The sequence below is a fragment of the Mercenaria mercenaria genome, chromosome 16 (genome assembly GCF_021730395.1).
Source record: "Mercenaria mercenaria strain notata chromosome 16, MADL_Memer_1, whole genome shotgun sequence".
NCBI lineage: Eukaryota > Metazoa > Mollusca > Bivalvia > Venerida > Veneridae > Mercenaria > Mercenaria mercenaria.
The window spans coordinates 26,520,692-26,592,780 of NC_069376.1; the positions used below are offsets into that span (position 1 = coordinate 26,520,692).

Sequence of the window (72,089 nt, forward strand, 5' to 3'; positions counted from 1 at the left end):
AGAATAAAAATGAGCATGTTGATATGATTTACTGTAGGCTAGAGAATTTATTACTATAAGCATATAAAACAGGATTACAATATTAAATTAGTTTACTGAAAAAGAAAATGTGTGTTGTACTTTTAGCTCAATTCAACCAAAGGTTCAGGGTGAGCGGTTAGTTTAGGTGGATGGTCCGTCATCCATCCACATTTTCATTTAAATATCTCCTGAAACTACTGGTCAGGATAACACCAAATTTGGTCTGTAGCATCCTGCTGAGGTCCTCTATTAAGTTTGTTCAAATGTGGGCACCTGGCCCCTTTTAAGGGCGGGTACAGCTGAAAATAGAACAAGAGGGCGTTGTTGGCCCTATATCTGTTGACCTAGTTTTTGACCCCACATGACCCAGTTTCAAACCTGGCCTACTGACCTAGTTTTTGACCCCGCACATGGCCCAGTTTTAAACTTGACATAGAGATCACCAAGACAAACATTCTGACTAATTCTATATGAATTTCAAACTTAAATTGTGGTCTCTAGAGTGTTAACATGATCTTCCTTTGATGTGACCTAGTGACCTAGTTTTTGACACCACATGACCAAGTTTCAAATTTGACATAAAGATCGTTAAGACAAACATTCTGACCAAGTTCCATAAAGATTGAGTCACAAATGTTCACAAGAATTTCTTTTGATCTGGCCTACTGACCTAGTTTTTGACCCTATGTGACCCAGTTTCGAACTTGACCTAGAGTTCATCAAGACTCTGACCAAGTTTCATAAATATTGGGTCACAACGTTGCCTCTAGAGTGTTTGTTGACAGACGACACACGCCGATGGACTACGGACAGGGGCCATTTATAATTGCTCACCTTGAGCACTTTGTTCTCTGATGAGCTAAGAATTAAACGACTTCTTTTTATGAATTGCTAGTTAGATCTTCATTAAACTTGGTCTGTAGCATCATTATAAGGTCCTCTCCATTTTTTTTTCAAATGGATGCATTTGGCTTCTTTTAGTGACCATTAGAACTAAAAATATAAATGCCTTTAAACAACCTATTATTATGAACCGCTTGACGGATCTTCATCAAACTTGGTCTTTAGCATCATCATATGGTCCTCTCCAAAGTTTATTCAAATGGGGGCACTTGGTCACTTTTAGGGGCTGCTAGAGTTAAAAATAGAAATACCTTTAAAAGTCTTCTCAAGAACCGCTTGATGGATCTACATTAAACTTTATGGCATAATTATATGGTCCTCTTGCAGATTTGTTCAAATTGGGACACTTGGTCCCTTTTAGGGGCCACTAGAGCTACAAATAGAAAAATGTCAAACTTTAATAATGCATATTAGAAAATTGTTAACAGGTTTTTAAACACTATTTTTTCACTTTGCATGGCCACAGAGGTCTAAATTAAAGCTGGTTTCTGTTTAAATTTAATTGTGGGTGTATTTTTGACATTTTAGTAGGAAAAATGGGAGAGGATGTATTTTGTGAAGTGAAATTCAATTTTAGTACGAGTAGTACTTCCAGGTCACAGCAGTGTGATTTTTTGATGTGATTTTACAGTAAGCAAATGTGACAAAAGAAATCTCTCATAGAAGATACACGACCCATACTTTTCTCTTCATTTTATATCAGTTTTATTGTAAGTCTTTAAAATGAGGTAAGGATTTCTTCTCTGAAATGGGTATAGCTATGATTGGTAGCTCTTTAAACAAGGTCATTACCTAGTTTTTTTAACCACATCACCCAGTTTCAAATTAGACATAGAAATCACCATGATAAACATTCTTAACAAGTTTCATGAAGATAGGGTCATAAATATGGCCTCTGGAGTGTTAACAAGCTTTTCCTTTGGTTTGAGTTGGTGACCTAGTTTTGACCGCACATGACCCAGTTCGAATTTGGCATAGGAATCATCAAGATAAACATTCCGCCAAGTTTCATGAAGAAGGGTCATAAATGTGACCTCTAGGATGTAAACAAGCTTTTCCCTTAATTTGATCTGATGACATAGTTTTTGACGCCACATGACCCAGTTTCGAACTTGGCCTAGAGATCAAGATAAACATTCTGTGCAAGTTTGTATCAAATCAAAGCATAAAAAATCCTACATGGCAGTAACTCTAGAACCCATGACGGTCAAAAACGCTGAGATCTTATTGTGACTGAAGTTGTGTGTAAGTGTGGTTAAAACTGAATGTAAAATGTCACTTCTGGCGTGTTCACAAAGTAAGAATTAACAAATTTTGGCTCTTTCAGGGGTCAATCAGGGGCCGTAACTCCGGAACCTATAAATGGATCTGAAGAATTCATCATGGACTCCAAGATCTATTGTTGTTAAAAGTGTTTTGTAAGTTTGTATGAAATCAAACAATAAATGAAATCTCTATATGGCTGCAAAAGCCAAAATAGCAAATTTTGGCCATTTAAGGGGCCATAACTCTGGAACCCATGATGGGATCTGGTCAGTTCTCGAAAGGAACCGAGATATTATTCAAATATTATTTGTGTGCATGTTTGCTTAAATTCCATTGCAAATTATGGTCTCTATCGTGTTCATTAGCCAAAATAGAACATATTGGCTCTGTAACGGGCCATAACTCTGGAACCCATTATAGGATCTGGCCAATTTTCGAAAGGAACCGAGAGATTATGCCACTACAAGCTGTGTGCAAGTTTGATTAAAACTGATTGAGCTTCAAACACCTGTGGTATTTGGCATGTAACATTATGTAGTAGTCCTTTACAAAGTTTTTTTTTTCAAATCATTCCCCTGGGGCCAAAATTGGCCCCGCCCTGTGGGTCACTGGTTTTACATAGAATTATATAGGAAAAACGTTGTTTTTTTTTCATTCTTTGCTTTTGCAGCTTGAGCAGAGACATTTGTTCAAGCAAGCAACTAAACTTAGATAAGTGAAATAGGGTCATCATGGCCCTCTTGTTCGATTTTCCTATGTTGGCACCTTTTACTATTTACTTAAAAGATTACAAAAAAAGAAGAATTCCATTTAATCTGACTATGTCGGTGTGTGCATGTTTGCACATCTTCACAGATTTTGACAAAACTTCAATTGGACTGGATTCTATTTGAAAAATAGGGCTACTCTACACTTCTGGGCATTGCCGTCACACCTCGGGCAAGCCCGTAACTCAGAAACCTCTGCATTTATTGGATTGAAACTTTACACAAGGCTTCCGCGTCTTCATACTTACCTGCATACTGTGAAATTATGCATGAAAATTTGTGGCTTCGGTCTAAACAATTACATCGTGAGGTATGAATTTGTGGGTTTCACCATTTGAAGGCAACTTAATGGAAATTGAAGGGAATTATGTTTTTTTAGAATGAGGCAAATGTTAATTATAGATTATCTTTTACTGCAACCAAAGAAGTATAAAATACATTTATTTTTATAGCTCTTTGCTGCAACACAAGTGTTTACTCGACATTAAATAATTTTGAAAAAAAAAATTCATAGATCTAGCTAAATTGCCGATTTTCCTACGAAATGATCTCAAAATGAAATGGAAACTGTAGTCAGTGATGTACATAATGCCGACACCGTTCAAAATCATAAGGTCCGCAGACACCCGTGTTCGAATTTTTGGGCGAGACGAATTCCAAACGAGCACATGTTTACTTATTACAATGTATTTATGGTCGTTATATCTGTAAGGATTCCTCCGGATGAGCAAAAGTTCTGATTTTATTTGTTTGCCATACAAAAGAATTTTGCCCAAAGCTCCAACGGACAACTCCTACATGTTTATATTTTGTTGGCATTTTACTGTCGCTGATATATATTCTATATAAAAATGTTACATTCTAGTGTCAAGGCCGTAAGGCAATCCTGATCATAGAGCCGGCTTATTTGTATAAGTTGTCAGTAGACTGTGGTCCTTACACATTTTAGGAGCCGCGCGATAGCAAAAGTCATCGACTTACTTTAAGCTCACATTCGCCACGTGGCCATATCGTTAGCCAACATTTAAGGTAATAAACTAATTACTTCATATATATTACCTTTATAGTGGTACTAGTCTATACATAACTTTTACGTACGGGTAGTTATGCTGTTTTTTATGTAAAGGTCAGGCATTCTAGACCCAGATTTCTTTACTTTCTAGAATTTCTCTTATTTTTAAGACCTATATTGCACAATAGAAACTTCAGAAATCTGAAAATAAAAGAGAATCAGTGAATCATTCAGAGAAATGCAAGACGAACAGTAAATAGTGACGCACATAATTAAAATACTGCTGCAGTACAAAAAATGCGGTCCGCAGACTAAAATTTGATTGATGAGTTTCAAAGGTCTAGGTATTCATTAAGGCGTAAAAAATGTTTGTTTTCGGTATCCCGACCTACCCTATATTTTTGGCCCGGCCCTAAATGTTTTTTTTATGGCCTTGGAGGATTTTTTTTTTCAAACTTTAAAAAAAAACTTGAAAAACTTCACTTTTTATGCTTTAAACATGGCCAGTGATGTTAGAAATCAACTTAATGATGCTCTAAAGGCATAACCCCCTTATTTGTATTCACTTTTTGACACAAAAATAATTTCAGAAAAGTCTCCCTTAATAATAAAAACAATCCAAAAAAAAATCCGACCTACCTACCCTAATTTTTGAGCATGTTACCGGAAACAGATTTTTTAGGCCTAAGGATTCATTTGAATGAGCAAATGGTATGTGAATTGAAGTCGCGCGAAAAAATACCAATCGTCGGCTAAATCTTGAAATGAAAATAGAATAACCTTAAAATAGGTCTGAATGATGTACACAATAGCGTTGTACATCATGGTGCGGAAATTTAGTCTGACGTTGATGAAGATTGTAAAAGAAAAAACATTGCATCGGCCGGGAATCGAACCCGGGCCGCCCGCGTGGCAGGCGAGCATTCTACCACTGAACCACCGATGCTTACGAATGACTATTTCGAAAAAAGTGAATAAATTCATAGTAGCTATAAAAATGTGTCAAACTCCATCAAAAGTTTTGATAATGTCTTATTTTACTGTCATTGTATTTTGTATTTAGTACGTAACTTTTGAATTTTGTATTTAATACGTCACTTTTGTAATAGATATTAAAATATCAATAAAACTAGATATGTTAGATTAATAAAAGACGCGCAATAACTCTTAAATCTCGATACCTTTAAGCTTGACAGATTTACTCCCCTTAGTACATAAAAATAACCTGTCCAGATACGTCAAAATGAGGGGTGGTGGATAGGGATGAGGTGGATATGCACCCATTCATTCCGTAAAGTAACTGGATGTCAAGAAAACTTTCACAATAACCACTTTTTGATGGCAGAAGAGGGAACTAACAGGCAGTTTTGTCTTGTTAACATTATTATCTGGATAGTTTAACGCGCAATTTTGTCAACTCCAGATCACAGGCAGTGCATCTGTTTTTCTTAGAAAACATAATAATTATAGGTTACTAGGTTAAGAACTCGTGCATATTTCCCGATGTAAAGATAATATTAACCTTTTTATTACATACTCATCCACACGTATAGATATAATGTAAATATCATAAATTTGTTCAACAGCCTGAATAGGATTGACAATACTGAACTAAATAGAAAAAATAGTGCAACAACAAACGGTGAATTACGTCACGCATTCAGGCGTCAGTGTATGGAAAAATATTGACGTTTCCGGTACCAGTGTAACTTAACGGAGAATAGAAACGTGTATGTAATAATTGTAATATATTTAAGTGTATATGGCTCATGGACATAATGATCATGATAATATCAGTACAAATGTAGACCACTCCTCTTTTCTTCAAGATGCTCCTTCAACCCCAAAAGCAACATCCACCCCCAACCCCAAAAGTAAGTCAAGGCCACCTAAAGTTAAACTCAACAACTCAGAGCGCCTCACTATTCTCAACATCAATTGTAGGTCTGTAAAGAATAAAATACCTGACTTGCATCTAATGGTAGACCAAGTCAAACCTGATATTATCTGTCTCACTGAAACCTGGTTAAAACCTGACGTCAGTTCTTCTGAAATTTTTCCAGATACCCTAAACTATAGTGTCTGTAGGGATGATAGGTGTGGTGGACAGGGCGGGGGAGTGATGATTGCCATCTCTAAAGCGTTACTCAGTCAAGAACAACCTGACCTTAAAACTAACTGTAATATAACCTGGTCAAAAATAACTTTAACTGGTATAAAAAACATTTATGTTGGAGCATACTATAAACCACATGAACTTGACGAACTATCATTGTCTGAACTGTGGACATCCTTAAGTAAAATCCCGAAGGATAGCATAATATGGCTCCTCGGAGACTTCAACATGCCTGATATCAACTGGGTCAATGAAACACTCAAACCAAACTGTAAAAATAGAAGTCTCTATGAAGATTTTATGGAAAAACTGTCCCACCTAAATTTGGAACAGATGGTAAAAGTCCCAACCAGGTTGTCCAATACCCTTGACCTCTTCCTTACCTCCCACTCATCCCACGTCCACCTCGTCAAGACACTTCCCGGCCTTGCAACCTCTGACCATGATATAGTATTTCATGAGGTCAAAATAAACAGAGGGCGGCCCATCCAGCCAAAGAGACTAATAAAACAATATCGGAAAACTAACTGGGAGGCGATCAGATCTGACATGCGCTCATTTAGTAGTAGTTTTATTAGTAAGGCCCATACAAACCCTGATGAGGCTTGGAACTCATTTAAGGACAGCTTAAATGAATCTTGTATCAAGCATATCCCTACTAAAATATCCAAATCCCGTGCCGACTTGCCTTGGTTAACTCCCAGAATTATCAGGCTTATCCACAAGCGTGATAAACTCTATCACAAACTCAACAAATCCCCAAATCAAGCTAAGAACCAGAAACTGAAGTCCCTAAAATCCTATATACAAAGGCAAATAAGAGCCTCATACTGGTCATACATGGAAAACGTCATCTTTAGCCATGATTCCCAACCTGGTAGAAATAAGAAATTCTATAGCTACATCAAACATAACAAAAAAGAAAATGTCGGCATAGCCCCTCTCAAATCAGATGGTTTCACCCACACTGATCCAGTCACTAAGGCAAACATCCTCAATAAGCAATTTGAATCAGTTTTCTCCCCACCTAAGCCCCTAAGCCTTAAACATTTGCGCTCCAAACTGTTAACATCCCCTTCCTCCCTAATGGACCAAATAAATGTAACTCCAGAGGGTGTTGACAAACTCCTTCTTGGCCTATCCCCACATAAAGCGTCAGGGCCAGATGAATTATCCCCCCGTGTTCTCAAGGAACTTCATCAAGAAATCGCCCCCGTCCTTTGCCACATCTTCAATTTATCCCTAAATACAGGCATTGTCCCTCAAGACTGGAAAAAGGCAACAGTTGCACCAGTCTTTAAAAAAGGTCTCAAATCAAAACCCAGCAACTATCGACCAATTTCTCTAACCTGTATTGCGTCCAAACTCCTTGAGCACATCGTGGTTTCAAATCTTATGTCCTTCTTTGACAAACACAATATTATCAGCCAGTTCCAGCATGGTTTTAGGTCGGGTCATAGTTGCGAAACTTAGCTTATTAATTTCACCCAGGAACTTTATAGTAATTTAGAACAAGGCCAACAAACTGACGTCATCGTAATGGATTTTTCTAAGGCATTTGACAAAGTCGACCATTTGAGGCTAATTTACAAGTTACAATCCCTAGGTGTTAGTCCCCAAATAACTAATTGGGTCAAATCCTTCCTCTCTAATCGTACTCAGAAGGTCGCAGTTGAAGGTCACCTGTCCAGCGAACTTCCGGTCCTGTCTGGAGTTCCACAGGGGTCTGTCCTTGGGCCTTGCCTTTTCCTTGTATACATTAACGACCTGCCTGACTCAGTCAAATGTAAAACCCGTATGTTTGCAGATGACACCATCGTATACCTCACTGTCAAATCAAATAATGATAGCATAACCCTTCAAGAAGATCTCCATAAATTAGAAACATGGGAGTCTGGCAAATGGAATTTAACCCCGACAAATGTGAAGTCCTTAGAGTAAGTAAGAAGCGAAATCCCTTTATATACCCCTATAGGTTACACAATACAGAGTTAAAGTCCACCTCATCAGCTAAATACCTAGGAATAACTATCTCCAATGATTTGAACTGGTCACAACACATTGAAAACATAACTTCTAAGGCAACCTCTTCCCTTCGATTTATTCAGAGAAATGTCAAGACAGATAACATAAAGGTCAAAGAAGCTGCATACACCACCTATGTCCGCCCACAGTTAGAATACTGTTCAACTGTGTGGCATTCCTGGCAGAAAACCCTCACCCATAAACTTGAACGAGTCCAAAGGTCAGCAGCTAGGTACGTTATGAATGATTACAACTATACAAGCAGTGTAACTGAAATGTTGAAATCCTTAGAATGGAAAACTCTCCAGTACCGTAGACTAAACTGTTCATTACTTTTGTTTTACAAAGTAAGGAACCAGACCGTTGCTATTGACCAAGGTTACTTGACCCCCATTAGAAATCTTAACTACTTGATCCCTTATTCCAGCACTCAATACTTTGCTAACTCTTATTTCCCTAGAACCATCCGTCTCTGGAACTCCCTCCCCACATCAGTTAAAGCTGGCCCCAGCCTCAGTATCTTTACAGAGGCTGGCGGTGGTCACTATGTAATTCTTTCATTCTGTCCTATTTTAACTGTAGCATACTGTCCTTTTATCTTTTACTTTTAATACTGTAATATACTAAATTTCTTTAACAACTGTTTCTCTGACAGCGCCGACCAGTCATAATCGGAAATCGATTGTTGGTTGTACCGATGTAGATGTAGATGTAGATGACCCATACTGTATCCTAGGTACGGTACTGTAACTTGTGCTCCAGATAGAGATCTATGTGACATTTTTAGAGAAATATAATGTTGACTAACAATACTAACAATATGGCCATAAGGCGCGAGCACCATCAACTTGGTAAAATCTGCATGCTATCTGGGCTCAAAAGGGTGTCGGGACAACAAGCAACTACGACTTATAGAATAAGCCAGCTTCACGATCAGAGTGCCGTTGAAATATTTACTGAACAGCAAAAGAAACTATTCAGATGTATAACTGGTATATTTTGAAATAAAAAAAAAATAATTCAAATTTGAATCGTTTCTTCATACCAAAATTACATTTGAAGATCTTCATGTTATAATTTTTAAAAATCAATCAACCGTGAAGTCAGTAGTCCCACAATAGCCGTTTGAAAGGCTATATCTTCTGCGGCGTCAGCGTGCTAAATTTGATTCAGTCGTGCGGTGCAACCAACAAATTTTTTTAAACTTTATGCTGTTTTTCGAGTTAGCCAATTATCAATATTTCCAATGACAATAAAATTTCACAAAGAAAATTGTTAATTACAGGCGCGCGTGAATTTCGTGCAAAACGGCTATTGTGGGACTACTGTCTTGACACGGTTGATTGATTTTTTTTAAATTTTACACGTGGAGTTCTTCAAGTGTAATGTGATATGAAAGACACAAGTGTTTTATGAATTAGAGTTTTTAATTAAAAAATACAACAGTTACAAAACTGGATCATTTCTTTTGCTGTTCAGTATATAAGCGACAGCAAATGATGAAAATGTCCGTTGGAGTTTTGTGCAAGGAACTTTTGTCAGGCCCACTTTAAAGTCAGACCTTTTGCTGTGAACATGGTGAATATTTATGTAAATTGCATGATTAATCATTCCACCATGACGATATACAGCATGTTTAACATTCTAGACACCTTTTCGGAGCATACTATATTGGCGTACCTTACACACTTCTTTGTTGTTCCGACCACAGATGATAAAGTTTCTAACTTTTCTGAGATTTTACATAGGGAAACAGTCTTGGCAAAAATTTAGACTTCATTATGATTTGGGAAAAAATGAAAGCTTTCGTGTTAAAAATATGATTGTTGACGACGCACAAGGACCGATGATGGACACGGGATATCATGTAAGCTCACTTGCATTGATGATAAAGCTCAGTTTAAACCGAGGGCTCCAATCTCATAATGTCAAGTGTTGTTATATTTCTGGTCCTTTGAGATCATGGAGAACATTCAATTATACTATAATTCCGCTCGAGATCATGGAGAACATTCAATTATACTATAATTCCGCTCGAGATCATGGAGAACATTCAATTATACTATAATTTCGCTTGAGATCATGGAGAACATTCAAATTCCGCTTAAGCCGGTGCTAGAGGGCGTTAAAGGTGTTGCAAGACATATAATCTCTCATGAACGGGCTCAATCAAACCAAGTCTGCTATTATTTTGCTGGGTTGCGTTCTAAGCTTTCAAATGATACTTTAATAGATTCTATTGTCGTTTACTTCGATTTTCTAAAAACAATAGTTAAAATTGATGTTGAATGGAAATTCAGAATTACTTCATATAGATGCGGTCAGTTTAAGACCATTTCTTGGCAAAATTAAACTTCTCATTCTATGCTAAAGCAATGTTGCCAAGCTGCAACAATAATCCATCACATTTTGTGCAGTGATTTACAATTCAAAACATTGATGACATCGGGTTAACAGCTTTCCTACAAGTCTGTCTGTAATTAATGTAACAAAAACTTCTTTTGAGTTTATACCTTTAATTTCATTTCCAAAACAATAAATTAGAACAAGAGCACCGCCTTGCGGGTGCTGACGCTCATCTGATTTTTTTAGTGTAACAGAAATATTGTCCTACCCATGATTTTCTAAGTCTAAAAAGGGCCATCATTCTTGCAAAAAGCAGGATAGAGTTATGTTTCTTGATGTACAGTGTCCACTTATGATGGTGAAAAACTGTTGCAAGTTTTAACGCAATAGCTTTGATAGTTTATGAGAAAAGTTGACTTAAACATAATACTCAACCAAGAAAATGGTTTTCTAAGTCCAAAAGGGGCAATAATTATTGCAAAAAGCAGGATGGAGTTATGTTGCTTGCTGTACAATGTCAGCTTATGATGGTGAACAAGTGTTGCAAGTTTCAAAGCAATAGCTTTGATAGTTTAAGAGAAAAAGTTGACCTAAACATAAAACTTAACCAAGAAATCTGATATTTTCTAAGTCCAAAAGGGGCCATAAATCTTGCAAAAAGCAGGACAGAGTTATGTTTCTTGCTGTACAGGGTCAACTTATGATGGTGAACAAGTGTTGCAAGTTTTAAAGCAATAGCTTTGATAGTTTAGGATAAAAGCTGACCTAAACATAAAACTTAACCAAGAAAACTGATTTTCTAAGTCCAAAAGGGGCAATAAATCTTGCAAAAAGCAAGATGGAGTTATGTTTCTTGATGTACAGGGTCAGCTTATGATGGTGAACAAGTATTCCAAGTTTCAAAGCAATAGCTTTGATAGTTTAGGAGAAAAGTTGACCTAAACATAAAACTTAACCAAGAAATCTGATATTTTCTAAGTACAAAAGGGGCCATAAATCTTGCAAAAAGCAAGATGGAGTTATGTTTCTTGCTATACAGGGTCAGCTTATGATGGTGAACAAGTATTCCAAGTTTCAAAGCAATAGCTTTGATAGTTTAGGAGAAAAGCTGACCTAAACATAAAACTTAACCAGGCAACGCCGACGCCGACGCCGACAACCGCTCAAGTGATGACAATAACTCATCATTTTGTTTCAAAAAATCAGATAAGCTAACAACAAAAAACGTATTATATAATCATAATTAACAGGACACAAACCGAGAACTGGACAACCTAGTTAACCTTTATCCTGTTCTGAAATAGACTAGTTCATCTTTCAGTTTTGGCAGTAACATTTATCATTCCAATGGGTGTCCACTGAAAATCTACTGACTGAATAGCTGACATTGCAGACCAAGATCAGCCTGCACGAATGATCTTGGTCTGCACTGGTCGCAAAAGAAAAATCACTTTCCGCCAGCAGGCTAAAGGTTAAGGAAAAGAAACACAAGAGTGTTATAAAATGAGCCGCGCTATGAGAAAACCAACATAGTGGGTTTACGACCAGCATGGATCCAGACCAGCCTGCGCATCCGTCAGGATCCATGCTGTTCGCTTTCAAAGTCTATAACAATTAGAGAAACTGTTAGCGAACAGCATGGATCCTGACGAGACTGCATGGAGGCGCAGGCTGGTCTGGATCCATGCTGGTCGCAAACCCACTATGTTGGTTTTCTCATGGCATGGCTCAAATGATGGTATGTCTATCTGTATTAATATTGCGTCCTCCACTAGTGTAAAATAAAAATCATTAGCCACGGATTCGCTTTGCTGTATTCACTAACTGTCCGTATTTGTGAAATAAACCTAAAAAAAATAGTACTATACGTTTCATAAATTGGTCATATACCAGTCCACTACTTTTCTTCCAAGCATCAAAATTCAAAAAAATTAAAACACCTAAATGCAATCTGATTCTACAGTATGATGACAAAATGATAAAAAAAAGTCAGCAAGAGGTAATTGTGTTACATGTATTCAGCAATTAAATCGAACATTCAAATTCCGGTTGTTCAAAGGAATACCCATTCAAATGTAGCTAAGTTCACAAACTAAAATATATAATACAGCACCAACAAGTATCAGGCTATGAACACATCACAACTAAGTTAGTCATTAACTTTGTTTATTCAATTTCATCTGTGCAAGTTACATCCTGCGAGTACACCATTGGTGCTTGTATGTTAGGATCTCCACCCTCAAGGGAGATCACTGGAATTGCATCAAGTTTTTCTGAATCATTCTGTCCAATATCTGTGTCGGTAATGGTGAACTCCTGGGATATACCAGACTCAGTAGCTTGGTCAGCTAATTCTTGCCCAACACCACCAGTACTTGCAGATTCATCCACAACTACAGTTTGAATTTGAGAATTTTGAACTAATTCAGCAGCTTGAAATACGTCACTTGTCTCGAAGACATTTTGATTTAATGGAATTATCTCCCCTTCTTGACTCTGGTTTAGCTGGATTACTTGCCCTTGCTGATTTTCATTGAGTTGGAGCAATTTTTCTTGTTGTTCCTCATTTAAATGTATATTTCCTTGCTGATCTTGATTAAACTGAATAATCTCTCCTTGTAAGTCCTGTGATTCAGGATCAACGATCTGTAATATAACAATATGACCATCTCCACTGTCAAGTCCTTCAATTGTCTGGGGAATACCTTGTATGCCATTTATACTAATGGAACCATCAGGATTATGGATCATTCCAATATTACCATCCACAGACTGTGGTTCATTAGCTGCTGCAGCAACATTATTGTCTAAAGCTTGTACATGTTCACCAGTCTGTCCTGCAAATATATAACTATCTTGAGGAATGATTACCTGCCCTTGATCTTGAATCAGATCGTTGTCTTGACCATCTATAAGACCAGCTTCACCCTGAATAAAAAGTCCTTTGTCTTTTAGAAGCTGGAACTGTTTTGCTGTTGCACGTCCAAGCGCTAAGCTATGCAAAGCTTCAGCAGCATCTTGGGACAGCATTTCTGCTGATTCATCAACTTGATCAATTTGTAGACCATCAGCACTGGCTGCAGTTTTATCATCAAGGACAATGCATTTTGTGGCCACTGTGTTGCCTTGGTCTGTTGATGAATCATAGACTTCGCTTACATGTTTCAGCAAGTTATCTAGATAACCTTCTTGTGTTGTCAGGTTCAAACTCTCTGGATGTTTCCGTTTGTAATGACGAACAAGAGTGTGCCTGTGACCGCACCTGGCTGAACAGATTCCACAAACATAAATATACCCGCTATGATAAACTTGTAGATGTTTCTTCAAGTCGTAAGTGCGTAAAAATTCCTTATCGCAGTGACTACACTTCAGTCTGGGCATTAATTTATGCTCAAGTTTATGTCGACTAAGCTGATCTGGATATTTAAATGCCTTAATGCATACATCACACTTGAAATTTCGTGCCTTCGAGTGTGAATACATGTGCGATCTTAAGTTTCCTTTCTGCTTAAAAACTTTTCCACATTTTGTACAAGGAAAAACTTCGGCATTTTTGGCATGGAAGATCCTAGTGTGTGCTATGAGACCAGTTTTAGACTTCAGTAAACGTCCACATACATTACACTGATACTTAAATATATTATAGTGAACACAAGTAATATGTTCTTTGAGATAGACATCAAGATGAAAGAATTTCGCACAATGCGGGCAGCCATATTTTTTCTCTCCATGCAATATCATGTGTTTGGTCAGATTACTCTTGCTCGAAAAAGATTTTCCACAAGTCGGACACACCTCCCTAACATTATTAATGCTTACTATCTCTGCCTCCACATCCTCTGTAGCTTCTATGATACAGTTGTGATCTTTGGCCATGGATTTCGACCGAAACTGTTCGTTACAGGCGGAACACTGGTATCTCATACACCCATTCTCTTTAATATGTTTGTCAAGGTTAGTCTGGTTTTTGAACGTTTTTGAGCAGACGTTACAAGCAGATTCATTCAAACATTCACAGTCATGGCTATTCAGTGTTCCAATACGGAGAAATCGTTTATCACATTTATCACAATGGTATGGATGGGTGTGTGACAAGAAATGATTCCTAAATGCTTTTGAGTTCGAGAAAGTTTCAAAACAAACAGTGCACTTTCCAGACCCGTAAAGTCTTATCCCTTCTAAAGTTTCGCACAGACCCTTATGACCGTCAAGCTCCTCCTTTGAAGCAAAATTCTTCCCGCAGCGTTCGCAAGCATTGTGATTATCATGAAGCTGCTGATGCTGTTTTAGATAATACAACGACTGAAAGGCTTTGGAGCAACGTCCACATGAATACTTTGCGGTGTCATCCAAATCAAGCATTTTGCATGTATGTAAAGCCATGTCTGACTGAGAAATAAATATCTTTAAGCAAGTTTTACATTGAACTGATTTACATTTTTCTATGTGTCGTCGTTTTCCGGATTCTTTTGAAAATACTCGTAAACATACTTCACAGTAAAAGATCTTGTATTTTTCAGCTAGTTCAGGACAACATTTCAGAATATGTTTCTGCATTGAATCTTTTCTAGAGAACGTCTTACTGCATCGCTCACATTGGAAAACATCTGTGTGTATAACCATGTGACGGTATAAATACTGAGCTGTCTTAAATGCTTGTTTACAAATATCACACGCAAATTCTAAAACATTGTCAGACTTGGGAACCTCCCATTCTGACAACACTTGTACAGATGAAGTACATTCCTTCCTATGTTCTAGCAGAGCTTCTATGCCGTTAAAGTTGTCATGACAAGTTTTACAACTGACTGTTCCTTTGGTATCGTGTTGCATGAAATGTGATATAGCATCTAGTTCATTTGTAAATTTATCTTCACACACTGCACATCCATAGCTACCATCATCTGTCTCTTCAAACATAACAACAACTGAACCTTTGTCTTCTGTCTTAACTGATGCACTCACTTCTTGTATTTCTGCTCCATTGTCATTTTCTTCAACTTTGTCTTCCTTCTGAACATTCTGATCTTTATTAACATTTTGATCTTCATTAACATTCTCCTTGATTTCTTCCTGCTCCTGTGTAAAGGTAATATCATCCTTATTTATGTCATTTCCTACACTCTCTTCAAGATTCTCTTCACTGAAAACTTCAAACTCATTTATTTTATCAGATACTTTCAATTCAGTATTTTCACTCCTCTCAAAATTAGCAGACTTGTCCTTTTCTTCAACCTCTTCAGTTCCGTTCAAAGGTAAAATCTCTATATTTTCAGAAATATCACTTTTATATAATAAATCTGTGTCAGGAGACACATTATCTGCTACATCTGTATGCTCTACAACTTTGTTTTTATCCTCCTCATCTCCATCTCCTATTTCATTTGATTTCAGTGCCATAAGACTTTCTTGTATTGTCTCAAAGCTTAAAGTTCCGACTTGTTCTTTCTCTACTGTAGTAGTTTCAGACTGATTTTGATCCACAATCCTTCTAGGCCTCCCTCTTCCTCTTTTAACATTAGCCTGATTTCCTGCCCCCACAGACTGATTGGAAATACTATGTTCTGCTTCTGGTATATTACCTGCTGCAATCACTTGATTACTGAAACCAATTTGTGATGGTTCCTCTTTTGGCTCTTTTTTAACCATGCTGTATACATAATCCTCATCAAATTTACTGTGTTTTCCACGGGTGCTTCGCCTCGGCTGCACTCTTGTCACAGCCACAGATATCTCTACTTTAGGAGTATATTCGCTATCATTACTTGCCTCTGTATAATCACTCTCGTCCATCATTTTATCTGCAAAATCATCTTCATCGTCGCCATCTTCATAATTTTTATCATAATCTTGATCAATATCAATACAGTCAAGTTTTCTCTTCCTACTGTAGGTCTTTGAAGGCGTTTTAAAATCTAACACTTCTCCTTCCACATTTTCAACGACAGGTTTTTTTGGTCTTCCTCGTCCTCGACCTGGTCTCCCTGAAAAATCACATGAATTCACGCTTAATTTGTACTATTCAAATGTCAATACCTCTTTAACTGTGCTGTGTATTAACTTTTCTCAAGGCTCGAATTCAGGCAAATTTTCTACTATTAATTTTTCTCCAGTATAACTTATTTTCTACTCGTAAAATGATATAAGAGCTGTCTATTTGATGCCCTTCCATCTAATACTAGCTTCTATATAAAAGGTTAAGGAATTTTTTTTATGTTGAAACAGGGGCATAACTTTGCTAGAAAGGATAATCCAGTGTTATGAAACTTGACATGTGAGGTCAACGCACGATGCCAAAGACTTTTGTAGAATCTGAAAATATTTGGTGAAGTCATTCCAGAGACACATGTTTACATGCAAAACTGTCACAAAATTTCTATGTTCAAAAGGGGCATCACTTTAGCAAAATAAAAGCTAGAGTTATATAACTTTCGGTCATTATATGATGCAGTGATGTTTGATGTGTGAAAGCATTTGGCAAAGTAGTTTTTGAGCAACTTTCTTGGATGCAAAACTTTAACCATAACTTCTAAGTTAAAAATGGCATAATTTTAACAAAATAAAAGGTAGAGTTATGTCACCTGCCACATGAGATCATATTATGATAAAAAAGACACATGTGAAGTCTTAAAGTATTCAGTCTAGTAGCTTTTGAGAAACCTACTTACATACTTTTACCTGAAATTCTATGTTAAAAAGGGGCAAACTTTTGACCTAGAAGAAGCTAGTTATGTAACTTGTCTGAAACACATGTATGAAATTTGAAAGCATTACATCTTGCAGTTTTAGAGAAACCTGCCTACATCCAAAATTTTTGTGATGCAGACATTGATGAAAGTTTGACAACAATACCTCTACTGTTCAAAATTCAACTTGCATTTTGGCTGTGCAATGTATAACTCGGTGAGTTTAAGGAATCAAAAGTCAAAATTTATAAATTAAAACAAGGCAGTATGAAAGACAGCTAAATCCCCCGCCACTGCTATGGTCTATGGATAGTGAAAGGGTAAACCTTTGATTTTAGCTGTGACCTTGACCTTGAACTGACATGGCTGACTCATGAATTCTGCACAACGTCTTGATGAGGTGATCATTTGACCCAAGTTTCATGAAAATCCTTCAAGGGGTTTAGGAGATACAGAGCTGAAACCTTTGACCTTCAGATGTGACCTTGACCTTGAGTTGACATGGCTGACTCATGAGTTCTTGATGAGGTGATCAGTTGACCCAAGTTTGATGAAAATCCTTCAAGGGGTTTAGGAGATCTACAGAGTGGATACCAAATGGAAGGCTCAAACCTTCGACCCTTAGCTGTGACCTTGATCTTGAGCTGGCATGGTTGACTCATAATTTCTGCATATCGTTCTGATGAGGTAATCATTTGACCCAAGTTTTATAAAATTCTTTCAAGGGGTTTAGGAGATATAGAGCGGACACGAAATGGAAGGCTCAAACCTTTGACCTTCAGTTGTGACCTTGACCTTCAGCCGACATGGCTGACTCATAAGTTCTGCATATCGCCTTGATGAGGTGATCGTTTGACCCAAGTTTGATGAAAATCCTTCAAAGGGTTTAAGAGATATAAAACGGACACAAAATGGAAGGCCCAAACCTTTGACCTTCAGTTGTGACCTTGACCTTGAGCCAGCATGACTGACTCCTGATTTCTGCACATCGTCTTGATGAGGTGATCATTTGACCCAAGTTTTATAAAATTCCTTCAAGGGGTTTAAGAGATATAGAGCGGAAACAAAATGGAAGGCTCAAACCTTTGACCTAGAGTTGTGACCTTGACCTTGAGCTGGCATGGCTGACTCATGGGTTCTGCACATCGTCTTGATGAGGTGATCATTTGACCCAAGTTTTATAAAATTCCTTCAAGGGGTTTAGGAGATATAGAGCGGACACAAAATGGCAGACTCAAACCTTTGACCTTGAGTTGTGACCTTGACCTTGAACTGACAAGGCTGACTCATGGGTTCTGCACATCGTCTTGATGAGGTGATCATCTGACCCAAGTTTCATGAAAATCCTTCAAGGGGTTTAGGAGATATGGACCCGACACGATTTTGTTACAGACGGAAGGAAGGACGGAGACGGACGGAAGCAGGGATGTAGACCATTCCTATAATCCCTCCGCCACAGCGAGGGATTAACAAGAACTGTCACAGTTGGTCACAAATGCCCCCAAAGTGTGCCCAATAATGCTATAGTTGTCCGAGCAAAAAGTAACACATCATTTCGTGACCTTGACCTGGGTTATAAGCGTGACACACCTTCTCAATTTGGTTAACATTTTTCTCAAATTATTTTCAAATCCCTTAATAAATGGCAGGGTTATGGACTAGACAAGAAACGCCTTCAACTTCTACGTGTGACCTTGACCTTGGAGCTAGGAGTCTGGGTCTTGCGCAAGACATGTCATCTGAATATAGGGAATATTTTTGCCAAGGCCTTTAAAATCCCTTCATCAATAGCAGAGTTATGGACTGGGCAAGAAACAGACAATGTTAACCTTTACCTTCTAAATCATTCAGCCAAAATTTTTCACTTACAAATCTGCAAACTCAAGAAATCTTCTCTTGTTTCAGAAAACCCACTTTTTGTTTTTAATACTTGCAATTACTTTCAGAAACTGCTTGTTAAAATACAAAGTAGATTAGCAGACTATATTGATTATAGATTACATTGGATCCTAAGCATGTCTTGTAAGAAGTTTCAATCCAATATAATAAATTATGTAGTTGCATACAAAAGTTGAACCAAATGAGCCATAATCTGAATCAAATTCAAAAGAGTTATTTGATACTATGATGCAGCTTGACAGTTAGCTGCACCCAAAACTTGAACAGAACTTTTCTAACTCGAAAAAGGGACATAATATGAATTAAATTCAACCAAGACATCTTACTCGATTATTTTAGTAGGTTTTTTAATAAGGATGCGTTGCGTATTTTTTTTATCCAATACATGCAAGGATAACCGAGATATTAACTTGCATATAAAACTTAGTCCGAAGAGATGCCAATGCTGCCGACACCCGTGAGAAGAATAGCTCTCACTTTTCTCAAAAGTCAAACTAAAAAGAATACACAAGATGCAAGATTGCCAGATCATCTATCTAAACTAGCAACTCAACCTCAACAACACTTAAGAGATATAGAACATAGTGCTATATTGATTCTGATGATCAATACAGAAATAATTTTCGCTCTTTATCGATGCAATACTGTAAAATCATTTAATTTCGTGGGCATGAAATTTCGTGGTTTTAGTCAAAACGGCAATTTCGTAGGGATATGAATTCGTGGATTTCAACTTTTGCACATAAAATGAATGGGAATTTTACTTGTTTGTTGGGATTATATTTCGTGGATTGACTCAACAAAGAAATCAACAAAAATTAGTCCCCCAGAAATATTAATGATTTCACAGTGTTGGGGGAAAAAAGATATGCTATTGCACTTTTATTACCATCAACAGTATTATGAAATTTCCTAGGCCGGCCCCTTCCTCTTTTAGGCGTATCTGAGGAAGATATCACATGTTCCCGTAGATGCTGAACCATTTCTGTTTGGGTCTCAAACGTATTACCACAGCGGGGGCAGTAAAATGCTTTTCTTATTTCCCCCGTATGTCTGTCAGCATTGGTTGCCTGTGCCATCTAAAACAAAAACAAGTTTTATTGTAAATTCTATAAATTATATAACATCACAGCGTTCTCCCTAGGATTTTGTTATAGCTGGGCTCTGTGGAACTATAGCCAGGTACACTTTTAGCGGTTTATCGCGATAAGTATACGATTCATTTAAGTAAACTGAGATGACAAATTATAAGAATGGTATGAAACAGCTTATGAAAATGTAACATATATTAACATATTTATCAACGGTAGCTTAAATAAATAAATCAATAAGAAATCAATGATGATCAGTCACACCCACACAATTTTTATGTCATTTTGTTGACTTAAAGAGTTTTATCTATGGTTGTGTAAGAATATTTAATAAGTGTATACCTTCTGTATATGAGAATACTTAACCCTTTGCCTGCTAAATTTCTAAAATGGATTGGTCCATCATTCAATTTGGGCAGTACCACTTATTATTTAATAGAGGGGTGTTCATTGAAAATTTACAAACTGAATAGCCAACAGTGCAGACCATGATAAGCCTGCACAGATACACTGGTCTGCATTGGTTGCAAAGGCAGAATCACTTGCCGCCAGCAGGCTAAAGGTTAAACTATCTGACAGGTTTAAAGCTTTCAATGGAATTTTGTTTTGCATACGCTTAACAAACAGTTCTTACACTTAACTGTCTGAGACTTTATTGAAGTAAATAATTTAAGTTTCTTTAAGATTCTGACAAAAAAAGTGACCTCTATGATGTTAACAGTTAAATTATTTCGAAAGCACAATTAACAGAATGCCATCACAATACTTTGTGCCCACATCAGCAGAAAGTGTCACCAACAGTCTTCTGACACATCATAGTGACCACATGTTTCAAGTTTCATTAAAATCTCTTTGAAAGTGTGAATGCAGTTTGCGCCACAATCAACACCAGGTGAAAACAATATTTTGTTCTTAGGTGAGCTGAAAAGTCCATAATCTACACTTCATAGTGATTTTGTATCTGAAGAACACAATAATAAACACACAAACCTGAACAAGGTCTTCTGAGGGCTGTTCTAGAGTACCATTCATCACACCTTCTGTCTCATAGAAAGATGGGGCTTCTGTGTCGAGTAGAAGGTCAGAGGTCAAAGGCTCAATCCGATGACCCAACAGCACTGTAACATTGAAAAACAAGAGGGTCATGATGATCTATATCACTCACCTGTTAAAGTTGGCATTGGAATCATCAAGATAACATTCTGACCTAGTTTCATGTAGAATTTTGTAGATAGGGTCATAAATGTTGCATCTAGGGTGATTACAAGCTTTTCCTTTGATTTGACCTGGTGACTTAGTTTTTGACCCCCTATTGACCATTTCGAACCTGGCCTAGAGATCATCAAGATAAACATTCGGTGCAAGTTGTATCAAATCAAAGCATAAATGAAACCTCTATATGGCTGGAAGGGCCAAAATAGAAAATCTTCCCAATTCAGGGGCAGTAACTCAGTAACCTATGATGGAATCTAGCCGGTTTTCGAAACGAACTAAGATGGTATTGTGAATTAAGTTATGTGTAAGTGTGTTTGAAATCAAATGTAAAATGTCACTTCTATCTTGTTCAGAAGGTAAACATTAACAAATTTTGGCTCTTTCATTGGTCAATCAGGGGCTGTAACTCTGGAACCTATTATTGGACCTGCTAGATTCACCATGGAGTTCAAGTTTTTGCAAGTTTGTATTAAATCATTTAAGGGGCCATAACTCTGGAACCCATGATTGGATCTGGCCGGGTTTCAAAAGGAATTGAGATATTATGTCAATACAAGTTGTGTACTAGTTGGATTAAAACTGATTGCAAAATGTGGTCTCTATTGTGTTCATAAGAAATTGTGAAAGGAAGACGGAAGGACAAAATGCGATCACAAAAGGTCACCCTGTCACTATGTGACAGGTGAGCTAACAATAACATCTAGTAGTGTGTATAAAAGCTGTTGTTTGTACAGGACTGGTGAGAAGTGTTCTTTAATTATCTTAACAATGCTCATGAGTTATTGCTGCCAATAGAATCTGAATACTGGTATCTAATGGACAGAGTAACACCTGTGGGTAAATTGCCACAGCTTCCTCTTAATATTTTCTGACAGTAATGAATATGAAAATCTAGAATACTTTTAAAGGACTGGCATATTTTAAACACCTTACCAGCCATATTGTAGTATGTAAAGTTGAATACACAGAGAATAACAGAAATGAATATTACATTTGCTCCTTCTAAGGCACTGAATTCAGTAATTTTATTTGCTATCTGGAACATTTGCAATATTTCTACTAGGAAGGCTATTTTTCTCTGCATGTTCATTAAATGGTTCAAACAAGATTCATGCCATTGTGATCTCAAGTAGACCTTTCCTACTGGAATACTTTACTGTGTACACGTTCAATTCCATGATCATGCAGTTTCGGTGTTTTGGCCAAAACATCTTTTTCACCTTTATTTTGACATTTGTACATAATCTGAATTGAAATTTTACTAGTTTTCTTGGATTTAATTTTGTGGAATCAACAAAATGGCTGAAAATCAGTTCCTCAAGAACATTAATGATTTCCCAGTACATCAAGATACAATAATTTATTTAATGTGAAGATTTTTAAAGCCACACCTCTTGTTTCTCCATCTGGCTCTGACGGTTTTCCTAGCTTCCTTGCAAAGTGTGGAGCGTACCATACCAACAGTTCTTCTCCTGGAATGATCTCTCTTGTTGTGTTATAGAAGATGTTATTACCAAGCTGGTACGCGATACAGTTCTTTGTGCTCTCAGACGAGGCAGCCCGTACCAAACATAACCAGTTACACTCATTCTCATCTGTTGTATCCAGACAGACTGTCGTTCCATCTTTTGCTATAAGCTGAGGCATAAATAATACATTATGTTAACACAGTCTGAATTCCAATAATTTCCATTTATAAATCATTTCAGTGGTTATGTAATGGTGACTTGTAATCTTCATAGAGATGTCCCAGTCCTGGTTTTCTGACCTAAGGCTTACACAAGTACTGTCCATAAGATAATACATTTGACTATTTGACATTTTTAAGACAAACAACGGTCAATACTAAACAGGACTCTCCATAACAAATTTTATTATGGTTTATTACAAGTAAAAATTTAATCATGACAATGGTAACAACTTGCGTGCAAAACTTTAACCATATCTTCTTAGATTAATTTCATTAAATCAAATTAATTTAACAAATTTTCTATGTTTGAAATTGGCCACAACTTAAACTTAAGAGTAATGAAACCCGATTATTCAAGTCAGTTTGATGATATGAAGCCTCGTGAGAAGTTTCAGTTCAATAAATATACAAGATATGACCTTGCATGCAAAACTTTAACCAAGGAGTGATAAAGATGTTAACTTTCTTGTGAGCATTATAGCACTCTTTGAATAGTCAAACTAAAGCCTCAGTTTGGAGACTACTCTCTGAATGGAATGTTGCCATTGGTCAGTTTCAAGTCTAAAATCAGAATGATCAATCAACCAATCAGAATATAGTTTAGAGACTGCTCTCAGAATGGAATGTTGCCAATGGTCAGTTTCATGTCTAAAATTAGAACCAACCAATCAGAATATAGTTAAGATACTGTTCTCGAAACCATATCCTATACCGTTCATCTGTAATGTTGCGGTACTTGACATTCGACGTAACGACATTAAACAAGAAACAACACAACAGTGTATTTCTTGTCTCTACCACAATATTTCATATCATATGCATCAATAACTGTGTGAAAATGAATATGATATCATTCAAGAAACATCCATGTGTACTTCGAACAACAATAGTCAGCCATTGTTATCATGTGACGTCACATCACTAATGTCGCAGTATAGGTCAACAATTGTGTCAATCAAACTATGATAGGTTTAAAAATGCTAAATATAATTCAAACATTGAAAAGCTATCTAAGTCAAACTAACAGGAACACTCAACAGTCATTAAACGCCAATTTAAACGTTTATATTATCTGTTTACATTGGCACTATCGGAAATATTCTCCTCTGGGCAGCGGACACACCAGATATTTTGCAAGTAAATCAAAAGGTCACGGGCATGGTCATAATGTAGCGGAGCCTAAGAATCGTTCTATTACTTAATATTTTCTATTTGATAGTTATCTAACATGTAAAAATTCACTGCTCAGTATCATGGGTGTTTTTTGAGGAGATGGTCAGGGGCCCCCATCCCTTCCTCCCCCTTAAAATCCGTCAAGTTAAGAGGTTTTGATGTTTCGCCTGATACCGATATTTCATTTATTTTTGTGTAGCTGGGGGATGTTACTAAAAGTTTTGTGTCCTCTAACCTATAGGCGGGACTACATTTGCATAATTAATGAGGACAAATGCCGGTCAGCTGGTAGACAAACTTATAAACATTGCAAATATTTGCACAATTCATGGACTTTTGCAATAGATATTCGAACAAGAGGACCATGATGGTCCTGAATCGCTCACCTGTCCCAACATGACCCAGTTTTGAACTGAGTATGACGTCGTTTTTTTTCTATTATTTGACATAGTGACCTAGTTTTTGAGCTCATGTGACCCAGTTTTGAATCTGACCTAATTGATGACTTCACTTCAACAGCCTGAATATGTAAGTCAGTTTTTATATTGACTAGACCTACTTTTGGCATGACCAGTTCGAACGACCTAACATCTAAGATGAACTTTGACCAATTTCATGAGTCCTTCAAATAGCTAGAGGGTCACAAGGTTTTTTATTATTTGACCTACTGACCTAGTTTTGATGGCAAGTGACCCAGTTTCGAACCTGACCTAGATATCATCAAGATGAACATTCTGACCAATTTTCATGAAGATCATTCAAAATATGGCCTCTAGAGAGGTCACAAGGTTTTTCTATTTTTGACCTACTGACCTAGTTTTTGACCGCACGTGACCCAGTTTCGAACTTGACCTAGATATCATCAAGATGAACATTCTGACCAACTTTCATAAAGATCCCATGAAAAATATGGCCTCTAGAGAGGTCACAAGGTTTTTTTATTATTTGACCTACTGACCTAGTTATTGACGGCAAGTGACCCAGTTTCAAACTTGACCTAGATATCATCAAGGTGAACATTCTGACCAATTTTCATGAAGATCCATTCAAAAGTATGACCTCTACAGAGGTCACAAGGTTTTTCTATTTTTAGACCTAATGACCTAGTTTTTGCCCGCAGCTGACCCAGTTTCGAACTTGACCTAGATATCATCAAGATGAATATTCAGACCAACTTTCATACAGATCCCATGAAAAATATGGCCTCTAGAGAGGTCACAAGGTTTTTCTATTATTTGACCTACTGACCTAGTTTTTGAAGGCACGTGACCCAGTTTCGAACTTGACCTAGATATCATCAAGATGAACATTCTGACCAATTTTCATGAAGATCATGTGAAAAATATGGCCTCTAGAGAGGTCACAAGGTTTTTCTATTTTTAGACCTACTGACCTAGTTTTTGACCGCACGTGACCCAGTTTCGAACTTGACCTAGATATCATCAAGATGAACATTCTGACCAACTTTCATAAAGATCCCATGAAAAATGTGACCTCTAGAGAGGTCACAAGCAAAAGTTTACGCACGGACGCACGCATGGACGGACGGACGGACGACGGATGCTGCACGATCACAAAAGCTCACACTGTCACTTTGTGACATGTGAGCTAAAAATACGATTTTAATAAATATTGACAGATATTTAGCAATGTAACTGCAGGTAGGAACATTTTTCGCCAGCATGAGTAAAATAGGTCACGAACTTCCCCGGTTAACACCACGTAGGTGGCGCAACTCAAATACCGCGAAATTAGTGATGACGCGAGATTAGTGATGTTGAGTATATAACCTTGGATACTGATTTTTTTACCTGGCCTTTTTACCTACATGAAGTATGTGTAATATTACAGATTGTAATCTTTTTAAAATAATGACAAATAACTTTAGTCTCTTATGTTTTCAGTCACAACAGCAAATATCATATGTACCAGTAATTCAAATTCTTAAAAAACTGGACTGTGTAAATGCAATGCTTAGGCATAAAAATCCTCTAAATTTAAAAAAGAAATCTCTTGTCTATGAACACAGGGCTTGCTTCTAAAATCTATGCGAAAGCTCTTACCTTCAGAGTAAAAAATCCTGAATCATCAAATATATGAGTAGTCCTCTTAGCTTCGTAAGGTCCAAGTTGGGTTTTATTAGCAATAGTTTCCTTGGCAACCACACCAACCAGGCCACTGCCATTGTCCACTACTTGTACAATCCCTGGCAATGTCAATCTAGCTCTAGTAACAAAAAAATATCTGTGTTAAATCTTTTTTGTTGGGTTTTATGTCATGTTGACATAATTTTAGTTTGTATGGTGACTTTCCAGCTTTTGATGGTGGAGGAAGAAGCCAGGTGCCTCTCTGTGATCATAGTATTAAAGACAATGGCTTGTTTCCAGAGTAGAACCACCAACCTTCCATAAAGCCAACTGGACGGCTTCTTCACATGAATTTGACACCTCAAGCAAAATAAAGAACCCTGGTTACCCAGAACAGTGAGGGGCAAAATTGCAATGATTCAAAATCAGCTTCCTTAACTAAGCCGCCATGGAGGTCCCGCCACCTGTGCTGAATTTAGTGACAAATACATGCAAATGCAAGAAACAGAACTCTTCTGGAATTATTTGTCAGAATAACACATCTATCTATTCTTCCTGAAGCCTAAACCCAAATGTCAAATGTAGTACTAAATGAAATAGGCGCCCTGTCCATTTTTAATACAAGGCAAATGCTTCACATTTTTACATATATATACAGAAAAGATGTTGTTGTACTATACAGTTTATGTTAACTGTTTCTGTACTGCATTGCAAGAATTAAACCTTATTTTTGCATATATATCGGACATGAATTTCTGTTGTTTTCCAACTTTTCATTGTAATAAAACACCATAATCTGTTGTTGTAATAAATAATGGCAAAATGAACTGCATTACTGAATAAGGTCATTAATTTTGTATATGCTACTGGGATTAGTTTTTGGCTGACTGTAAAGCCGTTTCTTGGTCAATTTCCCAATCGAAAAAGTTTCAAACACTCACAATTGTTCTCTAAAAAATTTGGTAAAAAATGTTATACATAGATCAGCTCAAAAGTTAATCTCTGAAAAGAAATTGGCACATGTCAGACAGCTCTATGCAGTTGTAATTAAATGTCATATGGAAAGTCTTATTCTGAATACTAGGTAGAACATGTCAATAAAATTCACAAAGTCAAGGGTACGGGTCACCTTCCAAAAATACTGAAAAACAAACAAACCCATCCACTACTATAACAAAGGTTCTTTCATGTGTTTTTTCATTCTTCTAGCTATCATTTGAAGAAAAAGATATTTGAAAAATAAGATAGTATGTACTGATCAGAATATCAGGCTCTTGGGTTACTGTTTAGGGGGAATTCAGCAGAACCTTGATTGAGAAAAGTTTATGTAACCCTTGTCCCAGATATTCCCATCCTCATCTCCAACCTGTGAGAGATTTTTATATTCAATCAACTGTTTACATGTATCTTAGCAGCATTCATCAAACACGCCAGCTAAATCTGTTTGTTTGTACCACTTACCTTGTTGACAGTTGATCAAGTTCAGTTTGAGTAATGTTGAGACCAAGTTCTGGACAGAATTCTGTGGAATGGCCTTCACCACATATATCACAACCTGTTTTCAGAAAATAAAAGTTAAGAAGACTAATGACTCCCAATAACACATGCATGCGTTATATTTTGCTAAAATTTACAATTAATGAAAATAATAATACAAATGTACTGAGCTAAAAAATCAAATCATGGCACTGCAGGTGCAGTTAAAAAGTACCAGTACTCTATTAATTCACATAACAGGAAATCTGGCAAAATGTCATTGTTCATATTAGCTAACATGTAAGCAGTTGCTTAAAAATAAAATACAATGTACTTTATCCCTGGCATTGTTTTAACAATCCATTAGAATACATGTATTAAGTTTCATACATCCTTAGTTGTTAACTACCAACTGATAGGAAAGTTAAAGACACGTTCCTGTATCTGGCAGAAAAAATGCAAAGCAACTGTAATACAGTGTAACTTCCGAAAACCGGACCTTCTGAAAACCGGAAACCTTTGAAAACCGCACGAAACTCAAGGTCCCGTTTTTTTCTATTCTTATTTCTATATATTTTTAACCTCTGAAAACCGGAACTTCTGAATTCTGAAAACCGGACGATTTTTGAAAGACCGTTTATATTTTAACACTAAACTTGACTTCCAAAAACCGAACAGCAAAATATTTGCCAGATTAAAGTGTCACATGTTAATCCAAAAACGCCCGTGGCAAGTTGTCAGCATGTTATGTTTTTTTTATTTTGTGTTTTGTTTGTTTATCTTTTAGCAGCAGTCCTTTGTTTTGACATGCTTTATAATCACAATCATCATTTGATGCAAAAGTAAAAAAGTAATCGGCAATTACTTTCATTTGTATTCTATTTATGAAAACGTGATTAATTAAATATCTTACGGTGGAAAAACTTTCTGAGGTTTGAATGAAAAAAAAGACTGGTGTTTTAATTGATTTAGTTACATCTATTAAACTTTTATATGCATTATCAACATTAATTAAATATTGACGAACTCGGGACTCAAAGAGATGGTAAATTTAAGTGGAAAAAAATTGCGTAAATGCTATTATTTTAGATATGTAGTTTTTTTGTATTTGTTATGTATTTATTATCCTTAATGTTTGTAATTAAATAATTAATCAATCAATTAATTAATTACTATATATTAACTTATAAAGGCTAATAATCTCCTTCATCCTACATATAAGAAAATATAACTCTTGTGCACCACGTCCACTTTGCCTACAAATTTTCAAACTTCTAAATTCCGGAAACTTCCAAATACCGAACTTTTGGGCTGGTCCAGAGGTCGTTCGGTTTTCGGAAGTTACACTGTACTAGAGATGCTTTTGAGAAAAGCGCACGTCTCCCACAACTGCATATTAAATCATCTGAATAGTAAGTCTGTCTTTGTATACTGTTTGCGGCCTATTGGTGTTCACATGTTGGAGTAACGGGTCTACAATGCTTAGTCAGTACTCATAAGTGATCATGGAGTAACCGGTCTACAATGCTGCACTGATCTAGGGCTGTCATTGATTGGGTCTTGGGCATATCGACAATACCGATATATTGGAAGACAAATATTGACAATACATCGATATATCGATTATAAAGTTAAATTAACAACCTATTTGCACATGTGCATGCTATTTATCTTCTTGTTAATGATATTTTTTGTTTTATTGTCTAGGTTTCATATTACTGTTTGTGAAAGAAATGAAATAAAAAAAAAAAGCTTTCATTTTTTTTTTTGCCCTCACTCCTTTTTTAGCATTTATCCTACTTTACAACATAATAAACTTACTAAAATCAGGCACTGGAGTTGGGTTTCGAACAGGCAGAGAAGTTGTTTCAGAGAGTCTGAGTATTTATCCGGACTGTTTTTTTTCTCTCTGTAAAATATTGATTTTTAAAAATTGGAATTGATAATGGATCTTCCAAAAAATATCGTTGATACATCGATATCATTTCTATCGATGACAGCCCTACACCGATCTACAATGCTGTATCAAGAGTGGAGTAGCAGTCTACAATGCTGCACTGGTAGTTGTTGGTAATTATGTTCAAGGGCCATAATTCCTTATGGTCAAACACATTTTGTTCAAGTTTGGTGAAGATCGGATTAGAAATGTTCGACTTAGAAGTGCGGACAAGCTTTGTGACAGACAGACACACAGACAGGAAAAAATCAATAATGTCTCCCACACCACTATGACTGTGGTGGAATACATACATGTAATAACTGATAACATTTTACGAACAGCCATAATCACATTGATATATTACATTTTGAAAATCGAACAGATTACAATTGCATTAGTAAAGGCCAAAGCAGTGCTTTTCATTCTTATAAAACAGAGGCCTATATAAGGCCACTTCCTAATCGGAAAACAAGGCTATTTTTCCCCCATAAGACTAGCACAGCAAATTCAAGCATGAATAGCTTTGTTGAGAGAGATTTCAGTACATACAGTCAAGAATGTCCATCCTGAAGGTCAGTGGAATCTCCTTAGTGTATGTTATTGTCCTTGCCAATGCCAATCTTTTCCATAACCTGAAAAAAAGTTCCGAAAATTATATAAATATGTTTTTCTCTATTGATACTATATATATATATATATAAATACTGTATTACAATGCAATTTATATTTAGCCTGCTGATGGCAAGTGGTTTTGCCTTTGCGACCAGTGCAGACCATGATCAATCAACCTTTTCCATGGAAAGTGATTCTGTTACAATTTTAACAAGTTTCACAATATTTCACATGGAAATGTTGAACATTTCTGATTTAAAGTCGACAATACTATTGATTTGATATTGCTAAAGACACAAAACTATTTAAAGGAACTTAATGGACAAGGATTTTGTAATTACTTAGTACTTAGACTGACAATCTCATTTCAATCAATCCATTTTCTGTATTTAAACAAGACAGTCAGAAAGACAGCTATATCCCCACCACTGTAATGGATAGTGAAAGGGTTAATAGTATTGAGTGAAACCATTAAACATTCGAGATGTGACCTTGACCTTAAGCCGGCAGGGGTGAATTTTGAATTCTGCACAATGTCTCTAAAAGGGGAATATTACAGCCAAGTCATATTAAAATCCTTCAAGGGGTTTAGGAGATACAGAGCAGACATAAAATGAAAGGCTCAAACCTTTGACCTTCAGTTGTGACCTTGATCTTAAGCAGACATGGCTGACCCATGAGTTCTGCATATCTTCTTGATGAAGTGATCATTTGACACAAGTTTCATGATTATCATTCAAGGGGTTTAAGAGATAACAAGAGATCACAGAGTGATCTTGGTGCCCACCAATGTGCCATTTTGGAGTGTTCCAAATTTCAAGACTTACTGACTAGCTCAAGGTCGAATTTCATTTCCGTACACAACACTGTGCATGTGGTCCAAATTCGAAAGCTGTAGCTTGAGAAATGTGAAAGTAGATCACTAGATCAATCTTAAGGTCAAAGTTTAATTTGGTACACAAAACTATGCAAGTGGTCCAAATTTGAAGGCTGTAGCTTGAGAAATGTAAAAGTAGGTCACTAGGTAAAAATCAAGGGTCAAATTTCACTTCAGAACACAAATCTATGCATGTGGTCCAAATCTGAAGCCTGTACCTTCAAAAATGTAAAAGTAGGTCACTAGGTCAATGTCAAGGTCAAAGTTTGTTTCGGTACACAACCCTATGCATGTGATCTAAATTTGAAGCCTGTAGCTACAGAAATGTGAAAGTAGGTCACTAGCTCAATCTTAAGGTCAAAGTTCATTTCGGTACACAAAAGTATGCATGTGGTCCGAATTTGAAGGCTGTAGCTTGAGAAATGTGAAAGTAGGTCACTAGGTCAAAATCAAGGTCAAATTTTATTTCAGAATACAGAACTATGCATGTGGTCCAAATTTGAAGCTTGTACCTTCAAAAATGTGAAAGTAGGTCACTAGGTCTATGTAAAGGTCAAAGTTTGTTTCGGTACATAAAACCATGTATGTGGTCCAAATTTGAAGGCTGTGGCTTGAGAAATGAGAAAGTAGGTCACTGGGTCAAAATCAAGGTCAAATTTCATTTCGAAACACAAAACTATGCATGTGGTCCAAATTTGAAGACTGTACCTTCAAAAATGTGAAAGTAGGTCACTAGGTCAAAATCAATGTCAAATTTCATTTTGAAACACGGAACTATGCATATGGTCCAAATTTGATACCTGTACCTTCAAAAATGTGAAAGTAGGTCACTAGGTCAAAATCAAGGTCAAAGTTTTTTCAAGTGCACAAAACAATGCATGTGGTCCAAATTTGAAGGCTGTAGCTACAGAAATGTGAAAGTAGGTCACTAGGTCAAAATCAAGGTCAACTCATGTCAAGGTTCATCTTGCCACTCAAAAATATACATGTCCAAATTTGAATGTTGTAGTTATTGACAAGAAGATTTTAAAAGCTTTTCCCTATATAAGTCTATATGAACCATGTGACCCCCGGGGCGGGGCCATATTTGACCCTAGGGGGATAATTCGAACAAACTGGGTAGAGAACCACTAGATGATGCTACATTACAAGTATCAAAGCCCTAGGCTTTGTGGTTTGGACTAGAAGATTTTCAAAGTTTTTCCCTATATAAGTCTATGTAAACCATATGACCTCCAGGGTGGGGCCATATTTGACCCTAGGGGTATAATTTGAATAATCTTAGTTGAAGACCACTAGATGATGTCACATACAAAATATCAAAGCCCTAGGCCCTGTAGTTTTGGACAAGAGGTTTTTCAAAGTTTTTCCCTATACAAGTCTATATAAACCATGACCCCCAGGGCGGGGCCATATTTGACCCCAGAGAAATAATTTGAATCATCTTGGTAGAGGACCACTAGATAATGCTTCATACCAAATATCAAGGCCCTAGGCTCTGTGGTTTTGGACAAGAAGGTTTTCAAAGCTTTTCCCTATATAAATCTATGTAAATTATAGAAATAAACAAAGGGCCATAACTCACTCATAAATTGTTGAACCAGTCTGATTTTCAGGGGGACACAACTAGGGTACCAATACATCATTCTGACAAAGTTTGGTCAAAATCCCCCCAGTAGTTTCTGAGGAGATGCGATAACGAGAAATTGTTAACGGACGGACGGACGGACCACGGACGCAGAGTGATTTTAATAGCCCACCATCTGATGATGGTGGGCTAAAAAGCAGACACAAAATGGAAGGCTCAAATCTATGACATCCAGTTGTGACCTTGACCTTGAGCCGACATGACTCACAGACTGACTCGTGGTTTAAGCACATCGTCTTGATGAGGTGATTATTTGACCCAAGTTTCATGAAAAATCTTCAAGGGGTTTAGGAAATACAGAGTGGATACAAAATGAAAGGCTCAAACCTTTGACCTTGACTTGTGACCTTGATCTTATGCTGACATGGCCGACTCATAAGTTCTGCATATCATCTTGATGTGGTAATCATTTGACCTATGTTTCATGAAAATTCTTCAAGCAGACACGAAATTGAAGGCTCAAACAAATTGACCTACAGTTGTGACCTTTACTTCAAGCCGACATGGCTGACTGATGAGTTCTGCACATCGTCTTGATAAGGTGATCATTTGACCCAAGTTTCATGATTACCCTTCAAGGAGTTTAGGAGATTCAGAACGGATACGAAATAGAAGGCTCAAACCTTTGACACTTGACCTAGGACAAACTTGGCTGACTCATGGGTTCTGCAAATCATCTCGATAAGGTAATCATTTGACCCAAGTTTCATGAAAATCCTTCAAGGGGTTTAGGCGATACAGAACGGACATGAAATGTTACAGATGGACAGAGACCATTCCTATATTATAACCCTCCCACCACTCAAGGAGAGGGATTAAAAATAACACGTTCAAACAATCCTGCGAGTCCAATCATATTTTATGCTTGCCACTCCTGTTTTCATAGAAAACCCCCAGAATTTGAAATCGGTCAGTTACCTTACAGGGGGTGCAAAAAACCCTCAGAGAAAAAATGTTATGGGAACACTGCTTAATATTTCCTATGATCGTATCAAATTATTTAGACTAGCTAATATATCAGTCATGATTAAAACCTAGTCATTTGTTGGCTAATTGATTGCACATTTCCATCTACCTGTCAAGATGTTAAGTTATTATTTAGTCAGACAGATTGCGTATCAGTACCAATTATTCAAGGGAAATGATCAAAACAAAACGATAGGTAGAATTTTCCATATTCACCACTCACAATTTTCATTACCCAATCTGACCACAGGTACCCTGAGTCTGGACTAATGACCTATGTGTTGACTACCCGCCACAATTTGACCATTATTTATCTTATTTCCATTTGTTGTCACCAAATAACCCACAACTTTCGATTTAAATGCTTCTTTAAAATATTCATTTCATGATTATAAAAATAATACAAGGTTGCTCTATGTTGTTTTAAACCAATAGAAGCAGATTGAGTCCGGCTTTGCAGTGAAAACGCCTGAGCACGCTAGGAATCTTGCTCTTTTTACTTAACTTTGCAGATCTTGTCATGTGCAAGATTGGGCTCAATCCACTTCTATTTGTTGAAAAAGTGGTGTGGGAGCTACCTTCTATTATTTTTATAATCATCAGGGTACCAGTGAATCTGATGGCAAATTCGCAAAGTTATGAAGAAGTGTAGTAACTTGAAGAAGAATTAAACATCTTCTGGCAGGGTTGGCAAAAAGACGGGAAATACTCGTATTTCCCGGGACGGCGGGAAATACTGGGGAATACTCTTCAGGCCTTACATACGTTGTAAATTTGACCCAAAAATCTTATCATACTAACTTCAGACAAGATTACACTCCTTTCAAATAGTCCAATTATACACTCCAAAATACAGGGGAGGTGTTACTGCTAATTGGTGGATTATTGACAGATTCTATAATGATACAGAATAACATTCTGCACCCTAAGTATAAAGGGAGAAAGCTACTTCCAGTACATGTGAATAAAGCCCAGGATGTTGTACTTCAGCTGAACCCAAACCTTCTACCAGATCTGTTGAACTACATGACCCAAAGCTCAGAGATACCACAAGCTCTACTCCATGAAGCCACTATCAACAACACAAAGCCAGCAGTGTGGTGGTGTGCTGTGGAACGATCACAAACTGTGTGTCTGGAACTTTGTGAACTAGCAAAAAAACTTCTGGTTATGCCAGCTAGCTCTGGTGGCATTGAGAGAGTGTTTTCTAATTTTGCTGTCATTCAAACAAAACTTAGAAATAGACTTGGAGTGAAAAAAGCAGCAAAACTGGTGTTTTGCTTCCGCATGTTAAGGTCCAAAGAGGAATTGGACTGGTGATGAAGGAACTTTCATCATCATACCAGGTCACCAGGGGTCTGACAGTGGAATATAATATGATTTTTTCCATAGTGTATGTGTGCATGCAAATGCTAGTTATTTAACAGATATTTTGTGGTTTTTTTTTGTCAAAATAAACTGTTTTTTGCTGAAAATTTGAGTATTTCCCAGTATTTCCCACTTTTGCAATTTTTAGGAGTATTTCCCGGTACGGGAATTACCGCACCGGTAAATACCATGCCAACCATTTTCTGGGGAATGACAGCATAGTCATGATAGTGCAGATTTATACACAGAGCTCCAAATTTGGCTATCTCTATCGAGCCTCAGACAAACCGGAGCAGCTGTTTAGACGACATAGAAGCTATTCCCGGTATCGACATTATGGATAAAATCCCATTTTCCAGTATTAACCACCAATAAACACCTGTTACCGGTTTTATGTTGAGGGGGGTATCGGCCATTACGCTACATGGCGGTAGTGTTTAGATTATCCTTTTTTCAAGTTTTAAACAAAGAAAATGAATAAAAAAAAGTATTACAGATTATCATTAAACATTGTTGTAATTAAGATGTAGCAAAAATATCCTCAAAGTTTACTTTATTTTTGAAATTTTACCTTTTATTCTACACTGCTGCTTCCGTGGCTCGATACCCAAGGTGTGAAATTATTTGCATTTTTCAAGGTAAACATTATTTTTGCAAAAAAATGTTGCCGAGGTTGTAGAATAGTATTTCCATTGTGAGAAAGTAAGAAATTTCCTAAATCCTTATCTTCTGGCAAAAATAATCGCTAATATTGTACAAGGTCTTTATATCGGATAATATCGCCAGCCCCCCTGACCCTATTTACGGAAATACCGGATAACGGGATTTATCCTTAATGTCGATATGGTCAATGACTAGTGCCATTGCTGATATCTGACATAATTTTCTCAGGCTGGACCTACTGACAGCTACTCTCCCACTGACATACAACAGTGCATCCTCAACATCTGTATTTTTCATTCTGATAACATCAACTTACTCTAATGCCACCACATCTTTCATCTCAGTCCACCCCACAGGTGCACCTGTGGTCCACCCCATGTGTTCATTTTTTTTATTTTTTTTTGTTTATTTACATGGTTATTTCAATCTACGAATTTTAAGTATGGCGGAAATTTCACAGCATCCCAAAACAATAACATGCTGTATAAGTATTTAATTACAGACAGAAAACAACTACACACTTAAAAGGAAATGATTATAACGTAGTATTACTGCATAAAACGGTTCTGTGTTATTTGAGGAAGGTATTTACCGAATAAGTTACAAAATATTTCATCCGATTTTTCGTCAAGGTCGTTTCCGCCATTCAAAAGCCACAACGTGCGCATGCGCAAGAATAAAATCGGCCAAATATAAGGTAAGGTAAAGTGGCGGGTAAGATTGTGTTACAGTTTGCGTGCGTGTGTATAAGACAAATGTATAAAGAAACCGTGAAGTGCACCAGAATTGTTCAGGTTTCTTTAAAACCAGTGTGCGTATTTAACTTCAGAAATTTTCTTTCGAAAAAAACGGTGTATACTGTGAAATTTGCAAAATTATGATTATCACAAAATGGCATTGGACTCCAGTTGGAACTTGAAGACTTTCACGTAGCTGCATAATAGCTGTGAACAGTATGGTAAATATATATTTCAGTAGATTAAATGCTTCTATTACAGCGAAAAAGAATAGGTAGAAATAATGTCAAAAAGTTTTTTCAGATTTATATTTATTTTAGAGTGGGCAGACCAATGCTCGGCGCATCCAGACTTTCAAAATTGTTAAAGGTATAGATGACTGTTCCTTTGAAGATTTTTTCTGTTATTCATCATCTACAAGAGGACACAACTTAAAACTTGAAAAGCCCCATTGTAGAACAACCTTTTGTCACGTAGAGTGATTGACATGTGGAATCGGTTGCCTCAAGAAGTGGTTGATGCCAGGGATGTCCATAGTTTCAAGACCAGACTTGACAATCACTGGCAGGGAGACATGCTGTACCAGTTTTGAGAACAGAATAGATGTTGTCAGGACAACTTTTGTAACTAAGTACTCTTTATCTGTTACCAACACAGCTACCAAATTTGTTTTGAGAACTTACAGTAATAACATCATAAATAAAGTCCGAAAGAAGAGGGGCTTAAAAAGGACCTAGTCTTTACTTCAGAGCCCAAAATCATCCTACAGGTATCCTACAGGTATACCAACGCTCGGCGTATATCACGTTTATCTGGGAATTTCTTAGTATATATTTAAAATCTCAGCTCTTGTGAGTCCCTTTTCGTTTGTTTACATCACGCGTAATTTTATCCAAGTGCGGTTCATTTCTGGTATGGTCACGTGGTCGCAGTAAAGCAGATGATGCAAGGCTAAAAGCCGTTCAGTTTTGTGTTCTACTCTCATTAAAACAGATTTTCTGGTAAAACATGTATTAAAAAAGTAGATTGCAGGCGGAATTATGGAGAAAAAAGCATTTTTCTTTTCAATTATTTTATTTTTATGCCCCCGAAGGGAGGCATATTGTTTCTGTCTGTCTGTCGGTCTGTCCGCAATTTTCGTGTCCGGTCCATATCTTTGTCATCGATGGATGTATTTTCAAATAACTTGGCATGAATGTGTACCACAGTAAGACGACGTGCAGTGCGCAAGACCCAGGTCCGTAGCTCAAAGGTCAAGGTCACACTTAGACGTTAAAGGATAGTGCATTGATGGGCGTGTCCGGTCCATATCTTTGTCATCGATGGATGGATTTTCAAATAACTTGGCATGAATGTGTACCACAGTAAGACGATGTGTCCTGCGCAAGACCCAGGTTCGTAGCTCAAAGGTCAAGGTCACACTTAGATGTTAAAGGATAGTGCATTGATGGGCGTGTCCGGTCCATATCTTTGTCATCGATGGATGGATTTTCAAATAACTTGGCATGAATGTGTACCACAGTAAGACGACGTGTCACACGCAAGACCCAGGTCCGTAGCTCAAAGATCAAGGTCACACTTAGACGTTAAAGATCATTTTTCATGATAGTGCATTGATGGGCATGTCCGGTCCATATCTTTGTCATTCATGCATGGATTTTAAAATAACTATGCATGAATGTGTGACACAGTAAGACGATGTGTCGCGCGCAAGACCCAGCTCTGTAGGTCAAAGGTCCTAAACTCTAACATCGGCCATAACTATTCATTCAAAGTGCTATCGGGGGCATGTGTCATCCTACGGAGACAGCTCTTGTTTTATACTTAAATAAACTATAAACCCTTATCATGGCATTTTATACGGACCAATTGTACTGCACATTTCTGTAGCTTATGCTGTTCAAGTAATTGATATACTATGTGGACTAATGACACTTTTGAAAAGATTTCCAAGAATAATGGAAATAAATCATCAAATATCATAAGTTATTGATTTCTTGAAGTTAGACTCACAGAATTGTGATAAATTATCTTCAAATGAATTCCTTCAGATAATTGTTGTATAAAATGTGTTAATTCAATTTATATATGCAGAATAGAGAGAAGGGTAATTTACGTACATGTTTATGTACTTAAAATAATCGGTTAATCAATACAACCTATGTCTTGTGTTAGATATTTCTTATACTTCACTTTAATGCATAAATAGTTCAAAATTACAACCTGCAGATTAATATGCCATACGCCGAGCGTTGGTATACTTCCGCATGAACCGCACTGGTTTTACTAGTACTATTTTTAGCTCCCGTCTATTAGGTCACGGTGTGACTAGAAATATGTAAACAATATGGTTGAATACTCACAGATTGTTCTACAAACTGACGATAAAAAAGTACGGTAAGTTAATGTAAAATCAGTTTTTAGATTTAAAATATGTAGTTTTTACGCCGAGCATTGGTCTGCCCACTCTACATCACATCTGTAAAATACACAGAACGGCAGCTGGAGATAAATCACGCGCCAGCTCGTGTTAGCGCGTTATCTTATTTCAAAGCGTTTTCCAACTTGATCAATTGTGATCATATCAGCAGATGCTTATTGAAGTATAAAACAGGCGGTACGGCTGGAGCGTAATAAACCGAATCAAGTCCATTTTTCAAACGACAACTGTTGATTTCTCAGACTTCCAATCATATAAATTCATTCCTTCCCCGTGTAGAAAATACTAATAACATTAAAAAGCACTATTATCATTATAAACAAACGATCTGATAGAAACGCTATGACTTTTTACTAGAGTATACAAAATCTGAATTGTCTGGATGCTTTACGAAACAGAGCACGGTCGGTATTAATTCTCCCACATTGAACATACACACGCATTGAATGGTACTCTAATAAACCTAGGTTAAAAATACACTCAATGCGTGCGTAAATCAAATAGTTTGGAATTAATATTGATGGTACGGTAGTGTATTTTAAAGCGTTGTCGATATAATTTCAACCTCCGGTGCGGAGTACACAATAAAATTGTTTCTTTCTAAGAATGTCAATAGTGAACAAATGCTCTACTGGTACTGATGATAAACCGGGACAGATGATAAAGTCGAACACCTTGGAAATATTCGATTGCAATCAGTTATAATTTATAAAATTGAACACACCATCTAATAGTTTCCACTTACAACACCATCTGGTGTAAAAAAACAACAAAATTGGTAAATATTCTGTATAAATAAATGACTTACATAAATCTGTATAAAAAATATTTATCCAAAATTACTGGGGAAGAGGGTGTTTTTTTGTGCATGCTCACTGCCGAAACATGAAGGCCTGACATTTGTTAAATTTTCATTACTTGATCAGGAATGACTGTTGCAGCTTTTTGGGGAAAGTTTCAATATAATAATACAAAGAAAATTTTGTAAATGACAAAGGGTTCAAATTTATCATCAGTCAGCGTTCATAAAGTCCCCTTTTTACATACCCCTTTCAGGCCCTCACTTCGTGTGAGTTTGCTTACTAAATATAAATTTGAATTATGTAAAGTTTTCAGCAAAGGTTAAGCTTTATTTTGATACCGACCATTGATTTCAATTTGCAGAAATAAAAAAGTTACAGGTAAAAAACCTCATTTTCTGTTCGGGTTTATCATCAGTACCAGTAGCTATTCTTCAGACCAACAAAATATTCCCCAAAACAAAGTTAAAGGTATATTGAAATTGAAAATTCTATTTGATTCGATAGTGAGTGTGAAGCCAAAGCCAGCCAAGGGAGAAAAAGAAGCAAAAACTTGAATGCTGAATTGAAACTGAACTGCAAACAAATTCATTGGTGTTACACCCAATAATTATGTTATAAAACTGATTTCTGTGTTTTTCACATTTACAAACTTATTTAACTTAAAGAGTAAAATTAATGCTTGTCAATTTCAAATTTTACCAGTTTACTCCTTCGCAAAAATTATGATGAGTAAATATTCATAGGCCAAAAAAATTATCTGGAGCCCTGAACAGCGACAGTCAAAAGTTATCACACTGTCCTGACACATCCTATTATTTGGACTAGACTGTTATGTAGTTAGGGACAGACTTAAAAGATGAGCAAATTCATTAAGGTGCAAAGTTAAAAAGAACTAGAATTACTAAGGTTAAAAACATAGATTAAATGGTTACAACTTACGGTTGCCAGCCTCTCAGTGAAATTGTGAATAGACCTAAGATCAAACTGGGGCTGGACTGTGTATATAGGGGGAGACCATTCCAGGAATGAAGTGTTCTTAGAAAATAGGAGTTATAGAATTGTATTTCGATCAAGTATTTCAGGTTCCTAGTAGGTTTGAGATGGTTATGGTCAACTGCAGTTGCAATTAGACTGTACTGTATTTTATAAAAAATATAATAAGGGAACTTTTTATCTTTAAAGTTTAAGCATTTTAGTGACACTGTTAAATTTCAGCATGCCCACTCATTCTTAAAGTTAAGAGTACATGTACCCACTGCCTTTGCAAAACAGGGGTACATTCCAAAAGTTGGGGGTACACTACATGGCAGATCTGAAGTATTTCTATTTAACTATTGAAATTTGTGTATACATGTTTTTTATGCCCCCGAAGGGAGGCATATAGTTTTTGAACCGTCTGTCTGTCTGTCAGTCTGTCCGCAATTTCGTGTCCGGTCCATATCTTTGTCATCGATGGATGGATTTTCAAATAACTTGGCATGAATGTGTACCACAGTAAGACGACGTGCAGTGCGCAAGACCCAGGTCCGTAGCTCAAAGGTCAAGGTCACACTTAGACGTTAAAGGATAGTGCATTGATGGGCGTGTCCGGTCCATATCTTTGTCATCGATGGATGGATTTTCAAATAACTTGGCATGAATGTGTACCACAGTAAGACGATGTGCAGTGCGCAAGACCCAGGTCCGTAGCTCAAAGGTCAAGGTCACACTTAGACGTTAAAGGATAGTGCATTGATGGGTGTGTCTGGTCCATATCTTTGTCATCGATGGATGGATTTTCAAATAACTTGGCATGAATGTGTACCACAGTAAGACGACGTGCAGTGCGCAAGACCCAGGTCCGTAGCTCAAAGGTCAAGGTCACACTTAGACGTTAAAGGATAGTGCATTGATGGGCGTGTCTGGTCCATATCTTTGTCATCGATGGATGGATTTTCAAATAACTTGGCATGAATGTGTACCACAGTAAGACGACGTGTCACACGCAAGACCCAGGTCCGTAGCTCAAAGGTCAAGGTCACACTTAGACGTTAAAGATCATTTTTCATGATAGTGCATTGATGGGCATGTCCAGTCCATATCTTTGTCATTCATGCATGGATTTTAAAATAACTATGCATGAATGTGTGACACAGTAAGACGATGTGTCGCGCGCAAGACCCAGCTCCGTAGGTCAAAGGTCCTAAACTCTAACATCGGCCATAACTATTCATTCAAAGTGCCATCGGGGGCATGTGTCATCCTACGGAGACAGCTCTTGTTTTTTATGCAGAACTCTCGAGGGTGGGGTGTAACAGACAAGATATTTTTTAGAAAATTTAAAATGTTTTCCAAATTAAGTTAAGATAGGAAATTCTTAACCAAAGGGCCCATCCCTATATTACACAAAATATAAATGAGTATTCAGCAAGGTTCATGTATTTCCAGATTCCGTGAATGGAACACGATTAGTTCGAAATAACATAGGTTCTTTACTGAAGACTGGAAAATAAATCGCCAATCATTAATAAATGCCCAAATTAATACAGATATGAAATGTGTATCAAAATTGCAGTTAAATATCTAAGAAAATACTGTTAATTAACATTTTGCTGAGCTCATAATTTTTAAGCTAAAATTCTTAAAATTCTAAATTTGAACTTCTGCACACAAGTTGACACAATTTAACCCATGTGACGTCTGACTAAAACACTTACCAATCCCCTATATGCATGCGGCTGACATTTACGCCAGGAATTCGGTGGTGGATACGAAAAATTATCATGTGACCCCCGGACCAGATCTGCGTTTTAGACCGTAGCAAACAATCGGCAAGTTCACGATGAAATAAACAGGGATTTAGCAGTTGAGCGTAGGAGTTTCGAATCTTTGTGTGCACGTACCCCCAACAAGTGACTTTTATGCGTGCATCATGATTCACATCCTGCAGTGCCTGAATGGGCATGCTGTGCTTGTTCGAACCATAGTTGTTGCATATATCGAGCTGTAGATTGTTGTATTTGTTCAATTTTGTATGTTAGGGATTTTTGCCAAGGGTGCCATATAGAAACAAAAAATAGAATATTTTTAGAATATGTTTTGCTATATTTAAGTAAATGATCTTTCCTAATGTGCTTGACCAGTACACCAAAGAGGAATATATGTTAAATTACAGGTCATGCAGGTGGAAGTAACATATCTACTATTACCTATGATACAGTATTATGAGTATGGGTCTGTGAACCATATACACTTAAATTTATTACAATGATAATATTTTCTGAGAAAAAATGCCAAAAAGTCATTTTGAAAATTATTGTCTGCCCCTGTGACAAGTCAATTGAGGTGATAGAAAAAATCTCAGAATTACATACCATCTGTTGATAAATATAATTATATTAATTGTTTAATAACTATGTTCAAGGTGAATTGTGCATATTAAGTTGGTTATGAGGACACGAAACATTTTTTCCCCATTTTTTAGCTCGACTATTTGAAGAATAAGTAGAGCTATCCTACTCTACACGGCGTCGGCGTTGGCGTCAGCGTCGGCTTCACACCTTGGTTAAGTTTTTCGTACCAGTCCACATTTTGACAAAGTCTTTTGAGATAAAGCTTTGAAACTTTCAACACTTGTTTACCATCATCATGGCCAGTTATAGGCAAGGGCACATAACTCCATCAAGGATTTTGGCTGAATTATGGCCCCTTTTGACTTAGAAATCATGGTTAAGTTTTTCGTACCAGTTCATATTTTGACAAAGTCTTTTAAGATAAAGCTTTGAAACTTTCAACACTTGTTTACCATCACCATGTCCAGTTATAGGCAAGAGTACATAACTCCATCAGGGATTTTGGCTGAATTATGGCCCCTTTTGACTTAGAAATCTTGGTTAAGTTTTTCGTACCAGTTCATATTTAGACAAAGTCTTTTGAGATAAAGCTTTGAAACTTTCAACACTTGTTTACCATCACCATGTTCAGTTATAGGCAAGAGTACATAACTCCATCAAGGATTTTGGCTGAATTATGGCCCTTTTTGACTTAGAAATCTGGGTTAATATTTCGTACCAGTTCATATTTTGACAAAGTCTTTTGAGATAAAGCTTTGAAACTTTCATCACCTGTTTACCATCACCATGTCCAGTTTATAGCAAGAGTACATAACTTCATCAAGGATTTTGGCTGAATTATGGCCCCTTTTGACTTAGAAATCTTGGTTAAGTTTTTCATACCAGTTCATATTTTTTGTAAAGTTTTTGACATATGGCTTTGAAACTTTATCACTTGTTTAGTATAATATCTCTATCTGTAGGAAAGAGAACATAACTCTGTCATCTATTTTGGCTGAATTATGGCCCTTTTTGGACTTTGAAATTGGTTCTGTTTTCATACAAGTCCATGTTTTGTCAAAACTATTTGACATAATTATGGCTTTTAAACTTTGAACACTTGTTTATCATTATGATTTCCATCTGAAGGCAACAGTACATAACTATTTTGACTGAATTATGGCCCTTTTTGGACTTTGAAATTGGCTCATATATTGCCATTTAGTGCAAGACTTATCGAAATCAAAGTTATACAGGAACATTGTTTGTCTAATCTATTTATTTCTTTTGTCTGAATATCCGTGGAAATATTTTGACCCCATTCTTCAATCAATTCTTCGAATAGTCGAGCGCGCTGTCATCAGACAGCTCTTGTTTTCTCTAAAAATATATGCATGTAATCAAATTATCATTTACGCAAGTTTTTTAAAGTAACTGAAATTGAATATTTTTATTGAAATGTTTAAATCATGAAAAGTAACTTTTAGCACAAAATGTTTTTAAATATCTTAAAAGTATGTTTTTGATGTTTTATCAGTTTGTACAAAACCTATTGTATCTGTGGCCAGGAAATACATTTTAATCTCTGGACTTAATAAAGTTATCTGATATAAAGTTATTGTACTACCATCATGTTAGGGGACTAATCCGATTAATGCTTTTAATAGTATAGCCCTTCAGACTTGGTTGCTAGGAGATTTTTAGCTCGACTATTCGAAGAATAAGTAGAGCTATCCTACTCACCACGGCGTCGGCGTCGGCGTCACACCTTGGGTTAAGTTTTTCGTACCAGTCCACATTTTGACAAAGTCTTTTGAGATAAAGCTTTGAAACTTTCAACACTTGTTTACCATCATCATGGCCAGTTATGGGCAAGAGCACATAACTCCATCAAGGATTTTGGCTGAATTATGGCCCCTTTTGACTTAGAAATCATGGTTAAGTTATTCGTACCAGTTCATATTTTGACAAAGTCTTTTGAGATAAAGCTTTGAAACTTTCAACACTTGTTTACCATCACCATGTCCAGTTATAGGCAAGAGCACATAACTCCATCAAGGATTTTGGCTGAATTATGGCCCTTTTCGACTTAGAAATCTGGGTTAATATTTCGTACCAGTCGACATCTTGACAAAGTCTTTTGAGATAAAGCTTTGAAACTTTCAGCACTTGTTTACCATCACCATGTCCAGTTATAGGCAAGAGCACATAACTCCATCAAGGATTTTGACTGAATTATGGCCCCTTTTGACTTAGAAATCATGGTTAAGTTTTTCGTACCAGTTCATATTTTGACAAAGTCTTTTGAGATAAAGCTATGAAACTTTCAACACTTGGTTACCATCACCATGTCCAGTTATAGGCAAGAGTACATAACTCCATCAAGGATTTTGGCTGAATTATGGCCCTTTTTGACTTAGAAATCTGGGTTAATATTTCGTACCAGTTCATATTTTGACAAAGTCTTTTGAGATAAAGCTTTGAAACTTTCATCACCTGTTTACCATCACCATGTCCAGTTATAGGCAAGAGTACATAACTCCATCAAGGATTTTGGCTGAATTATGGCCCTTTTTGACTGAGAAATCTTGGTTAAGTTTTTCTTACCAGTTCATATTTTTTGTAAAGTGTTTGACATATGGCTTTGAAACTTTTATCACTAGTTTAGTATAATAGTCTCTATCTGTAGGAAAGAGAACATAACTCTGTCATCTGTTTTGGCTGAATTATGGCCCATTTTGGACTTTGAAATTGGTTCTGTTTCCATACAAGTCCATGTTTTGTCAAAACTATTTGACATATGGCTTTTAAACTTTGAACACTTGTTTATCATTATGATTTCCATCTGTAGGCAAGAGTACGTCACTATTTTGACTGAATTATGGCCCTTTTTGGACTTTGAAATTGGCTCATATATTGCCATTTAGTGCAAGACTTATCGAAATCAAAGTAATACAGGAACATTGTTTGTCTAATCTATTTATTTCTTTTGTCTGATTATCCGTGGAAATATTTTGACACCATTCTTCAATCAATTCTTCGAATAGTCGAGCGTGCTGTCATCAGACAGCTCTTGTTGTTTTCTTAGTCATTACATTTATCCAGATTTACGCCTAAAATTTGAATCTTGAAAGGGTTGGGTAATGTGGATTATCACGATATCTGACAAGAAAGATCAAGGTTTGGCCATTTTATTTTTCTCTACAATATAAAAGTCGGGGGTTGTCTCCCATGAACAGTCAGGGGTGAAACTGTTTTAAGTTATGTAACCTATTTCAGTTACTTTTTCAACATAATTAAACATTTTATAACTTATGTTAGTTACAAAATATAGTTAACTCAGGCAAGTTATTCGAAAAAAGTCTTTTAAATTTGCTGTTCTCTAAAAGTGACCTTTAAAGTAAAATTAGTAAACCAATTCTCTTTTAGTCTGATCATGACCTGATAAGCATATTGACATGTTAAGAGTTTTATAGCTTTAAAACTTTTGCAAAAAATTTTGTCAGCCTTACATAAATTTTTTTATGGTATATATAGCTGGAAAGATAAAAGTTCAAGGATTCAGGATATATTAATAACTGCATTAGAGTGGTGGAACCTATGCTTGCGGTATTTTGTAAATATATTATCATTTTAAGAAGCAAGAAAAGATCATTATTTCGATTTGCCTATGCAAAAAAACATAAAGTTATCCTCCTTTTATCGAAACATACTGTTGATGTGCGTCATCACATGACTAAGTCGTCTTCTGAGGTCGGGATACCGGAAACAAACAAATTTTTTTTAATGCCTAAAGGAGGTAGAAAAGAAAATTTCACTATTTTGAAAAATTCCCTTTTATCACTGTTTGTTTGCTTACAAGCACATTTTGTGAACCAAAGTAATGAAACTTTTTATTTTTGGAATACCAACTTTGGTTGCATAGTGCATCACGGGGGAGGAACTGTTACACGAGACTCGGTTGTGGAGGATATCATGTTACAGATTTAGGATGCTACTGTTACAGTATTCCTGGATAACGTTACAGCATTCGGAGGACAATAATCGCTGTCGATGTTTTGTTTGCCAAAGAAATAGTAAAGATTTATCTCCTTTTTGCAAAAGTAAATGTTGTTTTTCTAGATCAGTGGTATGTACGTCTGTTGAGACATGGTTTAACACGTGAAACACAGTATATTGATCCCTATCAAGCGTTTAATGACAAAATCTGAAATTTTGATAGAAAATAGTCTAAAAGAAGTTGATCCAAATACGTTTCAACCATATTTTATGCTCATTTGCATCAATAAAGACCCTGTTTAGGCATGCAGTTATAATCGAGGTAGAAACATCAATGTGGGTCTAATTTTTCGTGGTTTTATAGAACGTTACAGTTGTGGGGTGCTTCTTCTGGATGTGTTACAGATTTAGGATGATACTTTTTGGAATACATTTTGACAATATACAATACCAGGATAGCAAATAAAATTTAGATATCATGAATTATGCGGGTTTTTTTGGTAAGATGTAATAAACATATTATACCAAGTGCATTTTTTTTCTAATTTCGAAATTCTAAATCTGATTCAACAGCTATATATAATAAAATGATATATAAACATTTTCAATGGAAAGCTAGTGTTCTATATCCAATGTATATGATACCATAATCAACAATTCGCATTGAATCGTCATTTGCATTTTAATAAGCTGTTCTTTCATAAATAGTACCTGTTTCTGCTACATGTATTAAGCTAGCAAACGATGTGTCCTAGCTTCAGAAGAGCTTGGCAATGCGTGTCTTTATCAACAATTTCAATTACTAATAAGCTTAAAAGAAAATATCCTCTCGGAATCGGTAATGGAGAACTTAAGAAATTAATTGGCTTTTCTCATGACAACTCGCACATGTGCAATAAAACTTTATTTCAAATAACAAATTTAAAGATTCTTTTTTGTTAAACATGTATACGTGTTTAATGTTGGAACAACCATCGAATCATCATATGCGTCTGTGCAATGAAGATCTGGCAAGCATGCACAATCAAGTAAGCTAATTTGAAGCATTGAATCTATTTGGTCACAGTTAGGAGCCTATATCATTTAACAGAGGATTTTATACGCAATTCATAGTTAAAATGTATAATGTTTCAGGATTTTCTTCTAAAAATATATGCGTCTTTGTCTTTGTGTGTATGACGGTGTCAAGGGCTTTTCAGGACTGTGCGCCATTAGAAGGCATGTCTCAGGACTGTAGGCATTGCGTAAACGCAAGCACGAGCACATTAAATTCAGGTTGTTCAAAAATTAGGAGTTACCTTATAAACATAGTAACTCCATGCGCGGATCCAGAGTGGGGACCGGGGGTCCGGACCACATCTCGAAAATCCTTCAGAAAAGGAAAGAAGAGAAGAAGGAAAGTAATTTTTTTTTTCGAAAAAGACAATATTAGGACCGCATTTAAAGTATATGCGGCTGCTGCTTCATACGACCCCGACATAACTCATATTTATATTAATTATCTAAAAGAAACTAAAAATTCTACCTTGAAGAAAACTTGGTTTTATCTTTTTCCCCAAATTTAACAGATTAGCACATAAAATTGTGAAAATAAGGGGTATATTATATGTAAAATTGCAGTGGTAAGGTGTTCTCAAATGCTCTTAAAATACCCCCAGAATGCAGAAAATGAAGCGCTAAATTTCAAAATTCGATCCGCGCATGAACTCGCTCTCTTTTTAGATTTGAACGAAAGTAATTAATCTATGTGAATATAAATAAAGAAACACTTAAAACATTTTTCGATTTCGCTCCGCGATATCTTTGGTGATTTATTTAGAAGTTATGAAAAACATTTAACAACCAATGTATTTAGAGACTGTTCAAACGATCGGTCAGTTTGCATCGAAAAGGGTGTGTTTTAAACGTGGTTACAGCAACGCCACTCTAGTACATGTCTGATTGCTACAAATGAAAAAATAAACGTTGTTTAGCAGTATTAACATCTAACAACAGAATCCTGATGAAGGAAAAGGTATCAACCTAAATCTGTAACACATTCAGAAGCAGCACCCCACAACTGTAACATATCCTGCTAAACTGCAACATTCTATAAAACCACAAAATATTAGACCAACAGTAATTTTTCTACCTCATATTAGAAGTCCATGCCTGAAGAGGGTTTTAATCAATGCAAATTTGCATGAAATACGGTTGGAATATCTTTTAATCAATTTGTTTTAGATATTTTACTATCAAAATTTCGAATTTTGTCATAAAATGCTTGATTGACATCATTATACTGTGTTTCGCAGGTTAAGCCATGTCTCAACAGATGTGCATATCACTGATCTAGGAAAACAATTTTTATTTTTGCAAAAAGAGATAAATCTTTACCACATCTTTGGCAAACAAAATACCGACAGCTATTGTTATCCTCCGAATGCTGTAACATTATCCAGGAATACTGTAACAGTTCCTCCACCCCCCCCACCCCCCCGTGTGCATTGTCAGTTGTTCATATTAAACATGTTAAAGAGGAAAATACATACCCCCCCCCCCCCCCCCCCCCCCCCCACCCCCCCGTGTGCATTGTCAGTTGTTCATATTAAACATGTTAAAGAGGAATTACATTAAATTTGGAGATGCCAGTTCTTTGTACCTCTGAAATCTCTTTCTTCATGTGTTAAACTTGCATTTAGAAAGTGCTAAATAAATCCTTTTTCCAAACACATGTATGGCATATTTATTGCTTTTTGGTGTTTATTGTACATTTTGATTAAACCTATCTGATTAAGGGAGCTGCTTAGATTGGGTACAACCAATGAATGAACAAGCTGTTAACATATTGGAGCATGTGTTTCCATGCCATTGGGCAGAAACTATAATTCTAGATGGTTCATAATGTTCACTCTGCCCAACACAGACTGCCTATGTCTGTCATCTGTTGGCATCATAAATTTTACAGGGCTAGCTTAATTGGATAAATGTAAAACTGTTTATAATTATTGCCATGGTAGTGCTGGAGAATTGTAAAACAGTACAGTTACCTTTAGTGCAATAAAAATATGATAATGCATGTTTTTTAGTTTTACAACATAGGTAGAATTCTAAGGGATATGTTGTTGCCGAAGCCCAGTACTTAAAGGGCAAGGGTACCTACATGTACGTATCATAAGCATTGTTTTTAGATGGAGACATCATTTGCTTTTGAATTATCTGTTTTGGGACTGTGGTACCATACATTTACGCTTTACCATTGAAATGCATGTGTGAAAAGTTTGACAGCACATAAAACTGTTAAAACACCCACTGAAAATGAAAAACTGGAATACCTTTGGGGATAGATGATATATTTTTGCTAGCATTAAATCTACTAACAATGCATCATGACAATGATAATATGTAATAGTAATAGTATGTGTCACAATTAGGCTGTCAGAGATATTCTATCACACACATTAATAAATAAATGATTTTGTAACTTTAAAAAATAGCTAACTTTTCTCCTCAAAACTATAAGAATCTTTCACTGGTTGCAGGTAAAGATGGGAATATCACGACGAGGGTAACTGTTTAGGCAGTAACGAGGCTCCTGCCGAGTTACCGCCTAAACATTTACACGAGTGCTGGATATTCCCATCTTTACCCACTGCCAGTGATTGATTCTTTTTCTTGCATGCCTTATTCTTCAGTTTTTAGAAGATATAAAGAAAAATGAATGTTTTTCTTTAAGCATGTTAAGGCGCTGTTTTGTTATAGTAGCGTATGAATTTACACATTCAGTCATAAATTAAAGCATGTTTTTCTAGCTCCGGAAAAACATGGGAAAATCCTGTCTGGCTTGCAAGAAAATGCCAGATTGTACAGTACCATTAGCACTTGCAGGTTTTGCTTTAGACTAAATAAGAGCTTGAAAATTTTATAATGTGCTATAATAAATATATTGTTGAAAATAGTGCATGTACTTGCATAATACACACTGTATTCTTAATTTTCTTACAGATATTTTGAGAGAGTTACCTGCTAAAACAATAATATTTGGTAGAAAGTTGAATTGGAGAGAAATACAGTTATAAACTTGTGTAGTGAACAGTCAGACAGAAGGTAATTCTAAATTTTACTAAACAATTTATTTGATTTTGGGGGGTTTCTGTGTTTTATTACCAAACAAGATCAAAAGCTGGAAAGTCGCCATACAACCTATAATTGTGTTGGTGCGAAGTTAAACATAACTATAAGTTAACTAGTTAAGTTAAGGGATGGTGATATTTGTGTAATAACAGGAATTCTTCAAAAATATTAAGAGTCAGTAGTTTAAGTAAGTTATACATGTATGTAAAGTGACTGAGAGTGAAAGACATTTTTTGACGTTTTTAGACTTAGATTATTAGGAAGCTTTTAGCGAATGTTGAAATTTTCTATAGATAAATGTAACAAAAATTATGTGCATCGTGTGTTGATGTTTCAAAGCTAGAGCTACCCAGTATTTCAGGTTGTTATGTTTCGTGTAGTAATAACTAATATATGACTTTGATATTTTCAGGTGTCCTGAAACTGAAAGCTGATGGTTGGCCCAGTATATCAGGAAAGTTAGTTGAAACTAAAAACAAACATGAGTCGTCTTTTTCGTGTTTTACGGAAGCCAAATCATCTTGACGACTACGCAGAGGATGACCGCAAGGGACTTTGGTGGTACCTTACTAATACACGCACACAGATCACAATATTGCATCGTTTGGGACAAATTTACGTTGTTACATTCTGTTTAGCAGTCTGCTGGTCGTCTGTGACGCTCGGTCTGCCTGTAGTGTATGAAAATGCTCCAGATACGTTGTACAGAGCACAGTGTTTAATGATGTACATATGCTTTTGCATAGTGTCGAACTATTTATTAATAGTCTTTCATGCCGAAAAATCACATTTTGGGAAAAGAAATTCAAAACAACTACCAACTAGTGCATTACCGGTAAGTGGAAAGGCAATGTCTGATTGGTCAGGTGAAAAAAGTTTAAACTCCGCAGATAATGAAATGATAAATTCTGATTGGATGAAATGTTCTAACTGTGATATAGAGGTGCCACCTAGAGCAAGACATTGTGCAATATGTCAGACATGTGTTTTAAAAAAAGACCATCACTGTTTTTTCACAGGATGCTGTATAGGATTTTATAACCAGAGATACTTCATAACATTTTGTATATTTGGTATCATTGGTGGGACCTGGGGTTTATATAACCTTGGAACATATCTGTCCGCAAAATATGCAACGTTTCTAAGCTTTCAAATCTATTGGTACTTCTTACCAGTCTGTTTCATATCGTGCCTTTTTGGATACGTTACCTTTTTCGATGCTTGTTTGGTGCTACTCTTTTACCTGCATATCACTAGTACTGCAACTTCTTACTATTACTTTGCTTGGCAAATATATATCATCTCGCGTGGACAGACAAGTTACGAATGTGTGAAAAGAAGGAAAATATATGATGACAATTTCTGGACCAATATGAGATCTGTGTTTGGACCATACTGGATTACAGGATTTTTAGTGCCGATGCCGTTTTTGCTCAACGAAGGTGACGGAAAGACATGGAGACTGCACAGAAAAGTTGTATGAAGTAGATAGAAAATACTGTAGAAAAATTAGAATCCCTTTAAAGGCACTGACCTCCAGATCAAACTACAGTTAAAAAAGAAAAAAAAATAGATATGTATCACTATTTCTTAAGAAGGCTTTGAAACTTAGTTACTGACGGGTAGTATGTTAATGAAACACATAGGAATTTGTTGTTTTTACTAGTTTTTTCAAATTCAAAATTGAAAAGCATTCATAATGGGATTCCAGAGGTGCATTGTAAACTGCCTAAATTATACAGCTTACATTTAATGGCTGTCAAGCTCGTACTCCTTTTTGGTGTATTGGACGAGAACGCAGCAAAAGTTTCATTGCTAAGGCAGCCCTGGTTCTATTATGCGCTGGGGCATGTTTTTTTCCTTCATGATTTGGAATTTTTCAGATAATTCAGAAAAAAAAAAAACTTGTGAACTAATGCCATCATATGACCAAACTTGAATTTTAAAGAAAAAAATTTGGAGGTCACGTGCTTTTAAGTACTGTAAAATCAGAAATTTCGAGAAGAGAATTATTTTCACTGTATAAGTTGTTTACTTGTGAATGTCTTATTTTGGTATGGAAAGTCCTAATTATTTTACAGGTTGGTTGTACATGTGTATAGTGGGGAAATTCTGCTTTACACACCAACTCCAGTTATATGAAAGATAACAAACTTTTAGCCACTGTGAAATATCTGATTTTACAGTAGTCCTTAGAATTATATGATTCAAACATTGTTTTCTGTGGCTGTTTAATAGAAGCAACTTTATTTTCAGTAAGGTTTTTTTTTTCACTTTTTGTTTCACTTTCACTGTAAAAAGCTAGAAAAGAGTTTTAAAAATGTTGGAATTTTAGCAAAATTGAAAAATGGGTGTTTTACATTAAGCAGTCACTGAAATATGAATAGCATTACTGTTACTAAAGTATGATATCAATATGTTGTTTTTAAGACAAATGTTATTGGTTGCCATATTTTGTATTTGTCTTAGAAAGACTATTTTCTAAGGTACATATTGTTACAGATTTTATGTTACATACATGCATAGAATATCTTTTGGGAGACTTCAGTTAATTGCAAGTCATTCTTTCTCGAAAACTACAGATCTGCAAAAGGTACTTCCCAGATTTTTGTAATATTTGTCTCCATTGAATTAACTGGCAGAAAATTCTAGATACCTTAAAGAGATAGTTTACAAAGTCAGTACCAGAACTTAAAAATAGTATAAAGATATAAGGAAACTTGTCATAATTCTCCACACATGTTAAGATTACATACTGTGAAATCATTAATTAATATTTGTGGGGGACTAGTTTTCTTGGATTTCATGGTTAAGTTAATCCACGAAATTTAATCCCAAGGAACAAGTAAAATTACCATTCATTTTATGTTCAAAGTTGAAATCCACAAATTCATATCCCCACGAAATTGGAAATTGCCGTTTTGAACAAAACCACAAAATTTCATGCCAATGAAATTAAAAGATTTTACAGTATTTAGCAACAAAGAGTTCTATCAGTAAACTGTAGAATTGTGAGAATATTTTTGTGTAATCTGATTTTATATCAGGAATGACATCCCCTCCAGTATGGTGACCAGGGGAGGTAATCTTTGCTGTATGAAAAGAATTGATAGTAATTAAAGAAAAAAGAGAAATTCAGACATCTCGGGGGTAGTTTTAGTTAATTTTTGTTGCTCAAGTGAGCACAGAACTCATGTAGATAAATTGTCTCAGTATGAAACCGTGCAATAACTCATTTTAATGTGCCAAGGAAAACCCATTCAAAACAAGTAAATGTATTAAATACTTTGCTGAGAAGGTGGACATACATATCACAGGATTATCTTTATAATGAGTATAATTGTTTGAGGAGTTAGTCAGTTTAGTAAAAACGATAGTTACCAATGTCAGAACTTGTTATGCATCTTGTACATTATTACCAGTGGTGGCCTTTTATTTATATTCATTTCAACACTTTTGAACATGTATTTAAAACTGTTTACTTGGTAACCAGTAAAATATGTCTTTACAGAAAATGTTGAAATACTGTGCTTTTAGGATGTCTTGAATGGGCATACCGTGAAAATACTTTCTTTTAGAAGTGAATAAGGTACACATGTGTAAGCTGAATTAACAGTCAATACAAAATACACTGACAAGACCCATATATTTAGGTTTTATAACCATATAATTTGAAACTGATGTCCATGTCAGAATATCCTAAAATCACAGTACTTAGATATATATGTCTCTAGAATATGAGTTATAAGAGTTAATTTAGTTATACATCATGTTAAATAGAACACCTATGAAATCATCAGTATTCTTTAAGGCATTTCATGGGTGTGTCAAGCTTTGAAATTACATCTGGATGAGTTAGCAAATTTTATAAATTTTGCCAAATTTTATTGAGTTTTAAAATATGAAAATCTGCGAGTTTGTAAAGCGAAATAATTTCAAAGCGTTCACAAAACGGATAAGGAATGATATCAAAAAGTTAAATAATTGTAATTTACCTGTGGTAATGAAACAGGTGACTCGGTATTATCTTTCAATACTGGTATATGACAGGGGAGGTGTGGCTATGAATTTTCAGGGCACTAGACAACTTTTGGGGACAGGTACCCATACCCTCAGGAAGGGGAATTTTTCGACGTTTTAAGACAAAAAGAGGAAGATTTTAGCCATATATATGTTACTACTTTTCACACTTATCAATACTGTTTTCAATCATTTCTAACTAATGTAACTATATTGCAGCAGTAACCTTCCTTAGAGTAACTAAATATAACTTGAAAGAGGGTTCATATTTAGTTGTGTCAAACAACCTGTTATCAGGGGAATTTTCTTCTGTGAAAGGGGAAAAAAACATATTATTTTATGAGGGGAATGGGGCCCATATTCGGCCCCAAAAACGGCCAAACGAGTGCCCTGATTTTTTCCAAAAAACATCCTTATATTCCAGAAGTCGAAGGGTATAGGTCATCATACCTAAATATTTTATAATACATCATAACATGCCTGAACTTTTTTTTTTTGTTATCATGGAAAGTACATGTATATGTTAACAAAAACAAAGTTTGATTATAACAAATTTGTAGATGGTATAACTGCTTATAATTACATGTAAAAGTGATAAAGATACAAATGTTTCACTTAAAAGTATATGTGGCTAAATTTGCTAAAAAGTCAACCCTCTTAAGTCCCTCACGAACACACCAGTTTGGCTACCGCATGCTTCCAGCCAACCCCTAATTTTTTTCTGGGGAGAACCCTGGTATAAGTGATGAAATCCTGTAATATATAATGAAATCATGTCTTATATTCTTATTAAACATGTTTAATGTCAATGAGTCCAAATTTGTAAGTACTGAAGAATAACTGTTCTCCTTACTTTATCTTTGTTTTACTGTTTGATACATTTCTGTAGACTTAATAAGTGTTTCAAGGTTTTCACCAGAGGATAAACAATTTGTTTTGTGAATTGGTGTGGTTGTATGAAATGCCTTTGGTAATACACTTGAGAGCTGAGCCAGATTTTCCACTCAGCATCCACTGTAAGGTTAAATGCATTTTCAGTATCAGTAGCTAAGACTTTTTTCACTGCTACATGTAACAACAGTTGTTGCCCTAGGTTTAGTTTTTTATGCCCCCGAAGGGAGACATATTAGTTTTCAGCTGTCCGTCTGTTAGTTTGTTTGTTTGTCACAACGTTAACGTTTTGCATGAAGGCACTTTACTCACGAACCACTGCACTCAGGACCGTCAAACTTCACATGCTGAAAGTACTTATTGAGTACATGATTCCAATTGACTTTGGGGTCACCAGGCCAAAGGTCAAGGCACTGCGGGTGCATTTGTCACCATTAGTGACAGCTCTTATTAGTGAAATTCTTCTGAATTACGTCATTTATTAAGAGACCAAATGCTTCTTTTGTCTCTATTCCATTCTTTGTAAGTTCAGCAATGTGTCCTCATTTAACTGATTTTCCTTTGCGGATTCAATAAATTCCATTTCACTGCTGCAAAATATTCTAGCAAACTGACCGAGATATAAAAGCGTGCTCGCTGCCCAGGCTGCAAGGCTCCCACAGATTGCCATTTAAAATGGTTTAAGAAGTAAAATTACACTTATATTATACAATGAATCTTGTTTATGCAAAACTGAGGTTACAAAAAATGTGTAAATATCATCATGTAAACAAAACATGTGTTAGGCAAAAAGGCTTTTAAGCATCAACAAAGAATGAACAGGTATTATGAGCTGCATCATGAGAAAACTAACATATTGCATTTGTGACCAGCATGGATACAGACCAGCCTGTTCATCCGTGCAGTCTGGTCAGGAACCATGATGTTTGCTTTCAAAGCCTGTTGCAATTGGGAGACCGTTAGCAACCGACATGGATCCTGACCAGACTGTGTGGATGAACAGGCTGGTCGCAAACGCACTATGTTGGTTTTCTCATGGCATGGCTCATATCTTGATTTTTAAATATTGAGGTGTTCTTACATTGAAGAATAATAAAACATTATCATGATAAATTCTGTTAATCATATAGTATTATAGACAGAAATAAATATACATGTGCAAATCAAATTCAAGAAATACTAATTGTGTAGTAAATGGTGATCATCAGATCAGCATGATCAGCAGACTATCCATTATGATTATGATACTATATTTTAGAACGTTTGATTTGATGATTTTGTCTTCTGCTAAGTTTGGTAATGCCATTATGAATCATGGACTGTTAAGTTAAATAGAGAACATTGTAATTAACACTTTGTTGAAACTAGTTGTATTGTCAAATTGTCCTCAGTTTTCAAAAAGTTTCCAGTATACTTGAGAACATTTCTCTTTAGTTTCAGATCATTAACCTCTTTGACTTATAATACTACTTTATGAGCCACGCCATGAGAAAACCAACATAATGGCTTTGCGACCAGCATGGATACAGACTAGCCTGTGCATCCCCGCAGTCTGGTCACTTAGGATCCATGCTGGTCACAAAGTCACTGTGTTGGTTTTCTCAAGGTATGGCTCATATTTGTATTTTTACTTTTTTTAATGCTCTCGATTTAAAATAATGTTTTTAGTCATATATCCTGCAGTGCATCAATATTACTGAGCTTTAATTACAAAAATATCGCACGAAAGATGTAAAGGAAAGGTTTATGTTTCTGGTCCTCTTAGCCTCCTCATTGTTAATTTTTGCTTCGAAGGAAAAGACTTTGATCATTTCCAAATTTTCCCGCCAGATTTTGTCACCACACCAAAGGTGAATATTATGTGGAGCCCTGGAGTTTTCCTTAAACAAACATTGTGGCTAGTTTCTGTAGCTGTTACATTTTGCTGGTCAGTCTTTGATAATGGCCACTCTCACTTACAAAGGTTTCATACCCATGGTTAGCTAACTTGGTAAGATAAATCTGTTCAGTAAACAAAGTTGTAGCCAGTGTAGGCATTGTTCGTCTAATCCTAATCTCATTACAAACAGTTGAGAAAACTTTTCACTATGTCATTTCCGGCTTGTGCCGAAAGCTTTGATGATAACATTCATCATCATGTCTTACATAACTAGGGATTACTTTTTACTTGACCACTTTACCTTTAAAATCTGAAGGGTAAATTGTGTGGTTAATTAAATCATGAATGTTTGTTCCAGGTAGCTGAACAACTGAAATGTCCCTTATTGATGTATTGTTACATATTGTTCAATATGAAATATTAATAATTGCTTTGCTGTTTAATTTGGCACATGTGGCATCCAGTTGTTGTTCTTAATCAGTTGTTTTGTTGTTGTTGTTTTCTGTTTGCAAGTTACATCCATATTGTGTTGGATCTCATTAATTGAATTCCATCTGATTTTTCCTGTATTTCCTTAAGATGTTTGTATTTTACCATTCCCACATAGCTACTGAAACCATGAAAGAATTCGCTTGTAAATAAATGGGCATTTCTTAGCTTGACTAATGGAAGAATAGTCCTGGGCAGATATTGTGCTCACCCTGGCATTGGCGTTACACATTGGTGAAAGTTTTGCGTGCAAGTACATATATATTGCTATGATTTTAACACACACAACTTTGAAACTTATTTTTAGCTCACCTGAGCATGAAGTGAGTGATACAGGGCCTTCTGCCCTCTTGTTATATTGTACGCCAGGATATTCTAATCTTTTGCGCCCAGCTGGCCTTTCAAGAAGCCTGGTATGTTTGTTAATAATATTAACACCTTTTCTACATTTATTACATAATTTTATTCCAGTTATATTTTTTGCGCCAAAATGTTGATCAGCATTAATAGCAGTTTATAATTTTGTAACAAGCTTGGTATGATATCACACTGAAAAAGAAAAAAAACAGCTGATGTATTGTAGCATTCCCATAAAATATTTCTTGTAAACATATCCTATTAATGATGTGACTTTTGTTGAAAACTTGTTTGCAATTATTCTCCAATATATCTTCTTATCTCGCCTTTTATTATCTTGGCATGCTTTATTTGGAAATACGATATTCCATACTGTACTAACAATGTTAATACAGTCATATACAAATGTACTTTGTCTTTTATCAAAATCATGTTTATTAAAACAATATGAGCATGTTCAATATATTTCAGAAAACAACAAAATCATCAGGATTTAAACCATCATAAAATGTATACAGTGTATATTGAACTGTTGAAATATGATAATTTTTATAATAAACAACTCAAATGATCAAAGTATCAAAGTATAAAATTTAAACAATACATGTTTTTGGTCACAAAAGCTTCAGACTTTACGCCTTTATAAAACGTATACAATATATATTGAAGTGTGATAATTTTTTGAAATGGAAAGCTCAAATTATTAAAGTATTAAAATTTTAATCATACATTTTTAATATATGAGCCATGCCATGACAAAACCAACATAGTGGGTTTGCGACTACCATGGATCCAGACCAGCCTGCGCATCCGTGCAGTCTAGTCAGGATCCATGCTGTTCGCTTTCAAAGCCTATTGCAATTAGAGAAACCGTTAGCAAACAGCATGGATCCTGACCAGACTGTGCGGATGTGCAGGCTGGTCTGGATCCATGCTTGTCGCAAACCCACTATGTTGGTTTTCCCATGGCACGGCACAATTATATATATATATGAACAATCTTCAAGGTCCTCATTTGCTGATCCTTATCTCAAAAATCTCTAATCCAAGTACAAGTAGCAGTATGCCAAACAGTAACGCGTAGGTAGCAAACAGAGCCAAGAACTCATCCATGATGATGATGGTCTAAGTAAGGTATCGAAGTAGTAGTACTGTTGTGTCTATTCTATACGAATGTTCTAGCACCTTGAGGGCATTTACTATAGTGGTGTATGCGGTGGTGTATGCGGCCCATCTTGTCTCACAGAGACTCTGCAGGCGGGTTAGCTTGTTAATTTCTTCTCTAGCAACAGGGTCGTTTCCCAGCTCTTCCAGAAATGCATGTAGACGTTTTGCGGAATTCTTGAATGCAAAACCGATTTGCAACATTCTAACAAGTGCTTCTTTGCAGGCGGGCACGGTGGAGAGGTTCAGGCTATGGGTTTTGCAGTGAACAAACATGGCTTGTGGAACTAGTTGCTGTACCCGAGCTTGTGCACCACGATGACACCCCGACATATTACTGGCTCCCTCGCATCTCAGTAATATCTAACCCAACAGCATCATCACATTGCTTCACAATTTTGTTGCTGATATACTAGTATTCTCCACATAAAGTAATCAATTCGTTTTGGATTTCAGGGGATGTGTATATTACTTTTGAGTTTGAAGTCAAATGAGTTTTCAAGATTTCATCCCTAGTAGCCTTGTCATTCAACAGCACCATAAAGTTACTGTTGCTGTCATCATGGCTTCTAAGTGGGATATTTTGACGACCACAAATAATGATTACCTCTGTTATCGATCTTAACACATGCAGATTTCTGGTAACTGCGTGGCTTTTAGACTGTGTTGTAATGCTCTTTCGTTTCTCTTTGACAATTTTCATAAAACTATCAGTACTGGCACAACAGCTATGATGACTTGAACCGTCCTCGACATACCTTTAATATACTTTCCTAAATTCGACCATATCGATACTGGAGTGCTGATAAATGTTGTTTTCCTTTGAAGATGCAGACCCAAACAGGAGACAGGGTACGCAGTAGACAGAGTTTTCAGAAACTGAATATTGTAACCACTCGTATTTCTCTAACCAATCATTTGAGAATTATGTCTACCCACCCCCACTCTGGGGGAGACATATTGTTTTTGCCCTGTCCGTCCGCCGTCCGTCCGTACGTCACACTTCATTTCCGAGCAATAACTGGAAAACCATTTGACCTAGACCCTTCAAACTTCATGGGGTTGTAGGGCTGCTAGAGTAGACGACCCCTTTTGTTTTTGGGGTCAAAGGTCAAGGTCACAGGGGCCTGAACATTGAAAACCATTTCCGATCAATAACTAGAGAACCACTTGACCCAGAATGTTGAAACTTCATAGGGTGATTGGTCATGAAGAGTAAATAACCCGTATTGATTTTGGGGTCACTCAGCCAAAGGTCAAGGTCACAGGGGCCTGAACATTAAAAACCATTTCCGATCAATAACTAGAGAACCACTTGACCCAGAATGTTGAAACTTCATAGGATGATTGGTCATAAAGAGTAGATGATCCCTATTGGTTTTAAAGGTCAAGGTCACAGGGGCCTGAACATTGAAAACCATTTCCGATCAATAACTAGAGAACCACTTGACCCAGAATGTTGAAACTTCATAGGATGATTGGTCATGAAGAGAAGATGACCCCTATTGATTTTGGGGTCACTTCTTCAAAGGTCAAGGTCACAGGGGCCTGAACATTGAAAACCATTTCCGATCAATAACTAGAGAACCACTTGACCCAGAATGTTGAAACTTCATAGGATGATTGATCATGAAAAATATATGACTCCTATTGATTTTGGGGTCACTTCGTCAAAGGTCAAGGTCACAAGGGCCTGAACATTGAAAACCATTTCCGATCAATAACTAAAGAACCACTTGACCCAGAATGTTGAAACTTCATAGGATGATTGATCATGAAGGGTAGATGACCCCTATTGATTTTGGGGTCACTCCGTCAAAGGTCAAGGTCACAGGGGCCTGAACATTGAAAAAACATTTCTGATTAATAACTAGAGAACCACTTGACCCAGAAGGTTGAAACTTCATAGGATGACTGTACATGCAAAGTAGATGACCGCTATTGATTTTGGGGTCACTCCGTCAAAGGTCAAGGTCACAGGGGCCTGAACATTGAAAAAACATTTCTGATCAATAACTAGAGAACCACTTGACCCAGAATGTTGAATCTTCAAAGGATGACTGTGCATGCAAAGGAGTTGACCCTATCGATTTTGGGGTCACTCCGTTAAAAGTCAAGGTCACAGGGGCCTGAACATTGAAAACCATTTCCGGTCAGTAACTTGAGAACCACTTGACCCAGAATGTTGAAACTTTATAGGATGATTGATCATGCAGAGTAGATGACCCCTAACGATTTTGGGGTCACTGTTAAAGGTCAAGGTCACAGGGGCCCGAACATTGAAAACCATTTTTGGTCAGTGACTTGAGAACTACTTGACCCAGAATGATGAAACTTCATAGGATGATTGGTCATGCAGAGTAGATGACCCCTAACGATTTTGGGTTCACTCTGTTAAAGGTCAAGGTCACAGGGGCCTGAACATGGAAAACCATTTCCAGTCAATAACTTAAGAACTTCTCAACCCAGAATGTTTAAACTTCATAGGATGATTGTTCATGCAAAGTAAATGACCCCTATTGTTTTTGGAGTCACTCCGTTTAAGGTCAAGGTCACAGGGGCCTGAACATTGATAACCAGTTTCGATCAATAACTTGAGAACCACTTAACCCAAAATGTTGAAAATTCATAGGATGATTGAACATGCAGAGTAGATGACCCCTATTGATTTTGGGGTCAGTCTATTAAAGGTCAAGGTTAAGTGACCAGTTCATGTAAAATCATTTTTTTGGAAATAACTTGAGAACCATTTGACCTAGAATGTTGAAACTTAATAGGATGATTTGACATGCAGAGTAGATGACCCCTATTTATTTTGAGGTCACTTGATCAAAGGTCAAGGTCACAGGAACCTGAACAGTGACTTGAGAACCACTAGGCCAAGAGTGTTGAAGTTTAGTGGGATGGCTGGACATGCCAAGTAGATGATCCCTATTGCAGCCAACATCAGTGTCTCTTTGACTTTCGCTCCTGACCCCTATTGACTTCTTGCCTATAGGTCTTTGCATTGGGGGAGACATGCGCTTTTTCTAGTTGACGCTTGGTGCCATACTACGGGCTGAAATATTAAATCATAATGAGAAGTTGATAACAAAGAACCGCATCACAAATAAACCTACCTCCATCATGGATTTAGATCAACCTGCATGCAAGACATAGATAGTCTGCTTTTCGCTGATCATGAACTCGTAAACAAGGGAGATAATACTAACGAGTCATGAACATAATGTGCGTTTCAGACCCGGACTGACCCGAGTCCATGGTCACCCAGAGGTGCCAGAAGATATTTTTCCAATTTCTTATGAATTGGCCCAATTATTATAGCCAATTTACATAAGCAATGCTCAACTAAATGGAAATATCTGAGCTAGGAACTTATGCTTTACTATTCACATATACTAGGGACATGTGAAAATAAGAATTAGGGGAGAATCATATGAATTCATTAATTAAATAATTCCGCTTCATCACATAATGTTTGCATGTTTAATAGACATATGTACCGGCCATGCGATTTAGATGTCCAGTATACTTATAGCAGACCTCATTGATCATGATCATCTAAGTATTTTAATGCTTATTTATATATTTATTTACAAATGAGTGAAATGGCCTGTATATTTATTTGCTTACATTGACTTGAACTAGAACGTTTTTGCCCATTCTCTGTTGTTTTGAAGAACTGTCATCTTCAGCGCGTCGTCGGAAGTACGTGACAATTTTGCTGGGTCTGGATATATCGTGCAAGAGATCGCTGAAAGTTTATCTGGCTCATCCTCTTACGTAGGCTCTCTTACGTAGGCTCAGTTGACAGATCCTCAAGGTTATTAAAATTACCTCACTTAAATTATTACGTAAATACTTAATATTTCTTGAACATTACAAGACTTAGTTGAAGTTATCCAAATACATGTTCAACCGAAATGAAGACCATGTATATCTTTTTTAGCTCACCTGAGCACAAAGTGCTCAAAGGTGAGCTTTTGTGATCATCCTGTGTCCGTCGTCCGTCCATCGGCGGCGTCGTCAACAATTTGCCTGTTAACACTCTAGAGGTCACAATTTTGGCCCAGTCTTAGTGAAACGTGGTCAGAAAGTTACTCACAATAAAATCTTGGACGAGTTCGATATTTGGTCATCTGGGGTCAAAAACTAGGTCACCAGATCAAATCAAAGGAAAAGCATGTTAAAACTCTAGAGGTCGAAATTTTGACCCAATCTTAATGAAACTTTGTCAGAATGTTACCCTCAATAAAATCTTGGACGAGTTCGATATTAGCTCATCTAGGGTCAGAAACTAGGTCACCAGGTCAAATCTAAGGAAAAGCTTGTTAACACTCTAGAGGTCACAATTTTAGCCCAAATCTTCATGAATTTTGGTCAGATTATTACCTTCAAAAAATCTTGGGTCAGAAACTAGGTCACCTGGTCAAATGAAAGGAAAAACTTGTTAACACTGTTGAGGCCACATTTATGACTGTATCTTCATGAAACTTCGTCAGAATGTTAATTTTGATGATCTTAAAGTCGAATTTGAATCTGGTTAATGTAGGATTAAAAACTAGGTCACCAGGTCAAATCAAAGGAAAAGCTATTTAACACTCCAGAGGCCACATTTATGACCATATCTTAATGAAACTTGATCAGAATGTTAATCTTGATGATCTATAGGATAAATTCAAATCTGGGACAGGTGGAATATAAAACTAGGTCACTATGTCAAATCAAAGGAAAAGTTTGTTAACACTCTTAGTCTCTAGAGGCCACATTTATGACTATATCTTTATGAAACTTAATCAGATTGTTAATCTTGGTGATTTTTAGGTCAATTTCAAGTCTAGGTCATGCAGGGTCAAAAACTGGATGCCAGCGGTCGAATGCAAAGGCAAAAGTTAGTTTCCACACGCTCAATTTAAACTACACTTTAAAAATGAAATAATCATTATATGAAACTCATGGCCCACGAATGGTTAAGTCTTGAGATATGAATCTTTAGCCTTCAGATTCAAATTGTGTCAAGCTGGGTAGTAGAAACAACAAACTGTTCCATTAGGTACAAAATTCAAAGATGCAAAAGCATTTGTTAAACTCAAGGCAACATTTATGACTATAATCAAGCATGCTTAGTCAAGTGTTTTGGATTTTTGTGATTTTTGGATTCACGCGTATCCGTAAACCTGTACTGTATTGATCAATATATATTACTTTACGTGTCCAACGGGTTCAGTCAAAAAAATGATTAGGTTAAAACACATTGAGGCACATCTTTATGACCATAACTTAATGATTATGATCAATTTAATCATGATGATTCTTTAGGCCAAAGTGTCCGTCGTGACAATACAGCACTGCAATGCACCTTTTTTGTTTTTAATTTGAATTTAAGACTTTATAAAGCGTCTTGTAACTTTATTAAACAGCCTTAGCAACTATAATTAATTCATTTTTTTTAATATATCAAATTTCTTAGTTTTTTAGATGGGATCTAAAAGTATAAAATAATTTCGAGCCTACCCTGAGAATCACACCAACAGTAAGATGTTTGCATGACCAGCATGTATCCAGCATACAGCATGCTTAGCAGAATCTAATAGTTCAGCCAGATCTGGCTCAGGATCTCCATGCAGAATCTACACTTCCAAACCAATGCAATAGAGAAATCTGTTAGCGGAACTGAACAAGGATCCGTTACGGCGTATCGCGACCTACGCATGTGTGTAAGATCCAATGCTGGACGTCATAACTGGTATGATTTCCCCTGACGGTTCAATTATAGAACTACTACTTAAAAGAAGTGAAATAATACTTCAGATATATTATATTATCCCTCACTGTCCACACGAAACAAAATTAGTCAAAGTATAAGTAGTTTTCCTTTTGAAGAACAGTATGGGACATGTACAATGAAGACATATATTGAAACTTACCTTCAGAATATATAATTATGTTCGAAAATGCTGGCGTACGTAGACAAAACAAAACTGCAAAACTCGTTCCTGTCACTGTTGTACAGACGAATTTGTTCAGGTTAATAATGCCAAAATGGCTATTTAGTATATAACTGCAAGGAACGTTTTATATGAGCATTAAGTCAAGCATGCTGCAGTACGTGTAAACTTTGGCGGATTTTTTTGTCGGATTTTTTGTGGATTCAGCCGCGTACTCGCGTATAAGCCTGTACTGAAATCATTTTTTCATTATTTAGTTAGTATTACTTTTACTGTTGCTTTTTCGGCAATAATGGGGATTTTGTATCAGTCAAAACAAATGAATTTCATGGACTTACACACAATTGAGGCACTTGCTGTGGATGTCAGATAGCCTGATAAAACAGTTAATGTTTATGATTAATTTTAATCATGAAAGATATGTAGAAGTTGACTTCTGGCCAAAGCATGCCGTTCCTCAAATAAAAGATGACAGCATCATGAAACAAAGAGAAGATTGCAAGTCTACTGTATTTTGTGGGGTTTTTTTTTGATAATATATAATAAGAATACATTTATAAAGAACGTACATTATACTTTAGACTTACACAGTCTGTTGAGATTAAACATTTCCCATTTAATTCATTTTTTTTTTTAAATATATATCAAATTTCCTGTAGCTCCCTTTTACTGTGGCTTATCTCAACAGACTTATAAAATGCGATTTCGGCTTACATAACCTCGTTGAGGATTCATCAGTGTCCTAACAGTACAAAGATTTATTGCCCAATGAACAAGTCAGTGTTATGCCAGTCTATTAACAGAAAAACTATGCTTTAGCAGAATCTAAATAGTTAAGCTCTAACTGGGACTCGAACCCAGGACCTCTCACACCTAAGGCAGACACTCTACCACTTCCCTATAACAGCAATAGCTAATAGCTATGCAGTTTAATTGCTGGATTACATTGCGTGAACTGGAACAATAATCGGTGAACTCCGGATTATCGGCGTATTCGCTTTGTTACCTAACGGCATTTTTTGTGTAAAGAAAAAAAATATAATCTAATGCTGCCAACGTCATAATTGGTCAAATCTGCCCAAATTTCTCTGACGTGTTGTTCAGAGTATGAACTTACTAACTGGCAGTACCAGTGAAATATTACTTACACTGAATATTTTATATTTGCCCTTTTTGCAGCTGTCGAACGGCGAAGACGATAAGATTTGTCCAAATATAAGTAATTATTTTACCAGTTTTGAGAGAATTTCAATTAATGGGAAATTATAGTTACAAACTAAATACCTTTCTGCAACACATGGAGTCATTAGCATTCACTGTCAATCAGTATTATGACTAAGATCGACTGTCATTCATTCATTTCAAAGTTTCATAGACAGAGTCCGTTGTTTACATTCTTATCGTAACCGGTGCACTTGTAAAAATCACTTTAGTTTGAAAAATCAAAGTATGCGAAGAGCTATGGTACGGTCTCTAATTTATGATAGCTTAACAAGAACCCAGTCATGTTTATTTGCCCGTTAAATTTTATTACAAACGGTTATAGAGCAGGGGATTTAGGCTTTATCTGACCATTAGCTATAATTGATTGTCCATTAGGGAATATGAAAGGGCGGACTGGCTAGACTATAGATGGGCGTTTGAGGGCGGGCTAAAGGTGGTGTATGCTAGACTGACTTTTATTTTATTGCTTGAAATCCTCCTGGTAAAACCGTCAATTCCAAGATCCAACGATGTTTATTTCTTTCAACCCCCCCCCCCCCCCCCGTTGTATCCAATCCACATTGTCCTTCCATTTAAAATCCTTGTATCCACCGTAGTAAATCTCACCATTAAAGCTTAATAACTGAGGTCAATTATAATATACATGACCCCCTGTCATTATGCAAAAATGGGGTTTGATTTATTTTTCTCCTTCATTTTTTTTCTCTACAATATAAATACATTTACAAACATGGAAATATAATAATACAAAAGATCTACCACTATGAAATAATTTATGATGAATGGGGGGGGGGGATACAGCGTCACTTTGTTTACATAACTATGACGTAATAATGGTTCACTTTATGAATAGATATTTATGACCAGAAAGGATTAACACCAGAAAGGATTAATGAATTATGGTCCACTTTATGAATAGAGAAATGATACCATAAAGGATTAACACCAGAGAAGATTAATGAATTATGGTTAACTTTATGAATAGAGAAATAGTACGAAAAAAGATTAAACATCACCATAAAGGATTTATTTACGATGAAAGTATACCAAATATAATAATTGTACAAAAACAATAAAAGGGGGTTAATTAAAAACCTGTATATAAATACGTATCAATTTGTTCCCTTTTCATTTCAAAAAACATAGCGAAAAATGCCATAAATTACAGCTGATGTCAAGACTGTTCTACTTATAACAAGGTAAGTCCGTTTTTTACTAATATTGTTAAACCATCAATTTTATTTCTTTTATTGTAGTTTAAAATACCATCTCTTATAACGATCAGCTGCTACGTGTTATTTACACAGATTATAGAGTTTGATTTGTGATAGTTAACAAGATCACCCGTCATGTTTGATTGCCCGTTAAATTTTATTACAGACGGTTATAGAGCATGGGGGATTAGACTTCAGCTGACCATTAACTCTAATTGATTGGACATTAGGGTATATGAAAGTGACTGGCTGGACTATAAAATTGACGTTTGAGGGGGCTGGGCTAAATGTAGTGTATGCTAGACTGACTTTTATCTTATTTGTTTGAAATCCTCAATTCCAGCGATGATTATTTTCTTTTAACTCCTCCCGTATTGTATCCTATCCTTTATGTCCTTCCTTTTAAAGTCCTTGTATCCACCGTAGTAAATCTCACCATTAAAGCATAATGACTGAGGTCAGTTATAATAAACATGACCCCCTGTCATTATACAAAAATGGGGTTTTGATTTATTTTTCCCCTTTTTTCTACAAAAATAAATACATTTATAAATATGAACAACATATACAACAACTTACAAAAAATATCTACAGCTATGGAATGTCTGAAGTATAAAAAAATATAAGTACATTTAAAACAAAATTAACATCAAATTAAAACAATATTTACATCAAAATAAAACAATATTTACATCAAAATAACATATCTACATCTATGGAATTATATACAAGTAAGTGTCTCAAAAGAAGGTCTAAAAGTGCTTAAATTATTTAGCATTTTTAGACCTTCTTTTCAGACACTCAAACTCTCTTATTCTTAGTTTCAAATTGTTTTTCATCACAACAAGAGCATCTATCATATGCCCCAAGGACCTGTCTTGTTCTTTAAGGTCCTTTAGGGCCTTCTCCACCTCTTCTTTTACCCCATTTTTTCTTCTCCCTCTTATGCAATCTTCTAATGCATCATACTTTGTAGTTCTGAAATAAAAAAATATTACTTTGTAATCATATAGAAATAATTATTACTATTTTTTATAGTAAATATTGTAATTATCATAAATTTAATTATTATGATTATCATTTTATTTGTTACTAATCAATATAAATAATCAATATTAGACTTACTGCTGAAAGGGAAGCGACAAATTCCCTCCCACCACACTGGGAAAAAGCACCGACCCTGTTGGTGCAACCCATGTAGGGTTAATATGCTGCTGTTGTTGTTGTGGTTGTTGCTGCTGTTGTGACTGTTGTGGCTGTTGTTGCTGTTGTGGCTGTTGCAGGTCCTTACCAACCATTGCATCTAGGTCCATGCTGTCCAGATCCAATGGTTGGTTATCTGGCCTAAAAGGCCCTAATAACTCTTCCAACTCTTCCCTATTGAAATAAAAAAAAATCAATCTTTGTTTAAAATTATGTTGCAGCTTACATGCTGAAAAATATACCATTTATACATATCAAAATATAATTATTAAAATTGATCTATTGTAACCAAATGGAAAATAAAACCGAAAGATTACACCCTTTAATATTTTAAAAATTTCTTACAAATTAATGTTATAAACCACATTTAAGAATAAATATAAATAAATATAAATAACAAATTAATTAGTACTTACTCAGTTAATGGTTTCATCTCCTCATCCATATTTTTTTTTTATTATCAAAAAATTTGCTGTAGAGGTCTAAATGTTTAAAGTTTTGAAGTGTGGGTGTAGAGGGACTGGGGGTCTTATATAGCACAGCTAATTAAAACCAAAAGAATACCCGCGAAAAACATTTTTGTTATCTTCCATGATGAAACATAGGGATAATAAAATAATTCTTATCTTGCCATTAGGGTCTTTTGTCTATCTGATATCTTTCAATAACAAAATCTTTGACACCATGAGACGTCGCCTATTTTTCATTATTTCCTTGGTCCCCTAATTTTTATAATACATTTCAGTCAAAATTTTCATTCACTTTTCCAACTAAAAAGTATTAAAAAGTTTAAACAGTTAAATCAATAATTTTATACGAGGCAAGATTTTTGTTAATACATTTTATTCATAATCCTACTTTTTAAGTCTGATTTAAAATTTTGGGCGGTAATCGTACAAATACAGACTTTCAAAGGATAAATCACATTGGAGGGAACATTTTGGAGGGAAAGTTGTTTCTAACTTGCACTTTTTTGTCCCTGTCATATGATGACACGGGTCCGAGACATCCGTGACACAACCAGATGTATAATATATATCATCACCATCTTATCTTGTGATACAATGAACCAGATAATTGGTACCTTTATTACTGATAAAACACTATAAAGAAATGTATTCTTTATCAGCTGAGGTAGTGTGTAATTGCTCTGTAAACAAATCTAGCTGATTATACGAGATTTGTTGAAAACTTGCTGGTAATTGCTCATTCAATTTTTATTCCTAATTTTATAGTATCTACAACAAACACGTGAGCATATTATTTTAAAATTTTATTTCATTTTATTTTTCCTTTTCCTTCATTGACCTTGTCACTGGTCTCTGGAACACAGTTTCCTCAGATGAGGACACTTCCTGTAACTGAATTTGTGGTAAATTCAGAATAGCATTTGATCTTCTCTTCATATATTGTCTTACACCTAATGCTGTCATAGCTCCAAGAAATACCACGCCCAAAACTCCTCCAGTCACACTCAAAGTTACTGTAAAAAAAAGTATCATTACATTCATTTTTTTAATCAATTATTTATGGGTTCCTCATATGTATGATCAGAATCAAAACTACAAAATGATGTAGAGCGTGTTGTTGGTCTGTAAATCATACTTCTTTGTCTTAGACTTACATCATGTTGTTGGCTCACATTTTTAAATTTTATTGATTTTAACCCTCTCATCACTCTGTTTAGACACAGTTTCACTCCATTATAATACAACTTTACCACCATGCATACTATTAAAATTATTATAATAACATGCATTATTAACTCACTGTTCACACTGCCATCCTTAGCCTTTTCATACGAAATTCCTATTTCAGACCTCATTGGTGAGATGTCTTTTGTTTTTGTTTGCTTCACACATGGCATTGTACTGTTTCCGAATTTAATATGTACAGTTTCTTTAGAGTGTTCGCATATACTGTGTCCTTGATTGTATGATCCTACTATTATAGTAATATTCTCGATATTACCAATTAAGGATTTGACCGTGGCACTGTTTGTGATGTCTAAGTATGTCACTTGTCCACGCACAGATATACAGGACTCATTGATTCCATCACACCAGAACATTGTGCCTATCTGGTCACAAAGTGTAACTGGATCACATGGGTAACATCCACTCACAAAAATACATAGAAATATTAATTTTATATCCATTTTACCAGGTAGATTTGTGTACTTGAAATATTAAAAAAAAATCAAGTATAAAATATGCTACTATGCTTTGGTCAGTGTTACCATCAACTGATCTTACTTGAATTAAAATCTTGAACTATTTAACCTTTTTTCTTTTGAACTTTGATTAATGAGTATTTCTGACATGGACAAACGTTGGTTCTGTTTGAAATGTATCTCTCCTGATAACCATAGAGCTTTCACATCCGCTTGTAAAACAGAGAGATATAGTGAAATAATCAGTGATAAATTAATTTATGTGATCAAAGATTTCT

The 72,089-nt window shown here is 36.0% G+C and overlaps 3 protein-coding genes and 1 non-coding gene across 6 annotated transcripts in view; 2 read left to right on the top strand and 2 right to left on the bottom strand.

Moving 5' to 3' along the window:
• Window positions 1-4,844: 4,844 nt before the first annotated feature.
• Window positions 4,845-4,915, bottom strand: Trnag-gcc (transfer RNA glycine (anticodon GCC)). The gene has a single exon. It is a non-coding gene; the product is annotated as a tRNA-Gly (tRNA).
• A 7,690-nt stretch (window positions 4,916-12,605) lies between these two features.
• On the bottom strand, window positions 12,606-36,569 carry LOC128549542 (uncharacterized). 2 transcript variants are annotated; one of them, XM_053526457.1, is made up of 8 exons: window positions 36,439-36,569; window positions 30,262-30,344; window positions 27,759-27,852; window positions 26,274-26,436; window positions 22,739-22,985; window positions 21,123-21,250; window positions 19,931-20,120; window positions 12,606-16,440 (listed from the first exon to the last, which is right to left on the bottom strand). In XM_053526457.1, exons 2-8 carry the CDS (start codon window positions 30,275-30,277, stop codon window positions 12,623-12,625), a joined length of 4,656 nt encoding a protein of 1,551 aa, XP_053382432.1. In that variant the 5' UTR covers window positions 30,278-30,344; window positions 36,439-36,569; the 3' UTR covers window positions 12,606-12,622. The 2 variants fall into 2 exon arrangements, with proteins under 2 accessions (XP_053382432.1, XP_053382431.1); XM_053526456.1 differs by lacking the exon at window positions 36,439-36,569 and adding an exon at window positions 36,163-36,288.
• LOC128549544 (probable palmitoyltransferase ZDHHC24) lies at window positions 36,485-59,215 on the top strand. Of its 2 annotated transcripts, none has more exons than XM_053526466.1 (3): window positions 36,485-36,543; window positions 51,121-51,222; window positions 51,662-59,215. In XM_053526466.1, exon 3 carries the CDS (start codon window positions 51,731-51,733, stop codon window positions 52,730-52,732), a length of 1,002 nt encoding a protein of 333 aa, XP_053382441.1. In that variant the 5' UTR covers window positions 36,485-36,543; window positions 51,121-51,222; window positions 51,662-51,730; the 3' UTR covers window positions 52,733-59,215. The 2 variants fall into 2 exon arrangements, with proteins under 2 accessions (XP_053382441.1, XP_053382442.1); XM_053526467.1 differs by lacking the exon at window positions 36,485-36,543 and adding an exon at window positions 36,674-36,804.
• An 8,802-nt stretch (window positions 59,216-68,017) lies between these two features.
• The window catches only part of LOC128549269 (uncharacterized), a 6,802-nt gene continuing 2,730 nt past the window's right edge, over window positions 68,018-72,089 (top strand). The window contains exon 1 of the mRNA XM_053525819.1: window positions 68,018-68,420. The gene's annotated coding sequence lies outside the window, so the exon portion shown is untranslated. The remainder of the gene's footprint in view (window positions 68,421-72,089) is intronic.

Bases quoted from the DNA above. Each gene is read 5' to 3' on its own strand.
- LOC128549542 (XM_053526456.1), bottom strand. From the start codon at position 36,224: ATGGGGTGGACCACAGGTGCACCTGTGGGGTGGACTGAGATGAAAGAT. The intron at 27,853-30,261 runs GTATGTACTGAA...TTCTGAAAACAG, and splicing joins CAGGATGGACATTCTTGACT to GTTGTGATATATGTGGTGAA. The intron at 22,986-26,273 runs GTAAGAGCTTTC...TTTATGCCTCAG, and splicing joins CAGGATTTTTTACTCTGAAG to CTTATAGCAAAAGATGGAAC.
- LOC128549544 (XM_053526466.1), top strand. From the start codon at position 51,731: ATGAGTCGTCTTTTTCGTGTTTTACGGAAGCCAAATCATCTTGACGAC.